Source organism: Cinclus cinclus, chromosome 3 (assembly GCF_963662255.1).
Source record: "Cinclus cinclus chromosome 3, bCinCin1.1, whole genome shotgun sequence".
NCBI classification, from domain to species: Eukaryota; Metazoa; Chordata; class Aves; order Passeriformes; family Cinclidae; genus Cinclus; species Cinclus cinclus.
Window position 1 is genome coordinate 90,553,034 of NC_085048.1, and position 71,212 is coordinate 90,624,245.

Genomic DNA, 71,212 nt, shown 5'->3' on the forward strand with positions numbered 1-71,212 from the left:
ACACTAAGTACATGTGATTCCTTTCTCTGCCAGCCATACACTTTCCCACCAACAAAAGAGCACAACTGTAAAAAAAACCCAGCGACTTACTATTTGAACTTCTCAGTGTAAAGGTCTTCTCTTTGTCCTTTGTACTAGGAATCAGAGAAGCTGGAAACGATCAATGCGGAATTGAAAGCCCAGATCGAGGAGCTGAAGAACGAGAAGCAGCATTTGATATACATGCTAAATCTGCACAGGCCCACGTGTATAGTCCGTGCACAGAACGGAAGGACACCTGAAGATGAAAGAAATCTTTTTATTCAACAGATCAAAGAAGGCACGTTACAAGGTTAAGTGACAACGGCAAAAGTGGAAATATTTATAATGTTTTTAACAGCTACCAGAATCCATGGGGGAGTCTGACATAATGTGTAGGATTCTATTAGTCAAGAGCCTTTAGGAAGGGCAGAGTGCTTTCATAAGTGGAAAGGATCATTTTTGGCTTGACAGCGATTCTTGCCCTGGGAAGATCTGGTCTCAATCAAACTGAAGAGCCTTCTGCCTCAAATGTAGGGTTTGCACCTGTCATACTTGCTGTTCCTAGGAGCTACAGACAACAGCTTCCGAAGTTTTAGCTCTCTGCTAGTATACAGTATCTGCACTCACGAGGTTTGTGCTAGAGCACTATGACTTCCAGCGATGCACGTGGTACAGACAGCTGTGCTGGATGGACACTACTCTTCCTTGTTGCTGGTAGGGAAAGAAGTCTGAGTATTTTTCAATTTCCAGGAGGATGGTTTCTGGCAGAATGTACTGATGTGTAATGTTGCGTTCTAACCTAACACACACACACACACAAAAAAAACCCTGTAGTCCCAAGTAAGCTTTGTAATTTTTTTCACAGCATTCATGAGGGTTTTTTTCTGTGACTCATCTCAGTGGCTGAATTTGAAGGGTCTAGTAAGTGTGACAAAGAAATGTTTCTTGCAAAACATCTATGTAGCCTAGCTTGTATTTTATGAGCTATCACCCTGGATACTACCCCTTGGGGACTAAATTTTTTCCTTGAATTGCTGAAGAGCAACTTGTACCATCATTTACTGACTTGGTGAATTGAACTCACTGGACTGGATAGAGGAAACTAACTGTGCAGGGGTACTGATAGAGGTTTTGTTCAAGTAAAAAGCTGCAGGAGTGAACCCCAGACTCCTGAACCTTGAATATTTTTTTTTTTTTTTAATTCATCTAGGATCTAATCCTACAAGCCTTAATTCATACTATTACCCCTCGGTCACAGAAGAGGTTCCATAGATTTCAGTGGGTCTGCTCATGCAGGTAGCTCTTACAGGCATAAGGATTTAGCAAAGTTTTTTCCATCTGGGTTGGGATTACTTCCTTTTGCCAGGTGACTCAGAGGGAAAAGTTATGATTGTAGCTACTTTTGTTTTACATTTGAGTGGCAAATACAGTCGATCAAAAGTGTTACTTAGAATCTAAAGGTGGCAAGAGTTTTGATGTAGTGCATAATTGTTTAATTTTTTTATTAAATACTAACCTTGGATGTTTTTGAATTGGTAGAAGAGTTGCTGGACAAAACAGTTGGAGCTATGAGTGTTGAAATTCTGATGTTTCTGTGAAATTCTCAGATTGTTTATTTCTATAAAATATACCCTTACAATTTTTTTTGTAAAAGAAAATATTATCCTTATTTATCACTAATACCATCATGAGTAGAGCTAATAAATACTGCGAGCAAGATAAAACTGAAAACACAAGTGTTGCGCTGTCTTTTTACTTTTATCTCTTGGTGTTTAATGTTATATATTCCTAAACATCACCAGTTGTATTTGAGACACCACTACTAAAACCACTTATCCTTCATCTTTTTTGAAGAGGCACTGAGTGTCCGGAATGATTGGGTGCAGATATTGTACCTGCTGAAACTCTGTATCTCCATCAGTAGTGTCTGACTGCTCAATGTCACAATTTAAACAAAGCAGAATACAAGTGGAGCTTACAGTGCACAATATTTTACACCAGTTTCACAATGTTGAAATTGTGTGTTTGTTCTAAAGGCTGAACCTTGAAGATACCTCAGCCATGAGCTTCTTACCCTGCAAGTCTCGCATGAGTCCATCACATATTGTACCTGGTCCTCAAATAATTGTTATATTCTGCAACAGAACTACTCAGTACCATTTCCTGAGATATGGATATATTGTAATGTCCTATATCACATGTTTAAGGTATGTACTTCATGTATCTGAAAAGTGAATGTATTACAGAGGTGACGTTCTAAGTCCAATTCTGTCTTAAGAATCCATGATCTTTCTGTATACTGGAAGGAGGTTCCTTTGACTTTAGGGGGAGTTTTTTTTCTTGTCCTGTAAGTGGAGTTTGGGGCTTATGTGGCAACTTCTCTGGCTTAAAGGGAAAGTTCTACATGTATTTGGGCCAGCTGCTTACCAGACAACAGATGTCCATGGAGTGTGTACAATAAACTTGTCAGACAATGTTCATTATTTGACCTCGGTAATGTGGAAATACAAAACCAAGGCATTGCCCTGGTATCATACACCTTGGCTTTGCTTTTTTGCCCCTCAAATACCAGCAGACAGGGCTGTTTGTCTCATAATTGGTTATAAAGTGTTGCCAGAGAGACTGTAATGACAGAATTCATGTGTCTCCCTTAGGGAATTTGTATGGTTGCTTTTAACCATATCACTGGTGACGCAGGCGTCATGCTTTTGTTGCTTGATCTTATTTACTTGGCATGCCAAATGTTTGTATGGTACCACTGCTATTGTCAGAAGATAATCTATTTTTGTTTCTTTACATGTGCAGTAATAGCTTCTCTGTATTGCTTTTCTAAGTGTGTGTGTGTGTGTGTGTTTGTGTGTGTGAGTGTGTGTGCGTCCTCCTGCACGCTGCTCTGGAAATGATGGTACTCAGGGTCACTTGACTGTGCCCAGGAAAAGAGTGTTTAAACAGCTACACAGGAATGGTATGTTGCATGAGTTTTCTCAAAGTATGCTTTATTCAGGAGAACCTTAAAATGCATTAAAAAGCAGTTTGTTTTCTATTCTCAAGTTTGTTTTGATACTTTAATAAAAAATAATTAATATATATTTATTCACGTGTCATTAAATTCATTCTACGTGCCAAGGTCCAAGAGCAACTTAATTCTCTTAAAACAACACCGAGATATTAAAAAGCAAACACTCTGTATAGGTTTGCAACAATAAGCATCTTATGAACTGCTTGTCAAGGCATAAACAAAATTTTGTGATTGCAAGGTTGATTGTGAATTCCTGGCTAACTTCTTATTTGTGGCTTAGAGCTTAGATTAAAGGACTGGGAAATAGAACTCCTAAACCTTTCCTAAGCTTGCAGCCAACCAGCTGATAGTTATTTCAACTTTCTGATTCCCTCATGAGTTCAATGATATTGCCACTGTGAAGCCTTAATATTTCTAGATTGCTTTCTATAATTGCATGGAAGATACTAAGTAAGTATGGCACAATTAGGGCTTTGGGTTTTTTTTCTTTCTCTGTGTCTCAGTATTGGTGTGTCTGGGGAGAAACATGAGGAAAGATGAACAAAATGTTCCCTCCTGCTTTTCCAAAACTGAGTATCTACACACCCAGAGAGAAGTCCCTGTGTTTTGACAGCCGGTGATGTGGACAAAAACTTTTGGCTTCAATCCATTGCAAGCAGTCATAACTTGTAATACAGAGGCCAGATAGAAGGTCAGGAGCCCCAGGGATCAGGAAATCCATTGCTCTATTGCAAAATCCAGTTAAAAATATAACCTGGAAGGAGGATCTAGGCTACTCTGAGCTTGACAATATTGAATGCTTACTTCCCTTATTGGCCCATCCATTTACAGTTGTGCAGTCCCCATAAGTATATTCACCCTTTTGTGCATTCTCCTGTACCTGCTACCCAACTTTGCTTTTGAATACCCAGTTCAACACTAAATTGGCAGACTTAAAAGTCATATGTCTGGCCTGGTTTAGAAAACCTTATCAACAAAATCAGGGCTACGATTTCCTGAACTGGTATTTCATAATACTTCATTAAAATGGTATGAGTTGAAAGCGTGAACCACCATTGGTCTTTGACATATTCCTAGCAGCATAGTTAGTATTCCTTGAGCAATTATATGCCGTATCTGCTCCTCAGGTCTTGTACTAGATGCTAAATCTCAGTTTACAGGCTCATGTAACCCTCAAAGCATGCTGGGCTTTACACTGTACTTTTACAAGGAGCACCTTCTATTTATTTTCTATCTCTTTCGCTGACATAAATGAGTAAATAGCAATATTAAAGGTAGGTAGAGACAATGATTTATACAAGGCTGAAAATTTTTAATGAAACTGAATGGCAACAATTTTATATTTACAATAACTCTTCTACCTGGACCCATTAGCATTTGAAGTTACTGATTAAAGGGATAGTTTTGCTGATGAAACCGGATGATTTACGTATAATGAAAATAAAAGCATACAGTTGTTTGTCACTAGCAAAAGAGTTTCGAAAACAAAATCTACTTCATCTTAGGAAATTCTCAAACGCAGGGTGATGACTGTATCTCACAACCAGGCTCCTTGGTGGTTTTGGTTTCCCTACCCCCTCTCCTCCAGCACAGTTCTGGTCTAGGTAGAAGTATCAGTCAAGCTGGCCATGGCCAGGTTTCCATGTTTGCCCAGTGCCCCCAACTGGAGACCCAGAGAATCATCCTGGTATTAAGTGTGCAATAATATTAATTAGCTTAAGTACTTTCTAACAGTCTTCATCAGTTTGTAATTACACCAATAAAATATTTTCATTTCTATAATAGATGCAATTCCTTTTTAAGTGTAGTTAAGATAATGAGTGACAATATTTTTTAAGAATTCTGTTGTTTAAAATTCATTTCCTTAATGGACACTCTGAGTCAGAACTGCTGACTCTAAGGATAAAAATAGTTATTTGCTAATTTTCAGTGCTATTACATCTTCAAAGCCATCACAGCTAAAAAGAGAATACAATGGAATCTTTTCTTAATACAGCATCAGTTCTGGCTGCAAATATTTACTATTGCTGACAGTGATCCATTAACCAAAAAAAAAAAACCCCAACCTAATGATTTTCAGACCCTGGTGTAAGTGTACTAGAGCTGACACTCAGAAAAAAATTATTAGAGCTATGAATTGAATAAATTGAAAATGAGACCAAACTGAGAGAGTTAAAGCTGGAATACTTTTCCTCCTTTGAGAATTTATATTTGTAGACTCCGCCAAAATAATTGGTGCACGACCGTGCCCGCTCAGTGGGAATGCCCACGCAGCAAATAGCAGTGCGGAGTAGCAATATTTCATAGAAGCTAGCTCGGGGCTGGGATCATCCCAGCGATGACAGCAAGAATCCCAGCTCAGGCTGACTGATGCCAGCGGGAGGATGAGCTCTCCGTGCAGCCGGAGCTGGGGCTGCTGCCGGCATCTGAGGTGCCTCATCCAGAGGCAGCTGGGCTCTCGTTCTGTCCCCCAGGTCAGCACGGCACGTAGCTGCCAGCATTCCAGCTAAGCAGCTCCACCAGCTCGCTCCAAGGGCCCAGCCAGCCCAGCTCTCTTCCTGCAGCTCTGATCAAAAGCAGCTGTCCAAGGAAGAATAAGAGCAGGGCGAGTAGGCTTCCCCTGGGTGCTTTCCCACACCAACTATTTTCAGCTGGTGAGTCACACAAGCTTTCCATGAATTCTTTAGGTAGTACCCTTCCACAAGTCTTTCTGCCAAATGTTGCGACCAGTTTCTCATCCACAGTACCAGCATCTGCAGTAACTTCTGGCAGCAAGTTCCACAGGGCTATCACCAATTAGAAGAAGAAAACAGTTCCTTTTTGTTTGACCCTGTTCCCAGTAACTCTATTTGTCCTAGCCTAAGCAGTCTTTTTTTAATTTTTATTTTGGAAGCCATTTTACATCCTTGATTATTCCTCTTACCCAGGTTTTTTTTGTTTTTTTTTTTTTTCTGGGAAAACTGTGGCTTTTCCTAAGACAAAATAAACCCTTTCCCAAACCATTTCCTCACCATTTAACATAAAAGAACTATAATTACGTGCCCCGTGCCATATTTAAGTTGTGGTCAAGCCATGGATTAATACAGAAGGATCTTGATGTTCACTGTCCCTTTCCTAAGAACTCCAGAGATCAGGTTTGCAGTCATCAAAACTGCAGTCATCAAAACTGCCCAGCATTAAGCCTCACAATGCAACGATCTATCACCATCCCAAGATCTCCTTCGAGGGTAGCAATGATAAACTCAAGCCAAACTCTCCATATAGATGCCAGGACTGATTTTTCCCATATACACCACCTCATGTTTACTTACATTGAATTTTATCTGCCATTTTAATTTCCAAAATGTAAATACAAACTCTTTCTTCCAGTCTTCTGAAAATGCCTTTGTCCCATCTGTCCTGAGTAAATCTGTACCATCATCAGCCTTCTTGTTACATTACTCATGCTCTTACCAGATCATTTATGAAAGTGTTGAGCTGTGCAGGTGTCCAATAAAGTTTCCTGTGGAATATCACTGGATGACCTGCCCCTCATGGGAGAGTTCATAGCTTAGTTTTACTCTCTTTTCTACCTTTTAATCATACATAGGCATTTTCTCTATTAATAACTATTCGGTTTCTTGAAATAATTATTTGTTGAGTGAATTTACTGAAACTTATTTAGAGGTGTCATAAAATGCACCTACTGAATCTCCCTGGTCCACATATCTGCCAACCCTTTCCAAGAACTCCAGATATGCCTGCCTGTAAGCCTGACTTAAATTTTATAAAATCCATTCTGACTCTCTTCAAGTATTTATCTAGCTACCTGCTAATTGATAGTTCCTTTAACTTAATTCCCATTAACTTGCCTGTTCAGATTACAGGTCTATAGTTCATTGGATTCTCCTGGAACCTCTCATAAACTTTGGTGGCATATTTGCCAGACTCCAGTCCTCAGATAACAACAAAGACGAAGCCAGAGCGACAGTGAGGGTGTTATACATTATTTTTAGTATTTCAGCAATTTTCTTCTTCCATTTTGTTTGAGCCTTTTACTGAAAACTCACTTGATTGGTGCTGTTACTTCTCAAAAACTCAACCCATAGTCACTTCAGCTTCAGACAGATCCCCTGCTTCTTCCCTTTGCCCTGTCCTCTGGAGGGTTTTGGCTGGGAAATGATCCCTATTTCTTCAGTTTCTCAGCCCTCTGAGTCTTCCTTTTGTACCCTGATCATCAGTTCTCACTAGACTTTCTAGCAGGTTAATTGTTACTAAAACATCTGAAGGGTGATTTAGTGTTCTTTTCAGTTCTTTAGCCATTCTATTCCCCCAGCTTCCCTCTGACAGGCTTCTGCCCTAAGTGCCATTTCTTGAATGTCCCCTGCAATGGGGTCTTCATCATCCTCAATCATATTTGGAGCTTTTAGAGTCTGCCAGCTACTCCAAGATTTCCTGTGGCGTTAAATAGTCATTACACATCTAATTATCAGATTTTAATTTCTGCCATGCTGTGTAACTTAAATACATCAACTACTCAATCCCTCAATTCCTACATCTGAAAGACAAGGATAATAACCAACACCATTCTTTCTACCCTTCCTTCATCCCAAGGAAAATAAAGTTCCTTATTTCTGAAGGCTGGGTCTTTTGAACAAGCCTTATGAAGATTCAAAAATTTTGTTAAGTTACTAGAAGGCTCCTGCGCAGAAGAGTAAATTTTATTGCCATGTGATTACCACTTACAGTAAAGTGAAACCACCCAAAACACCAGGAATTCATGGTACCCTACTCAGCCCCAGGCAAACTTACAGTGTTTTGGGGTCTTTTTGGTTAGTGTTTTTTGGGGGAAGAGGATTTGTTTTGTTTTATTATTCTTTTTTGTTCGTTTGCTTGAGTTTGGGGATTTGGGTGGGGGTTTTTTTTGTTGTTTATGTGTTTTACACTTTCTATCTTTAACAGCAATATCAACACCACAAGCGGAAACAATCTATTAATCAAATATGCACTAAAAGATAAAAGAATCATTTGTATAAAATAAATAGAACATCAGTTACCCAGGTTACAGTACACTTATAGGCTATTTTGTAACCTAAGTGGAAAATCTACATTTGGCCAATTTTTCTGCCTCCAAAGGATTTATTTTACATGCAGAATTGCCCACGTGTAGAACTAGAAGGGTTCAGTCAGAGTTCTCCTGAGCAGCCAGAAGATACTTCTCTGTGAGGGAAGAGCACGTGTGCCTTGGATGCTGTTATCCAAGCCAGTACCACAGTCCAAACTCTCAGTCCATTGACAATTGCTTGGTTAAGAGGTTAGACATGAGCAGGAATTAGTTGGGAACAAGTAAAAGTAGAATAATCCCTCTGCTGAATGAAGCACATCTGCCTTTTGTTAAAACCAGGGATCCTTTCTCACCTGGCCTGGAGAAGCATAGCCCTCTGCTGCTGGCATGGTAAGAACTTCCCCTCTTATTTTATTATACTACTACCATTGAAACTGGATCACACAGGGTTTGTAGCTCTCACATTTGTAGCTAACCCCCATGGGTTTATCACACATCTCCACATATGATGATGTGAGATCCTCGATCCTCATGACTGTAGAAAAAGATTTAGAAAAATTACTTGTGTATACTAATTTCAGAAACCAATAGAAAATAAAATAAATCTAGTGCATTAGCCTGTTCACATTCCATGTTTAGAATCAAATGTTCTGCTTTGTTTGTTTGTGCATGGGTGTGTGTCAGATGTCTTTGAATGTTTGAACTTGGCTACACCACATTTCCCTGTTAGAAGTAAAACTACCTATGGACAGAGGAAAGCGTGGCTAGAGAAACACGTTATCTGTGCTAATTCTGAAGGTTTTACAAATATTTGGTTCAAAGAAAGAAATCCTTGAAATTAGTAACAAAAGGAAGGAGAGATTAATTTTTAAAAATTTACCCACTTTTCAAGCAATACCATGCTTCTCTGCATCAAGCAAAAACCACCAAGGAGCACTTTGTATATCTGTTGTTACTTTTATCTGAGTTTCTCCACAGCATTTTTCCCCTCCTACCCTCTGTGCACTGACACTTCCCATCTTTCTAGGAGCTGATACTCAAATAAACAGAATGTTACAAAACTGGCTTATAGCACATAGCAAAATAGTTCCTTAAAGAGAAGGGAAACTCTTCTACAGGAAGCTAAAGCAAATATTTAATTGCACAAACACTTATTCAAAAGGAGGAAACACTACCAAAACCTGGCCACACAAACCTAGTACAATGTCCATGGACGGCAATATGAGAAGAAGGACACAGAACATAGACAGAGGACCATTTTCTATCTCTTCCCAAAAACATAGTGCCATCATTTAAAGCCGTTTAGAGATTGGTGTTTTTTTTTTTCCCAGATAATTTAAGATGCATTTCACTGTCTCATTATCCAAACTGCTTGCATAGTCCCCCACCAGTATTCACAATTGTTGTTTAACAATTTCCTAAAGCACAGGAAAGATCTCTCTGGACGCTACTTGCTCAGAAACAACAATGCAAATATGGGAAATGGATTCCCTCTGAAAGCCAACCTGTCACAAGCAAAAGCAGAAAAAAATTTCAAAAATTAAATTCTTTCACAACTGACCCCTGCACTCTAAATATTCACAGACACTGAATGCACTGTAGGATTCTATTCTCTTTGCCAAGGCTCTAGTTGTGCTGCTCACAGACATTTAATCAGTGTTGTAGCTGCTGAGAGGCTACCCAGTTATGTCTGGCATTCCAGACTGCTCCTTAAGTAGTAAAGCATTAATGTACTAGTCCTGTGCACGCAAATGAAAGAAGGATATGAATGCAGGGGCTGGACAAGAGCTCTTACCAAAAAAACCACCTGCCAGAATTGATAAAGAACACTGAGTTTTAAACAGAGATTTCAACACCCACAGCCCCCAGACTAGCTTGTGCCGTCCACATTGTGGAAAAACCATTGGAGTGTGAAGTTTTTAAGCAAGCATTCTAAATAAACACAAAGCTCCATGCCCTTCCCAGGAAGTGTTCATGGCCAGGCTGGCTGAGTCCTTCAGCAGCCTGGTCTAGTGGAAGGTATCCCTGTCCATAGCAGAGGGACTGGATGTAGGTAGTCTCAAATGTCCCTTCCAATCCCAACCATTCCATGGCTTCATGAAATGTGTGTGTGGTCAAAAAAAGCCAAGTTAGATCCTGATGGTCAGACAGACAGGCAGATTCCCACTCAGAGCACATTCCTAGAGCTACGGGTGCATGCAACCACACAGAATGAAAATACAAGTGATGAATCCCAATGTTTGTGCATGGGCAGGAAAAGAACAGAAATTTGGGGTTAGGCAGCAGAGAGTTGGAATTATGGTTTAAATCCTTTTGGGGACTTAAGTGCCACTAAGGTGTTTTAGTGCTTGAACTAAAATTTGAGCACTAAAGAGTATTTCTTAGTATGGATAAAGCTATGCATTAGCGAAGGAACAGAAGTTAATGCCCAGTTTCCTTTAAAATGAATTCTGTGTAAAAAACTTGGTTAATGTTTTTACATCACCCTAGTAACAGGATCAACATTACCATAGAAGCATCTTATATGGAAAGACAGATCACACTAACCTCCTGAAAAGGTAATTCTACTTCTATGACTCATGGCCATAAATCCACACTTGTGGAGTGAAATGGACAGACACCAACCATCCTGAGCTCCCAGTGATGTCAGGTTAGTTGGCTATTCACTATATGTAAATTTGGAAAAAAAAGCCCCAACAAAAACAAACCCACAGTACATGCCATACCGAAATTTATAACCCTCCAAAGTTCAGCCTGTTCTGAGCAATTAGCACAAAATTACTGCCAGAGCTGTGATATATTAGAATAAATAACTCTTTAAAGAGATACAGATGTTAAATGTGTATGTGCCTTGGAGAGTCATGTTAAACATTTAAAAATAACCTCAGTGATTATTGGTGTGTTTAGATTTTATAAGATCTAGGGCTGGCAGAGGACTCTGTCGTTCTTGTTCTGTACCACACCACATGTGTGATCTGGATTAAATTTCAGAGGGAGGTCTCTTTTTGTCCCCTCCAGACTTCTACTTAGTGAGAGTGCAGCGAGCTAAATTCAGAATCAGAGTAGGAATATGCATCTCCACAAACTGCATGGGTCACATTTAACGGAGGCTAAATAGTGGTACAAATGACAATGCTGGTGTCCAAGAGATGAAAATCATCAACTTCAGTGGTTATTCTTCAGAGTATGCAAGATGAGAATCAACCTAAGACAACAAACTCTTCACAGATAGATGCTGAGCGGAGTGACCTGCACAAATTTCACATGTACAGGCTTATAAAATGAATACAATATTATCTGCCTGATGGCAAAGAGCAATGATATCATGCGATACATGACAATAGCAGCCTCAATAACAAGCATTGTATTGTAACAGTAGGCTGGAAGATTTTCCTTTCAAACTTTCTTATATATATATATATACACATATACATATATATATGTATTCTTATCCTCCTCAACAGGTAAGCTACAGTGTGAAGCTGAAAAACAAATTCTGTCTCATCCTAACAGTGTCGCAAAAACTGTTCTGGCAGAGAAAGACGAATGCCAAGAGGGGAAAAAAGGATTTATTTTGCATTCTGTCTTTCTGGATAAGCAGAACTTGGAAGTTATTACAGGAAAGGGTAAGAGAAATTACAAAACTACAGATTTCCCTCTCTGGCTCTTTTTCAGTCCTAGCTTTATGGTAGCCTCCCCTCCTGCTCTGGGCCCCTACCTCCTTACTCAAAACACAAACCACCTGCACATCTATCAACCAATTTTCTTTTCCAAGACTCCCAGCTCAGCCAAATGTGTAACCAGTTCCTCCACACTCAGTCACATCTCCCAGTGGTGCTGCCCTCAACACTTGCTCCACAGGTTCTACAGGAAGCCTAAGTTCGTGGTTACCAGCAATTATTTCAAAAGCACCTAATGTCCAGCCTGTGGTGACATGGATAACTAACAGAAGAGTTTAAGATTTAACAGTTCTCCCCAAAAATATAGGTTATCTTCCCTCACTTCTTCCTCTTAAGCATCTCCAGTACACTTGTTCACATGCTTGCTGAGGGCTGAATTAGCTGCAGTTGTTGCATTTTACCACATGCTCCTCTTTTAGGAATAATTTACACACAATGAGAAACTGAGACCATGCTATGTCATTGTTAAGATTGTCTCAGTCTTCATTGTAACAAACACTGCTTACAAACCACATATAAATTTGTTGCTTTCTTATGCCACCAAATAGCAGACAAATACAAAGTAACAGGCCATTCTTTGAAGGGCTAAAATCTGTCTAGAAAAAAGCAGACACGGTACAAAGAGTTGCTTCAATTCCTGATTTATGAGTGAGGACCGAGGAGTTTGATCACAAGGTAGTTTTCCAATTTTAAATGGACAAGAAGCCCAGCCCATGCAGCTTGATGGGAGATCTACAGTATTCCACACATTCTCATTCAGTAGAACATTTCATAACTAAAAGTGAAAACTGTTTTGGTTTTAAATAGGAAAAAAAAAATACTCTCTAAAAAGATGCAATTAGCTGAAGAGTCTGTTTCAAACTTCTGATATTAAAAACCTATTGCTATGGTTTTACAATACCAGTTCTAGTTCTCAGTGAACTCTAACTGCCACATAACTGTTCCCACTGGACGTGGCTGACCAAACCCCTGTAATGCACAGCTTCACCAGGAGCAAGCAGCTTGTTTCACTCGAGCTCAGCTCCTCAAGCCTTGAAAAAGACGGAAAGCTTCCTATAGATGAGGTACATCTTTCATCAACCTCTTAAGAAACAAACCAAAGCAAAGTTATGCCCTTCAGCCTTTCAAAAAATTCTGATCAATCTGGGCTTTAATTGGAGCATCTGTGGTTTAGCTCATCTCCTAGAAGGTGTCATTTTCTTGCTAGTATGTATCTGAACCTTTGATTGTAAGTTTTTGGATGGTTACACACAGCTAGAGAACCCAAATCGTAGATTTTGATCAGTAAACAGTTGGCTCCTAGAATCAAAGAATGGTTTGGATTGGAAGGGACCTTAAAGACCATCTAGTTCCAACCCCTGTGTCATGGGCAGGGACACTTCCCACTAGACCAGGTTGCCCAGAGCCCCATCCAGCCTGGCCTGGAACACTTCCAGGGATGGGAGCTGTTCCATCCACAGCTTCTCTAGGCAACCTGTTCCAGTGTTTCACCCCCCTCAAAGTAAAGAATTTCTTCCTAATATCTGATCTAATGCTCTCTTCTTTCATGGAATCATCGAATCATCAAGGTTGGAAGAAACCTTCCAGATCATCCAGTTCCCCCAAGCACCACTAAACCACAGCAGCCAGTGGCAGACCCAGACACCTCATGAACACCTCCAGGGATGGTGACTCCAATACCTCCCTGGACAACATATTCCAATGCCTGACCACCCTAACAGTGAAGGGTTTTTTTCAAATATTTAATTTGAATCTCCCCATTTTTAACTTTAAAGTTATTTCGTCCTGCTCTCTCAGTGTAGCTACAGCAGAAGAGACCAATCCCCACCTCACTTCACCCTTTACTGAACAGAGTACTTGAGTTTAAAGCCATTGCTGCTTGTCCTATCACTACCTGCTTCAGGACAGCATCCCTCTCACATTGCTTTAGGTACTGGAATGTGAGAGCCAGAGCCTTCTCTTCTCCAGGCTGAACAGCCCCAACCCTCTCAGTATGTCTGCATAGCAGATGATCCCACACTTCTCAGGCACAATTTGCCCTTAGTGAAGCCATGCTGGCTGCTGTAAATCACCTTATTTTCCATGTGCTTTAGCACAGCTTCCAGGAGGATCTGCTCAATGATCTTGTCAGGCACAGAGGTCAGGCAGATTGGGCTGTATCTCCCTGGACCTTCCCTTTTTAAAATTGGGGTTATGTTTCCCCTTTTCTAACCAGTGGGAACTTGATTGTACTGCCATGATTTCTCAAGTGTGATGGATAGTGCTTAACCACTTCCTTCAGGATGTGCAGATGCATCTCACCAGTTCCCATGGACCTGTGCACCTTCAGGTTCCTTAGATGGTCTTGAACCAGAACTTCTCCTAGAACAGTTACTCGTTCTCCCAGTCCCTGAAAATCTGGATTTGTTTTCCATTTCTTCATAAAGAGGGGTAAGAGGATTCTCTTTGACTCTACTCTTGTGAATTTCCATTTACCTAATACAGCAAAACAGAGAACATTGTTTTACCAGAATAAAAACTAAGACAAATGATGACAAGCATCCCCTGCAGAGACATGCCAGAAATACTTGTTAGATTGAATGATTCAAGAAACTGAAGTTTGGCTCTGGGATTTATACCCTACAGTCCTGAGCTGGTAAAGATGAGAAATTGTGCCAAAAAGCTATGAGACAATTTAAGGCAGAGGAAGATATATTAATCTGTTTTTTAAAATAGGAGCAGACATAAACAGTAAAATAATCTAACGACAGAAATATAAGAGAAAATTATTAAAAGAGAAAAATTATTTCAGGCCCTCCTCAGAAACTGACATTCCCAGAAGATGATTCTGAGACACTTCTCTGAAATACCCTCAATTCTGATAAATCATAGATCAGAATATGCAGTCTGTGGAAGAAGACAGTTTCTTAAATCTCCTTTGACTTTTTAAAGGAAAACAGTCACTGTCCATAGGAATGAAGATAGGGGAGGTAAGTATTAGGGACTGTGGACAATTACAGGGAGAGAACATAATGTGGAATCACTTATTTTCATAGGCAACATGAGTGATGGAAGTTTCTGCCCCCAGTAAGACAGATTTCATAAATGACACTGACGCCTGATTTCAAGAGATACCAAAAAAAGGCAAAATTCAGTTCTTGTTGATGCCTTGAGAGGCTACCTAGAGCAGAGGCTAGACAGCATTAAAGGAATAAAGTAGATATTTATTAAAAGGCCTTCAGGGGATATACCTTGGGCAGTGCAAGAGCCTGGCGATGGCTACATCCAAGACACACCACAGGTCACATGTTTTTACACTTTTATAAGTTTTGGTCCATTTACATGTTTGGGTTAATTGTCCAATTACAGGTTCAGGTTATGAAGTCACATCCTCCCAATTTGCTCTCCTCAATTTGCTGTTGTTTACACTTTTTGGGTCCAAAGCTGCTATGGTGTCCTTGGATCTTGGGCTGGAAAAGGGTTGTTTTGTCTAACTAAACTGTGAAGTTAATTTGCTAACACTTTATATGAAGTTCAGATACAGTACACAATCTGGAAAATATGAAAGCTAAAACTCAAGGCATCATTGCAACATAGTCTTCTACTGATCCTCTAACAGGTGGCTTGATTCTTGTACATAATTTGGTCACCCAAACCCAGGAATACCTAGTTCATACAAAGACTTATTCACTCACATGTACATAGCACTTCCACTGCTTCAACACAAGCTGGGTGCATGAAGTGAGCAGCGCAACACTGAGTCACAAAGCTGTGGGCTGTTTCATTTCTAGCAAGGATAATGAGAAATAAAATAGTACCCAAACGTAAGGTTTCTGTCACAGTCTCCTTCTATGAAATGTGGTATTTCCAGCCTGTGTTTCTCAATCAAACATTGGCAGGTCAGCTCGTGAGAACAGCTCAAGGACAGTAACCAGACACTTGCTGGTTGCAGAGTAGGCAGCACCAAGCAGAAGCGAAACAAGCTTTCAAGTGCACTTTACTCACAGCAGCCCCATTCCTTCTCTCCCACTGACTAAAGACAGGGCGGCGCATTAACACTTAATATCCGAGTGTAAGTAGCCTTTCTGTTTCCTCTCCCATCCTCCAAACAACAAGCACAATTCTTCGAAATGCTACGTGTTTTGCTTCTCAGATGAACTCAGCACTGTGTCAGAAAATGACAATTACAAGTGCTGGCGCCAAAAAGATGTAATTATTATGCACGGCTTGTGAAGGACCTTTACATATTTCTGGCACTAAAATATAAGTCTGTTTTGCGTCATCTGGATGTGATTCTAGTATTTTAGTTAATTCAAAACAGCATTGAATGCAGTACGCTCTGAGGAGTTTGGCTCTTTAATGGTAAGCCAACATTAAGCAGATACTCAGTCTACCCACACCAAGGCTGATGGAATTTCTATTGGAATGAGGATTATTCTCTTGTAACAGCACTGGTTTTGGCTGCTTGCAGCAGGCTGGGCAGAATCATCAGAAGCAGATCATTAAAGCTCAACACATTCCCAAAAGTCAGACTGAATTGGCTGGGCTGGAAGGCAGTTTATGCATTTTCTATTTTTATCCAATAATAAAAACTTGGTTACTTTGGCCCAAATCCAAACAGCAGGTTTCCTTACAGCAGCTCCGGGATGTGACAACCTCCCTCATTGGCAGGGAGGCCCTCTGCCCGTAAAGCGGAGTGGACCTGGGCTTGGACCAAGCTTTCCCTCACCAGGAAGAGGCATTCGGATCATAGAATCATGGAGTAGCTTGGTCTGGAGGACACCCTACAGACCATCTCATTCCAAACTCCTGCCATGGGCAGGTACTCCTCCCTCTAGACCAGGTTGCTCAGAGCCCCATCCAGCCTGGCCTTGAACACTTCCAGGGATGGGGCATCCACAGCTGCTCTGGACAACCTGTGCCAGTGCCTCACCACACTCACAGCAAAGAACTTCCTCCTAATATCTAATATTTTATTTCCTTTTAGACTGAATCCTTTCCCCCTTGTCCTGTCTCTACATGTTCTTGCAAAAAGTTCCTCTCCATCGTTCTTATACCTTCCCTTCAGAGACTAGAAGGCTGCAATTAGGTTACCCCAAAGTAGGTTTTTTTTGTTTGTTTTTGTTTTGTTTTGTTTTGTGTTTTTGTTTTCCAGGCTGAACAATCCCAATTCTCTCAGTTTTTCCTAGTAAGAGAGATACTCCATCCTTCTAATCCACTTGATGGCCTCCGCTGGACTCGCTCCGACAGGTCCGTGTTCTCCCTGTGCTGGGGACCGCAGAGCTGGACACAGCACTGCAGGAGGGAGCAGAGAGAGGGGCAAAATCCCTTCTCTCGCCCCGCTGCCCTCACTGCTTTTGGTGCAGCCAGGACCGTATTCGTGTTCTTCACCGCGGCCCCGAAACTCCCCCGTGCACCGAAAGCCTCTCGCTGTGTCTGCTACCGCGGGGCCGGGAGGGCGCGCCACCGCCAGGGGACACTGCGGGCACGGCTTGGGGACACGGCGGGAACAACTATGGGGACACTGCGGGAAGAGCTTGGGGACATGGGTGCCGAGCGGCCCGGGCCGGCCCCGCAGAGTCCCCCTCTCTTCCCCCCTCTCTCCCTCTCTCTCCCTCTCTCTCCCCCCCCCTCTCTCCCCCCCTCTCTCCCTCTCTCTTCCCCCCTCTCTCCCTCTCCCTCTCCCTCTCCCTCTCCCTCTCCCTCTCTCCATCAGCCCGAGGGCAGAGCGGGCGCGGGAGGCGCTGCTGCCGGCCCCGCTCGCCTCCTGCCCCGGGACACCACACCCGGTGACCGCCGTGTCTCCCGGGGGTCCCGTGGGTGTCAGGAGGCTGCCGTGCGGATCGTGCCCGGGGAACACCCGTGGGAGCCGCGCGGGAGCGCACGGACACGGGCTGCACGTCCCAGCTCGGGACTTCCAGGCGCGTCAAACCTGCGCCGTGCTTTGGCACACACGGGGACTTCCCCTGGTCTCAGCGAGCCCGGGATCCAGTAAATGAAAATTCTGAGCCTGCTAGTTATCTGGATGGAGAGTCCCTGATGGCAATTTATAGACTGTATGTTGTGACTAACGATCACTGGGTCACTGGGATTTTCTGGAGGCTTTCAGGTATTGCCCGGCAAGCTGCCTTAACGAGAGTGGAACATGAGAATGACAGCGGTGACAGCCAGCAGAAAACTCTGCGTCCATGTCTGCACTGCATGGGTAAGATACCAGAACGGCTCATGAGATACCGAGCATCTCCAATGACAGCCGCACGACCAGTGCTGTGGGCACGCACTGGACACGAACTGTGGGCCAGGATTATGGAATTACTGCTAACCTTGAGCCAACAACTTTAACGTGTGTCCTCAGAGCACACACAGAAACATCAGCTCCAACCCCCCAAGAGGGATGGCCATCAGAGCAAACACCAACTTTAACAGCACAAGAATTGCTACACATCAATCTTGCTAAAGCCACAAAACTGAAAACACTGCACAGTCGTGCAGTTTCCACTTCAGCACTGTTCCAATGTAGCCCTGAATAAGAAAAACCTTTATTATTAGCGCTTTATTATTAACTATCCCATCCTGTCAATTAATCTGCATCGCTTCCCACACAGGTTTTTCATTTATTGCACACTGCATTGTGGCACACACACGTGAGATCGGGCATATAGGTGCACTTGGTGAGCAAGCATGAACAGTGATTCTATAAGCAACTCAGAAGAGGGTACATGAAACAAATCACATCATCTCTTGGTAGCCACTCTAGTACAAAGATTGGGAAGCAGCTCAAGTTTGATCATAATTAAACAATAAACTGGTCTGCTGATTCTGCTACAGAGCTGGAAAGGTCTGGCAAGAAGGGAGCAACAAACACCTCCAACGTTATCTTGATAGGAGTGGCCTCCCACAACTTAAGCCACATTGTCTTTGAAACAATGACCATAGGAATATGTAACTGCTTTTTAAAAGTAAATATGTAAACTCACTAACACAATGGTTAAATAGAAAAACATTACCCTAAGTCATTCTCTCTCATTTGGAAGCAGAATGTATTTCATATAAACTGCAATTTCTCTCTTTAACAGCTTTGTCTCAATGCTTTTAGTATTTTACTTGTACAGCTACTTGTACAATCTGTTAGGCAACATGTCATTCGCTGCTTTTCAGTCAATGCTTGGCGTTCCCTTAAATAAATCCTGCACTTATCACACCTACTCAGCAAGAGTAACACACACTCAGGGGCTAAAGCACTGTCCCCCAAGTCAGCAAGCCTGGTGTAAACTCTGGAAGGATTCCCTGGGCATTGCTTTCCCTGCGATTGTTTCAGACCCTTACACAATATTATAGAGGGCAAGTCCTAAAGGAATTTATACTAGCTAAAAGGTTTTATTTTGTACATGAGTATCCCTGGAAAAAATATAGAGAACTGAAATATGGGACGTGTAGGGGAAAGTACACACAATTCTGTAAAAACACTTAGTATTCTGAGTGGCTTTTTGGGGAGCTAAACATCACCTGAGAAAATTGTTAATGTTTTGCAGCTCCCAAGGGAATAGTGTATGGAACATATTCCTGCAAGACACAGACTCATGTCTCACCTGGAAGCCCTGACTCATTGCTTGGGTACACTGTTCTGTACATTAGATGCTGTGTAAGACATGATTTTTCCACTGTGCATTATGCAACTTCTGTAGTAAAAACTGTGTGAGGAAACTACAGGAAGCTCTCAGTTCCAAATGAACTTATCCCATTCTATTGGTGCTGGCAAACCTCTCTGCAGAGTGGTATATGGATGGACTGCCTATCCTGCCTGATTCATGGGATTCAAATGCAGTGTGCATATTGTGATCACGCTACTGTAAAGGCTACTATAGGGTTTTGAAATGCTGTGAACAATTACAGAGGGTAATCTCTTACTGAGTATTGCAATTGTATTGCTATAGCAAACATTAATATAGAGGTGAAAAGGGTTTACCACTTAATGCCTTCTTGAAGGCACAAATTTCTTTGAAAATAAAGGTCTCTGTGACATCCAGAGGTTCACAACATACCCAGGAACACATGACCATAAAAAATATCTCCATATATGAAATAAAGAAGTCATCATTCTAATCACAGGAAAACATCCAAATCTCCACCTTGCTTATTCCCAAAGGAAAGTGGAGAAGGAAGGGTTTTTTTTTCAGGTTTTTACATCTGAATCAAAAAGGCTCCAGAGGAACACGGTCCATGAAGAACATAGCTCTGAGTAACCAGCTAGGTCAGCCTGGAGAAGAGGATACTGAGGGGTGAGCTCAGTTGTGGTCTTTAACATCCTCATGAGGGGAAGTGGAGGGGCATCCATCAATTCCTTCAGTCTCCTGACCAGTGACAGGACTCAAGAAAACATGTCAAGGGAGGTTTAGGTTGAATATAAGGACAAGGCTCTTCATCCAGAGGGTGGCTGGGTGCTGAAACAGGCTCCCCAGGGAAGTGGTCACAGCACCAAGTCTGGCAGAGTTCAAGAAACATTTGGACACTGCTCCCAGGCACAGGGTGTGACTCTTGGGGTGTCCTGTGCAGGGCCAGGGGTTGGACTCGACGATCCTGATGGGTTCCCTCCAGTTCAGGGTATCCTGTGATCTGTGTCAGTTCAGGAGATCAGTGACAGCACCAGGTCCGCCCATCAGCATCCAAGAGTTCAGCTATTACTAAGGCATGTTAACGAGCCAGCTGAGGTATTTATGCAGCTATCAAATGACAGATGATCTATCCCATTTATGTATACAAATGCTGGATGCCAAATGAGGGTGAAGGGATTCCTAACACAATGTGATCAGTAACAAGCACGACCTCCTAATTCGAGGCATTCCCCAGCCTTTACTTCTGTCTCTCTGCCATAGCAATCTCCCCTCTTTCAGCTGTGCCATGACTGTTGTTTGCCAAGACATTCCAAACAGGGTCAGGCAACTGTTGCTCAAAAAAGGCTATTTTTTCACACAAGATTTCTTTTCAGCCATCTACAGTTCAATGACAAAGTTTATTACACAGCTATAACCATGCTGACAACAGAGAGAGAGCAGCAGTATGGGAGAAGGGTGGGAGAGAGGTTAAAACCTGCTTTAGATGGTGTTGCCACCTGGAAAATTGCATGTGCCCCTACTCTTTCATGCAAAGAATTGAGATTCTAGCCTAGGTAGTTTTCAGAGACAACCAAAGTTCATTTTTTCCTCTAGATGGCTGAAATCTCTGCCCTTTTCCTTTCTCTCTCCCCACTGTGAGTAGGAGCAGAGCATCTTGTTGAAACCCTGGCAGAAAGGCATTCCCTGACGACAAATATCACTGACCTGAGGGATGGAGAGGAGCAGTTTTCACCCTGGCATTTCTCACAAGATTAAAACCAAAACTTCTCACTCTTTGACTGCACCACCAATAAACCACGAGTGAGCATACTGTGATGCCTTACCTTACAGTCTCAGTGGCCTTTCAAAGGAACCAAGACATTTGAGTGAGAACTGAAGCGGTTTAAGCAGAGGTTTGTCCCTTTCTGTCAGTTCTGGTAATCAATGGGCAGGGGAGCAGAGTGACATCCATGCAGTCAAAACTGTGGCTGCAGCATTTACCAGAAGCTATTTCTCAGTGCTCTTACTCAGCTGGAATGTACCCACTTAAGCACCCCTACTGAAATCAGTTTGTAAACTAGCTGTCATCCACACCCATTTTAAAACTCCTGCATACTGCCAAGATGGCATAAAGGTGGGGTATAGGGAAAAAAGCAGGAGTGATGTTCCATGTTATTAGCAAAGTTGGTAGGACCACAGTTTTAAGAACAGCAAACCAAATCATCCAAGCATCTGGCAACAAACACAGCTGTTTGCAAATTTCCCTAATATTTTGAGAAAATCTAGACCGCATTGTGCAGCTTCACAGCCTGAATATGGATCTGTGCATGCAGAACTCTTTCACCCTTACTGGGAGTATAAGCACACAATGAAATGAAAACATTTAGATTTACTAACTGCAGTGCTGTAACAGTAATGCTTTTTTTTTTTTTTTTTTTTTTGCAATCTGAGAAAGTCCACTTTCATGCCAAATACACATGAATTAAACTTGCCTCATACAATTCCCTGAGTGGACAGAAGGTTGAAAAGAAGTTATTAAACTCCAGAGAATAACCTCAGAGAACTAACCCTGGGTTGCTAATTGAATGACATCAGAAAGCAGCCATCAGCCGTGTTCTGCCAATTTCCTAGACGCTGGAGAGCATTGTCAAGAGTTGCATTAAATGATCTGTCATCAACTGAATATTAATCTCTCAGTATTTTATTACTCAGACCTAAACAGGGCCTTCTGGAGGGCATGAATTATTGGCAATGGGAGGCAGTAATTACAAAGTGAGGTACAGTGTAGAAAACATGACGAGCCAGTTTAAGCGGTGTCTGGGGACCATTTAATATTGAGCTGGCAAACATTGCATGCAATAAAACCATTTGAGAGAGGAGAGATATAATGCAGGAATCCAGCGTATGAACAACAAAAAGGAACCCCAAAGCAGAAAGTTACATTTTTTCATTTCTCACATTAAGGCATAACTCTCCAGGCTCTGCTCCCACAACAGAGCAGGAGGTTCTGCCAATACCTTATGGATGTGCCGAGTTTCTTGGATGTGCTGCAGGACTGGACACATTTTTAAACACGTGGTCATTTCTATAAATGAGATGCCATATTCCATGGCCTGCCTTTTGGGTGCCATGTGGCTGATGAGAGTCTTGCTTGAACCCAGTAGTGAAGGGGATCCAACCAAAAGCAGAGGTAATTTGAGGAAATTTGCACTATTTGTGGATAGCACGGATGTGATTCTGTTGTAGCTAAGAAAATATTTCAGTACAGAGAAAAGAAAATCCCAATGAATTCTTGCAGTTGAAATATCACAGGCTGAGCCAAACATGGACAGACACTATGTATTCTTAAGGGATGGTAAGGAAAAATAAATCAAAGCACACTTATGCAGGGGATCAGCTGTCACAGGCAGGGCATATGGCTGATAAAAAGATAAGAGGCTTTGGAAAGCATCACTGAATTATTAGGAAGCCTCAGACCATGAAGCACAGAACCAACCTGTCCAGGTTACACGACAGAGCCTGATGTTTCCACAGCCATTGTTATTGCATGAGAAAGCATGAGTAAAAGCAGAGGGGTTTTGTTCAGGTGTATCAGGGCATGGAAAGACCAGGAAAGTACTGGAGCATTTCCCTGAATTGCTACTCAGTGCAACAAATCTCCTGCCTTGAAGAGCTTGTATTACTAGGTAAAGTGGGCAGATGGTGCTGGGAAGAGATAGATCTAACCTGACAAATGACAAAGAGAAATAAAGCACAGTGCACCTAAATGAAGAACATCTATTTATTAAACAGGAGTTGAAAATGCATAGTATGAAAGAAAAAAAGAGTCAATATTGTTAGGGAAATTGGAATGCTCCTGAGCACAAAAAGTAAAGACTCTGCATATCAGCTTGGGATAGATTTTTGTGTTCTCACTCACTGTTATTTTTAATTGACAGTAACTGAATTACTGCTCTTGAAATGTTACTGTTTCATATAAAACCCTGTTTTGGTATAAAACAAGCAGGAGACATGCAATATTTTTATTAAGAAATTTTGTTTAATAATAACTAACAATTATTAATTTATTAATGCAACAGTTTAAAATCCTTGTGTTATCATTTGTGATAGTATATTCCTCAAATTTTTGAGAGCAAACCAGGAAAATGACAGGTAAGAGTCTCTGCATATGCATCTGATGTTAGATAGCGGGATAAAAGTGAAATTGAAAACCCATCATCTAGTTTTTCTTTTGAATGCATACACCTGGTACTTAAAAAGTAAAATAACTTAATTTTCCTGTACATTACAAAATTTATAACTTGGTATCAAAGTAATTATCCACAAATGTATGTTTTCTAAATTTGTAGCTGGAGGTGTACAGAAAAAAACTCCAAAAAAATAATGATGGAAAACCAATTAGTGGAAACTGTGGGAATTGTTTTTCATGTGAATTAGGTGGAATGTTTGGAGCCTTGCAAAACATCAATCAAAATTATATAAAAAGCTGAAAATGGAATAATTTAGAGGGAAAATATTTTGATTAAACAGTCTCCTAACACAATGATAGAAATACAGGTGTGTTCACGTGTTGAGTGTCATTTCTCATAAAAAGCCTGGCTGGTTATGTGACTTCATATCACAGCTCTCAATCACCCATATTCCCATTTATGCTCCTCTACTCGAATTGTGTCCACAGGAAGATCCAGTTCTTGCAGCAAGCTGCTCTGTGTGGGTGGACTTCACTGACTCTTTGATCTGAAACTCCAGACGGAAGAAGGGTGGAAGTACCAGCAGGACAAAGGTTCACACACAGGAAGGGTCAACATTTTATTCACCTAGAAAACAGGACAATAACCTAAGTTCTGGTTATTAATTTCCTTACCTCTATGATTTAAAAGATTCTTTAAAATTTGATTGTTCTTGGCTATTAATGAAGTCTTTAAACAGAGCTGATGAATCACCTACCCCTAGAAAGGCAGGAGCAAGAATGTTTAACCTCTCAGTGCAGTGACAGAATAGTCCTGAGTCCGTACTGGAACTCAGCAAACAAATGGGATGACCAGAATTTACAAGGGAAATTTCTAGCTTATGTATTGTTGTCATTTACTGTAAGAAACAAAAAGAAAAAAAAAATATTCATCTCTAGAGATAATTTACCTTGCAACCCAATAGTGCACTTGGAAATTACTGTACCCTAAAACAGCTCTGATAAGCAAAGATGAAACTCAAATAGCGAAAAGGGAACTAAAAGAGCTCTTGCTTAGTATCAAATCCTGTTTTAAAACTTTCTGCTCTTAAAGACATCCTGTTTATATATTTAATCAATGAACTGGATGTAAGACAAACAAAAATGGCCTGCAAACTTCTGTGAAATGCATTTTTGCAAAGTTGGAGTAACTCAGCTTTTAAAGTAAACAGCTAAACATCTTGGGAAATTCCCCAAATTCCTGGTAGATTTTGTTTCGGTTTCTCTGTGAACAGTGTTCTAATTTTTTCTTTTTTTTTTTCTGGGAGCATATTATGGTTCAATGGTAGGCATTTAGATAAGAAAACTCCCTTTCTTTCCTGCTCTTTCCTTACATGGATCTAATAAAATAATTCAATTTGGTAAGAGACTCTGCCTCTGACAAAACCTTACATCTGACCTTACATCAACCTCCTGTCAAAATCAGTTCCTGGATAGTGAAATCTTAGGGAATTGCTTTGTTTGTTTTAAAATCTGCTTTATTTTAAAGTTCAACTGCAAGCCTTCTCCAAAGAGAATAAGGACGTTGGGACAGGAGGAAATATTTTGGATCACCAGTGTACTCAATTTGTCCCACATGAAACACATGACCTTCATCCCAAAACTAAGTGGGCTGCACACACACATGCCAACCCACAAAATTGCTGATATGTAAAATTTCTGCTGTAAGGCTTTCTGATGTCTTTCTTCTGACAGATAGAAACTTCTTCACACATATAGCTCAAAAACAAGTTGCACCCATTTATTCTTCTATTAACACTACTGCTTCTCTATGACAGCTCTTTTCCTTACACGATCTTGACTCTGATGTTATTACATAGACAATGATCCCACCACTTTTCAGACATTGTCTCCGAAGTCTGAAAAAAAATACATATTCTTTATTCCCCTAACCTTCCCAGTAGCCCTTCTGTGTACCTGCACTAGTTTTGGTTCATCTTTCTTCATCATGGTTGAGCAGAAATGTATGCAGTATTTCAGATGAGGTTTGGCCAGGCTCTCACATAATTACATTGATATTTCTATCTTTAAGAACACAAAAATACAGATAAAGAAATAACCCCACCACTATGCATCTGAGTTCCTATTTGTCTTTCTCTTTGTTCCACTGCATTGGTGTCTCAGCATCACTTGCTAACATACTTTTGCTCGTTCATTCCATTGGCATTTCCAACTCAGAAGTCTCTGCCTTGTGACACAAATTCCTGTGAATTGTTCTTCAAGTTTGTGAAGAACACTACACTTTGCATCGTGGCAGGACACTAGACAATCTTATCTAGGTTCCCTTCTCCCCAAAAGGCTGGAGCAGATGATTTTTCAGGGCTCCTTCCAGCATGGGCTGTCCCGTGACTCTGTGATTCTATGAATAATGGCATTTCTATTCCCTTCTGCAAGGTCATGCAGTCTTTTGCAGGATATTTCAGTCTTCTGTAGTAATGGTCCCTTTGTATCTAAAGTTTTTACCAAAGATATTAAACAAGAGAGGTCTGTGATCAGTCCTTGAGAACCTCCACTTATAAATAAATTCTTAGCCTAATAGCTCGCTTTGCAAAAATAACTTTTGTCATTTTCCTTCAGCTAATTCTACTTTTTCAATAGCTAGTCCTATTTTTTAATTCTTGCACAACTTCTCCAGCTGAAGCAATTGCATCTTATATAGCATTGCATCAGATATTTAAGCAGAGTCTTGTTGTTTAATCCTTATTGTCAATTATTTACCTAAGACAGATAATAAATTAGTACTCTCAAGATTTAGTTTATAACAGGAAGACAAATTTTAATAATCTGCTTATCCCAAGAGAGACTACTTACAACTCTTGCTTGGAATTTCAAGAGCTTTGATATTTTAATAATTTGGAATAATGAAAACATGACAGCAAGGTCATTATGCGACAGTCAAAGGAGAAAGTTCCTCCACCTGACTGGAGACTTGTACCCATACTGTGCTCCAAGGGGAATGGTCTGGGTAGGCTTCATTGGACTGCAGCCAGATGGGTGTAGCAAGCTCTACCAGCAGCTCTGTAGAACTTTCTAAACACATACAATAAAAGCTCTCCTACTGCACATTTAAAGCAAACACACCTCTTACAGATGTCATTTTTCCCTTTGGCTTCATAAAGAAGCTGCTTCAGGATGAGATAAGCTGTGACACTGAAGCATGGTAGCCATTCAGTACTGACTTCACGAATTAATGTTTCCATTCTATACCAAGACCTTTATGGTTTAGCTTTTCCACTTCTAAAGAGAACAGTAATGATTCCTTTACAGCAGACCAAACTCATAATTAGCAGGAAACAGGTTATTTGCAAAAACAATGCCAGCTATTTTCACAATACATTTGATGTCATGATTTTCAAAACTCTGCAGTGAGAAAAGATTCCTGCTCTACCATTACAGTTTTTTTCCATAGGAGCTATGTAGGAAAAAAATACCTGAATGAATGCCAGAAATGGAGCATGTAACCCCAGGGATGATTGTTACTACGGTTTCTTTATTAAGAATTATTCACTTCCAGTGAGCCTGTAGCTATTCTTGAGTTAAATATTACCCAAGTGAGTAAGCAAAGTACTGCATGTCCTCTGAGGCAGCTGTAGGACCATTTCTACTTCCAGTGAAAACAATGTAAATCCCACATTCCTGCAAAGAATGAATCCAAATTCTTTCACTGCGTTATGGATGCGTGCCCACACCACATGCTGTATGTACGTGTAAGATGTTTCTTCAGTGACCACTTGACAGTAACCCAGGGTTTACAAACAGAAAATTCCTACCCTCCTATAAAGAGAATAACACTTAGTCTTTGTGACAGTAAATAAACCCCCCACTTCTCCTGCTAATCAGACATGCTTCCTTCCTGTAACAGGAATTGTATCACTGCACTGATGGGAAGAAAAGTGATTTTTTTTTAATTGTCATTTTATCTATCACTTTCACTGAAACAGAAATTCTAGACTGATTCACAGATGGAAACCCCAAATGCCATGCAGCAAAGCATTCATCTACGGACAGGAAACAGTATGGGTTTGATAGACTACACTAAAGGTTATGCCACCTTTAAGTGCTTTTTTAAAAAGACTGCACAGACACTTTCCTTAATACTTGAGTGACAAAACAAGGCACACATCAAAGCCTTTAACCATATACAGGGTATACCAGTGAAATGCAATTTCTATATGGCCCTACAGATGAGCCTTGATCCTCTAACACTGATTCCATTATGTGATGTTGTCACCAAGCTATGTAGAAACAGAAGGAAACAGGAAGAAGAAAAAAAAAGTGACATTTGAAATAATGAGAAGACAAAGGCTAGTACAAGTACTAAATGCAGATGAGATCAAGAGGCATTGCAGAAGGAGCACTAAATTACAGTAACTGTACCAGGGCAAAGAACAGAAAGTCTGTAGCACAGGCTGGTTTAAATTTGTTTTTTTAAATATATGCTTTCAGTGAGACTGGAAGAGTACATGAAGGCAGCTATAAATGTTCACAGGCATGTGAACATGTGAATATAAAATACCAGAGGGAAGGAGCAAGACTTTCTAATAAGCTCTCTTGAGGTATAACAATTGATCTCTGTCACACGAGCTGTTCTGGGAAGCTTGACTTTGCCTTTCTGTTGATTGTTTTGGCTTCGAAGGATAAAATTAACTTTTTAAAAATGCAATCATTTTCAATCTGATCCAACCAAACCCAGCAGAAATTAATAGATAAATAGCTGAATTGGACCCAGTTACAGAGACCCAAGAACAGATATTTTGTCTGTAAGTTTGCTGTAAGTACTTTGCCTCTTCATTAGACTCATAGGAAATGCAAAAAAAAAGACATCCACACTAACTGAACTTTAACAAACTGTAACCTTCACTGTGAACCTAAGTGGCAAAATCCAGCTTTGTTAGCAACCCTCATCTACATGACACATCCACAAATAGGACTGCAATTCACAGTGTGCCTCAAATGAACCATGATCTGAATATAGAAAAGATCTTCCCTATTTACCTGCATCTGAAAATCATGTGGATGTAATACAGACCACATTTTTGTGGGGAACGAGTCAAACCAACTGGAAGCTTTTCGAAGCTACAGTACATCAAGTGGGATTTTAACCATATATAGATGTGAAACTTTTTTTTTTTTTGATGGTGTAACGCTGCTACAAAAGGCGAGGTTTGGATCTGAAAAATAATTTTCTGTTGCTTCCTTAACAAATGGGCTTTTTCCTTTCTGTTCTCCTTTCTGGTTCCTTATTCATGTAAAAATTATCCCAGGCTCCAGAACTTACTTTCTGTTCTGAAGGTTCCTGTAAATCAATATCCTTACAAACAGCTCCTGCAAAAAAGTGCAATTGCTGTGTGTGTAGGGACACATAAGCCTGTGCTTTAAGAGTTCATGCTCCTTGTCAACTCTTGATTCAGCTATGACATTAATCCTATAAATATATAAGAATGTTGGACTTAAGTGACTTGGGATATTTATTTTACTCACTTCTTTTACTTGAGGCTCCCAGCTGCCTTTGAACATTGGTCACACAATATAGAGATTGGTGAGGTGCCTTAGTAACCTATCAAAGAGAAGAATGATACAAAAGGCCCTTTGGAAATATTCCTGAGAAAAAAAGTGATGCAAGAGATGGGGGAAGAAGCAACTCATGCTTTATTGTTACTAATGGACATGATGCACAGGAAGAGCTGGAGCTATACCCTGAGGTTGTCAGGAAAAAACTGGGGACAGTGAGGGCTCCCATAGGGCTCCCAGCCCTTCCAAGGAACACCAACACACTCTTGGACTTAGGTTGTTGTCTCCATCACACAGCATTGCTGAGATTTCTGCTGTCTCCCCCTATACACTCTGCACAGACATTATACAATTAATAAAGCAAAGAACTCCAGTGCAGAAGCCATGGACTAAAACTTTTACTGCAGAACAAGAACAGCGCTTACTGATGAGGAGTCTGCCACAGAACTTGCATACAACACCAAGTGATAAGCTGCAGTCAGTTTCTAGACACGTGTTTAGAAGAAGAAATGTGTAAGGAGGAGGATTTTACATGGGGAACTAGATTTCTACTTCTAGAAGAGAACATCTGTGGAACAAAAGCCTTTAGAAGGATTCTGCTAGGATTGACTGTCTTGGACTAGTTTTTTGAGGTGTCACAGGGCTCCATACGTAAGACCAGCTTTGTACAGTCCTGACCTCAATTAGATACTTTCCAGACAGCTGCACATATCTAGTTAAGAGATCTGCAACATTTCCTCTCTCCCTTCATCCTAAATTACGACAGATTTTCTCAGAGTGAATATTGCTCATTTCCACCATGCTACTCCTTCTTCACTATGTCTCTACTCTGCCCAAATTACACAGTGACATCCAGGGCCTGAAGGAAGGTGGGTGTGTGGATGAATATATGTCAGATAGCTTCTGTTCTTAAGGGTGACACACAGAATATTTTCAAGGATATTACCCAAAACGTGTATCTTGAACTGTACTGGGACTTCTGTTTTCCTAGACAGCCACTGCTGCAGATTCTCTTTGTGGGATTACTCCATTCTTATGGGACCGTAAGGAAGTTTGAAGACAGCATTTAGGCTGCAGATGCAAATTCTGGAAATTCTCTTGGGAACAACCTAACAAATAATTTAAAGAATCAAATAACTCATCTGGAATTTCTATCCTAAGACAGTGGTACAAGAGGGCCCTTTAGAAGGCAGAGTTGACTACGGGGTTTTCCAAGATCCATGTTGGCAGTGATCAGCAATGCACCATTCCACTAAAGAAACTTAAAAAAAGTTTTAAAAATACTTTAAATTCAGACATTTCAGATCATATTCTGCTGACAAATACTGTGATCCTGGTGAGAGGAGAAATGAATCCCATGAATTTAACTGAAAAAAATCCAAGTGCTGCAGTGAGAGTTGGCAATGAGGAGGAGATTTTTATTATCCAAAGGTGCTCTTTGACTGGGAAATACTGTGAGAAAAGGACTCTTTTCAGGATTCCAAGCTACAGCACCCACATTTCTAGAGGCTGACACTACTAGGAATTTTCAGAGAAAGTAAACACATTTTTCTGTGTATTTCTCAGCAACATTGCAATCATACTTCCTTTTTGTAACTAAAAAGTTAAAAAAACCCAGAATGTTTTTCTTTCAAACAATTATCAAACACCTTCAGTGTGGACATAGAACAAAATGCTTAGCAAAGCTCAATCCACATACGTAGTATTCCAGTGGCAATAACCAAGATGCAGGAAGGATGAAGATATTTGTTCATTTCCAATGGGTGCATTAAAAGAGTAAATTTTATAATCTGCTTTTTAAAACAACATTTAAAACCATCACACTCTGTTTTTTTTCCCACACAAAGCAGACAATCATCATCAAAACTGGCCAAGCCATATTTTAGGATGTAAAACACTCCAAGGACTAATGTCAGCAGGGCTGATGATTTGGAATAGTAAGGACTAAGAAAACTCTTTTGTTACACACACTTCAAAAGATGAACCAATGAAGTGGCGATAAGTAAATAACAGAACAACTAACAGCAAGATTAGCATTAGACTTAGGTATTGACCAGCAAATGAAAAGCAGAGATGCTATAAAGACATTGATTAATGAAGAAGGTGGAGAATATTAAAGATGAGACATCACTTTTATTAACCAAACCTGTTTAGAGAGATAAAACCCAGCAGCCAGATCATGACATACACAGGTGACAAATGACAAAGGGTTACTGGCAGTGGATGAGTGGGAGAAAGGCATCCCAGTGTGAGGTCAGTACTTTTCCCTGTCTACATTCCATCGCTCTATAGTGGGCTGCACAGCACTTTGACATTTCCAAAGGCAATACCATGGCTTGAAGAGTCCACCAGGTTAGAAGCTGCTGTTCAAATTGTCTTTTTTTCCATACTGGTGTTTTCCTGAGATTCAAAGACTGTAACATTTATACGTGAAGAAGAGCTGCGTGGTCGAGTCCAGCCCTCTTTGATGGAAGAACTGCACACTAAGTAGGCAGTTCTTCAAACCTCCTGTTAATGGCACTTCTACACATCGCATTTAGAGGTGATGGAGGAGAGCAGTCATCTTGGTAGGCAGCTGGCAAGTGCATCAGGCCTTGGTATGGTCATAAAGTTCATGGTGCAGTGCAGTAGTGGGCAGATCTTTTCATGATCCTTCAACACTTCACTCAAGTGTTTCATTTCATCTGTTAGCTTTCCAATTTCTCTTTTCAGGGAGGTATTTTCTTGCTCAAGAGACTCATATTCCTGGAAGGAGGGGAAAGAAAGACAGACAGAAAGAAAGAAAAGAAAGAAAAGAAAGAAAAGAAAGAAAAGAAAGAAAGGAAAGAAAAGAAAGAAAAGAAAGAAAAGAAAGAAAAGAAAGAAAAGAAAGAAAAGAAAGAAAAGAAAGAAAAGAAAGAAAAGAAAGAAAAAAAAAAAACCAACAACTTACAGTCAAAACATTCCTTTCAGTGCTTCCACCTTGAGTACATTCACATAACTGTAGAAAAACACTGTGGTTTCTTACTACAGCTTACAAAGTGCTGAGGAAAGACAGCCTGGGTGCTGAATAAGGCAAGTACTTTACGACCCATGCCCCGACCACACTGCGATTCCTTTCATGACCCTGAAGACCAGAAGGTGCTGCTGGCCCTCAGGAGTCCCCCAGGAGGCCAGGGCAGGCATGGATGGCTGTGTTCCCATGGTAGCCTCTTCCACCCTGGGCTGCATCTGCTGGGAAGGGTCAAAATGGACTCTGCACTGTGAGATCAGAGAAAATGAAAGCACTGACTGCCGAGAGGCTGCAAAAACCCAGAGCTTGGCACTGCTGGTGAGAGAAGGGCAGCCCTTGCCCCAGGGCACTGCAGGGAAAAACCATTTATCCAGGCCAGCACAATGTGTCCAGTGCTCTCCTCCAGGCCTGCCAGACCTGCTCAGAAGCCCGAGAACTCAGGAGGAGGGAAGCATCATGCCAGCTTGATGCCAGACTCATTTTGTCACCAGAAGGCCAGACCACTGCCTTGGTTATCCTTGACCTGGCTGCCTTTGAGCTAAGGCTTCTCTGACGATAAATAAGCTGCTGTTAGCTGCAGGAGAGTTTTGAGCTGCTCTGCAGCATACACATGATGGATGCAAGACTCCTGTGTCACATTTTTTGATAACCATGTGTCTCGAGTATCCCTCCTTCTAAGGCTTCTCATCCCAAAGAGAAGAGAGCTAGAGGTTGAGAGCCAGCACACTGAAAACCTGCAGATAGATGTCTCACTGCTGGCCCAGGGCTCAACATCCACCCACTCAATCTCACCTCCTGGGGAAAGCTTCAGAGCTAACTTCAAAGCCTACAGGTGCTTCAAAAAGCAGCAGGGAGAGCCTCTCATGCCATGTTCTTCTGGGCAGCCTGGCACTTCCTCTGCTCCCCTTTGCTGCAGAACTTTGGGCTCCTTGCCCTCCCTCACACCCTTCCAGCACCTCTCACAGAGTAAAGCAGGCACAGTCCTCCCAACACAGTATTGGAGCCAAACTCCAGCTAAGTTGTCCGACCCTGATTGTCATTCTGCTCATCTCTTGTTGCCTCAAGCCCCACGGTCCTGGGTTTTGGAATAAGTGTTGCTGTCCCATTGCTCTGTCCTATTTTCAGGGGTGAGGCTGTCACATTGTTCTTGCTAGGAACGAATTCAACCAGATCTGCCTACACCTGGCAAAACTTGTGTGCCTCAGAATGAAAATTCCCAGCATGAGGAAGATCCTCACGTTCAGAAGGAACATCATAGAGGCTTCAGGATGGCACAGGGCTCAAAAATTATTCCATAAAAGCCAGGGGTTACCCCTTTTCAGAATTACCCTGCACCTGGCTTTCTCAGGTGCTGACTCAGAGGAGATCTGGGAAAAACCAAGCCCAAAACTCCCCACTTGTCTCTCTTAGTCTCTGCTAACTGCTGGCAGATCCTTCCACAGTGAGAAAGAAAAAAAACTGTGATGAACCTTCAGAGCTAACAACTGACTCAGCCACAACGGCAGTGTGCTGCAAAACTGACACCCCAAAAGCTGAAACCTGGCTCTAAGAACACTGTTGTGTGAGATAACATCCAAAACCAGAGAAAAGAGATCCCTGTCCTCCAGTGTTTGCACTGGGGACACAAGAAAACCACACCACATTGTGATATTACGAGCTACTGGAAGAATCACCTTATTTGTTTAAACACCCAGTGTAACTTTTCAAAGGATACAAGTAGAGCAGCTAGCCAAGCTGACTGTCACACTTGAAGGTTCCCAAGCTCCTAAGAAGCCTTTCCAACTGGGTATGTCTGCAGATCCCACTGCTGAGTGGCAGTGCTGACACCACAGTTCTAGAACTGATTTAAGCCAGCATTGCCACTGCATGGCCCCCTCCTCTTCCATCACCTTCTACGTTGTAAGACAGCAAGAATTCATCTGCTGACATAGCAAACGTGACAAATTTAACAGTAATACAGAAGAAAATGGTTCTGGTTTACCCCAAAGGAGCTCTGTGATCCCATTCTTTGGGTGATCACAGGAAGAGCAAAAGAGGGAGGATGAGGCAAGAGGTGGACCACGTCTCTCTCTCCCTAGCAGTGTCACTGAAGACAGAGCTGCACTATCCAAGAGCAGCATCAGTGTCTGGGAGTTCCCGACCAGGCATCCCACAGCACACCTTTCTGTGCCTCACACCCAGAGCTCTCTGAGCAGGATTTGTGTGAAGGCAGGCCCACACCTGCTTAAGAACTCCTGTTTATTGTATATTCCGTGCTTGGTACCCAAGCCATGCCTGCAAAGCACCAAGAACCCATTCACCTCGTGAAGTTTATCTGCTTTCTGAGTTTGCTTCTTCCGGCTCCTCTGTGCAGCAACTCGATTTTTTTCTCTCCTCCTTACTTTTCTGTCATCTTCTTCATGACTCTGGAAGACATCAGCCAGAAGAAACACTTCACTAGTTTGCAAGGTGCACACAGAAGACTCCGCCGACGCGAAGTCGGGCACGTAACTTTCTGAGAACGAACACTTCCAGTCTCACAGCGCTGATTCTCGGTCTCCCAGAGACCGCATGGTCCCTGCAAAGAGCAGCGCATCCCTCTGCCCCACTGCACAGGCGGCCGCGAAGCGGAGGGGCGGAAGCCGGGGGATGCAGAGAGCTCCGCGGGCACGGGCATTGCTGCTGGTGGGGGAGGCAGGGTACCCGAGCGGGGAGGAGCTGCGAGCAGCGGGGAGGAAAGCCCTGCTCCCTTCCCGGCTGCCTACGGCTGGGGAAAAGCCGCTGCCCGCGCCGTGCCCCGGCGGCTTCCCGCGCACCGCCGGCGGCTCGCCCGCTTTCCCCACCATGGGAAAGAGCCAGCACGGCAGCTCTTTCCCGGCCTCCCGGGAAAAGAAGGCCCGATGCCCGGGGGCAGCGGGCACACCCGCGGCGCTGCCCGGCGTGACTCAGCCCCATGTGCCCGCCCGTAGCGCCGACCCCCGTTCCCGCTCCCGTTCCCGATCCCGTTCCCGCTCCCGTTCCCGCTCCCGTTCCCTACCTGCTGGCCGCCCTCGGGCGCCGCGCCCCGGGGCAGCGCGCTGGTCCCCGCCGGGACGGCGCACGACATCCCGGCGCTGCCGAGCCGCCCGCAGGGCTCCCCCGGCCCGCGGGGGTGCGAGTGCGATGCAGCGCAGGGAAGGGAGTACAAGGGCAGGGCGGGCCGGGGCGGGCCGGGGCAGGGTAGGGGACGCACCGCCCCGGGCCGGGGGTGCCGCCGCCAGGTGCCACCGCCCACACGGCCGTCACATGGCGACCGCCTGCACCGGCAGCCGGGACCACCCGGCACTGCCCGCCCCACGGGAGCCCCGGCTCTCGTCAGCCGCCGGAGCCGGGGGAAAGTCCGGGTCACGGCGCTGCCGGGCAGGAGCCGCCTGAAAATCCCCCCGGAGAGCCCCAACCCCGAGGGCCGGCTGGGTTCGACGCCCCTCCGGGAGGCCCGACTCGCTCTTTCGCCTGCAGAAATGAACTGCGCGCAGTTTCTCCCCTCTCCGAGCTGCCCCCGGGAGCCGGCCGTGCGCCCCTGTGTGTCTCCCGCCGCTCACCTCCGGCCGCTCCTGCCCGCCGCGCTCCGGTGACATCGGCTCTCCGAAGCGGCGGCGGCTTCTCGTGGGGGACAGCCAGCTCAGCCCGGGGTCATTGGGTGTGTGGACACGGCGTCCGTGCTGGGATAAAGCGATTTTCACTTTCGCTACTCACCCTGTTCCTTCAAATAATAAGGAAATGCGACAGACTTCTTGTAAAGGCAAAGCCAGACAAAGACTGCTGGAAATACAGTTGCTGCAGGCAAAAATCTTTCTGTGCCACTATTCTGTCGAGAGTATTTTAACAGACTGAACACTGTTTCTTTACCTCTTGGAGCACCTTCTTTGCATTTTAATTGCACACTTGGCCTTATGCTCTGAAAGGGGCTGTTTGCACTGACAGCTACTTCAACCTCTGCTGCAAAGGATTTCTAATTCTTGCACCCTCCTGGCTGTGCTCAACTCATAGAGAACACATGACCAGGTGAGGAGAGTGCCTGGCCCCAGACTGCAGGACAATTGGTCATAAAGCCCCAGGTACCTCAATAAAATCAGATACTTCCTTATTTTTCTGGTTTCCTCAGCGGCTTGAGTCATCCAGCTTAGATGAAGTTAAAGAGTTGGCAAACTGAGTAAATATAGTCTATCCTTCCAGGAAGATCTGGCTAACAGTTCCTGCTAAAGGTGAGGGAGCCATGTCCCCCGGGAGTCCAAGAGTCAAGCCTAAGTCTTCTCTGCCACAGGTTTCCTTCCTGGTAGGTTCTGGAACTGTGACCAAAAGACTTGAGCATGACTTCCTTGGTTTCAAGTGCTTCTTCCCAGCTGTTCCACCTCAAAGCAGCTTGTGTCTCCACCCTCCAGGCTATCCCTGCGTTTGATTTTGCACTTTTCAAAGAGCTTCTCCAACCCTGGAGGACCAAGTCCACGTGAGTCTTCCCACCCTAACACCCATGGGAAATTGGCTGGCAACCACAACCAGGAATCACACTCTTGCCAATATACCCTGACTTAACCTGCATCCCCAGACTGTGCTGGGTCTCCCAAGCATCTCACAGGGCATTCTCTGGTTTCTTCAAAAGCAGTCTTGCTTCTTTCTCCCCTTGTCATCTCATGTGCCAAGAGCAGGACGTTCACCAAGCACTGCTCATGGAGGCAGCAGAAGGTGTGGGCTTAGTGCAAGTCTCCAGATGAGTGGATCCAAACCAGCACCTCCTGGAAAGCAGCCCTGGCCACCAGGCAGAGTTATTAGAGGGTGAATTGCTCTCCACTGCTCCTTTGAAACAGCCTAATCTTGCATTACCTACACCTTACACAGTTAAAGGAAAGTAGTACAGGAGGGTGTGAGCAAAGACTTAGTTGGGGCAATTGCTTAAAAAGAGAGCACTGCTGCCTTTGTAGCTTAAGCTTATTTGAAATAAACAGGACTAGGAGCCAGTATTTTCACAGGCATGTTCTCTTGCAATAAACGCTATGAACCATATGGATAAAACACCTCAACAGCCCTCTGGCGTGATCTGTGGGAAAGAAAGTCCCCTTCCACAGAGGGACTTTGAACTCCACGCTCCAGGAGCAATGGTGCCGCAAATGGCACCTGCACAAGCTACCTGCCAGCACCAAATCATGAGCAGCTCACCAAGAATTTATTAGTCCTGAATAAATATCCACTTCACTGAATAATTCCCAGCAGCTGCAGAATAAGGTTTCCAGGATAACACAAACATGGGACAAACCAGGGGACAGTCCCCTTGAGCCTGAATAGTCTGTTCTTGTTCAGAATGAATGACAAAGGAAATGACAAGTCAAAATTTGCTTGTGGGAACAAGTTTCTACTTAGTATTAAAGCTATCTCTGGTACATCTATAGAAATGCCTACACAGTAATTCCAGGTAGCGCAGCAGTAAAGGCAGAGCGTTTCTGTGCAGGAGGGAAAACCAGCCCAGAAAGCAGCCTAGTCAGCTGCGCTTACATTTTATAATGGCAGTTTATCAGTGATTTTTGTCTCCACTGAAGCAGCCTACACACATGCAGACTAGTCTCTGATCACATCTTAGCACAGCACAACTCTTCTGGAGAATGGCACGTGTCAGAACTGAGTCTCAGAGCGCCCATGTGAAGATTTCTGGAAGAGGAGCTTCCTCTTTACAGTTTGTAATCCCCTTTGTTCAGAAAGTACACACAGCAAAAGCATGTATGGGTGCTGCTCAAATTTTCAAGTTTTTCTTGGCTGGGGATGACCCGGCCTCATGAACAAAAAACACATTGCAGGCAGGACACACTAACAAACAGCGAGATGTTCTTTCTCGCCCCTGAAAGTAAAGAAATTCAAACTCATTTTGCAGATGAACCCAAGCATCCATCACTGTTGAGCTGTCTTACAAAATTTAAAGGCTATATAAAGAAAAACTACCAGACATTTCTTGATGCAATACCAATTCGCCCCAAGTTAAAAATAAGAAGTTTGGCTGTTGTGACATTTCAGTAGAAGCCTGATTAGACATGTCTTGCACAACACTGCCAATTCCTGTGAAAAGTTAACTGAAGGACAAAAGGCTACTGGAAAAATGAAACGTTTTATATATTTCTGCCAATGAGAACAGCTAGCAGCAGGTATCGCTGTCTGTAGAATTTTTTTATAACCATTTGAAAAAGTGCTGAACATCCCAGTGTTGAATTTAGCTTATCACAGAACTTGCATTTAAATGGAGGTTCTCCTTCCAGTGCTGCTTGGCCAAAAGTAGCTCAGACTTTTAAATTCCTAGTTTATACACTGCACTTGGAATCCTGATTGCTTTATCTATTTCTTTACACAATCCATTTGGCCAGCGTTTCCAGATGCATTTTTCTTCTTCCACCCCGTTGCAGTTGCAACATAGGCTATGGAACGAAGACTGACTGCTCTCAGGGAATCCATTCCTATTTACTTGAAATCCTGTGCAGGCAAGCTATCCCTCAGTCTCTAAATAGAAACATGCACTGTAGTGTGAATCTATTAATTTATTTATGAAGTCTTAAACCACAGTGCTTTCCCTCTTTGTTTCTTATGGCATTTGTCCATAAGAAATAAAATGGATCTTCTTCAAAGGGATATCTATCCCTAGCTGTTTTCTATACTTGCCTATAATTTGCAGAGAAGAGCAGAGAATCTTCCTACTAACAGAGGAAATGGCCAAATGCTCTAATAGTTGTAATGCAAAATCTCACAGGGCTCACCTTAGCCTAGCAACACCCAGGATCTGTATGAAGAAAGCCGTGGCGGGGATTTTCAATGCCACACAGAGCTCGGGCACTCAAAATAGCAAGTGGCTGTGTGAGAAGCTGTCTGAGCCACACGTTCCACAGCCCTGCAGCTCCAGGCCCTCTCACATCCTGTCCTCTCTTACACGAGAAGCTTTGTAGCCCCAAGATTAATAACGCTTGTGAGCTCAAAGGCAGTAAATGGAACTATTTCAGTTACTCAAGCCAGAATTTAACACAGATGTCCTCTGAAGTACGCTCACTGCTCAGACACCATCTGTTCAAGGATTAGAACTGACAATATTATCTGAAGCTTTGATCTTCCTTAATTGATTTAATTTACTTCATATAAAAACACACATTTGTATATACAAGGGACAGAAAAAATATTTACATATTATTACATATACAAAGTCTTAGTACAGATGCTCACTTGTGCAAAATAAATGATGCTAAAATCTGTTTTCTTGAGAATTATCAGTCTCTTAGACATTGGGCTGGACCTGTCTTCTTAGCACCAAACATGTCATTAATAAAGCTTCTAAAACCCCCTCCATTTACTGTGTAAGAAATATGTTACATACTAGACAAGAGTATTTACTGCAGGCACATGCAACCATAAACTAGAAAAAGTTATAAACTGTTAAGGCACAATGCTCAATTTAGTACTAATCTGCAATCTTCCAGGTACTAATGAGTAAAGAAAACAAACGTAAGCTAGCTCAAGTGAATACCATTTACTGGTAGCCTTTACTGATCTTTAAAGTTTAGTCAACACAAATGCAAACACAAGATCCTTTCTGGGTAGAAAGATTGTCCAGGAAAACCCCAGGCTGCATGGCTGAATTCCTGTTCAGAAGACCACGCTGCAAGTAAATGCATAGAATTATTAAAAATCCAAGTTTCATGACTATAAATAAGCCTAGATGACCTACATTCAGGAAAGGTAGAAGAGCAGGGACTAATGTCACATGTGTGTATGAACTTCCTTAAAACTCACTGCATCAAATCTGGTAATTTCAATATGGTGCAGTGTCAATTAATTAATTAAAATAAAAGCCACCTGCCTCAGTAATTAATGAAAGTGCATTAGGAGAACTCCAGAATGGAGACGTTCTCCAACCTCTTTAGAAACATGCTGAATGTAAATGACCAGTTAATGGTTTCCTAAAAGACTGCCCACGTACATAAAGCGTGCATATGAACTCTGAGAAGCACAAGGACTCAAGATAAAAACTGCAAATATAAGAGCAAAAATTTAGTTAAATGGCAAATACACTCACTGGATATTGGATGCTACTTGTACATGTAGGCTTTCATATACCATCAGCATAACAGCAAAAGTAGAAATGTTTAAGAGGTCAAAGACTAATTAAAGAAGCTCTGATGTGTAACACTGAGGGGAGATGAGTTCTAAGAAACAAGACACAACATATGGAACAAAAGTACAGCTGAGATTCCAATGTGAAAACACAAAACAAGAAATTCATGTACTGAGAGTGATCTTCCTCCGCCGCAGTGGGTAGCGCCTTCTCTCAGGGGAATCTGCAGCCCTTCTTCTTTTCAGCAAAACATAAGGATTTTTACTGGAAACAGTTCCTGTTGGTGTGACTTCTCCTGGTGGTACTAACTTTTGGACATTGTTTTCCTCCTTTGCCTTGCAACCAGAAAAGACTTCTTGCCGCAGCTTGCAGAGTTCCAAGGTTGGTTGCAAAGTTAATGCTTGGGAAAAACCTTCTGCTTTTTCTATAAGTGCTGGAATAGACTGCAAAAACAAACCCAAGTATCTCAAGTTACATGGGAAAAACAATGGTTATGAGGCATGCAATATGCTAACGAGATTCTGACAGGCACAAAAGCCTCACTGTCTGCAGACGATGCTCAGGATGACAAGTGAGGGTTGCCAATGCAGAGTTACCAGCCCAATAGTGAGGTGTCCGCACTCAGAAACCATGCAAAGAGCATGCCAAGTTGAAATGTTCCCTCATGACATCTCTAAACTCAGGAAGTATCACAGGAACACCACAGCTGATGCCTAAGCATGTACTGAAGTAACAAATGTCATACTCCAGATAAAGTCATACAGGTCTTCAAAAGATATTCTGTTTTTCAGATGCTACAGGTTCCAAAAATCTCAGTAAAATCATTTCCTACAGCCACAGGATAATCTCCCTTACCACCACATGAGGGGCATTGCTTTACAAACACAATGCTTTAACCTGCTTCATAAGTACACACAGAGGGCTTTTTTCCTACCAAACAATAAGGAGGGTGAGTTAGAACTCCTGTTTTTTGACATATTACCAGATCAAGAAGATAGAAACATGTTTCTCTTGAAGCACACAGAGGTCTCACCTGCATTGCTTCGCTGATCTGTTTGGCTGCCACTTCTGCTGCCTGCTTCAGATCTGCGATGTAAGCATCTACAGACAAACACAGCCTGAATCAACTTCTGAAACACAGCTCTTTCCCCCATTATTCACTATCAGAAAATGGACAGAAAATCAGTGAAGTCCCTGTATAAAACCTAAACCTGCAGTACATCCCTTTCACTGTAACACCGAGGATGACAGCTGGCATGGTTCATCTTACTAGCATTATTCTTTATCACTCAAACTGCAGTAAAGTCTAGCAGTCTCAACTACAGAAAGCCCCAAAGTTCTTACCTAGAAAACACAAAGCCAGTATTTGAAATAAGAGAGCAGTTGTAAAGAAATAATTAAACAAAAAATTTGTTTTCAGAACTTTTAAGCTCATGTTACATTTGATAAAAACCACACAGAACACAAAAGAATAAACACCATTGTGGAGAACATTTTAAGGAAGGCAAATAAATCATCCTATGTCTCCGACAAGTTGGCTTTTACAATAAAGGCTACCTTTTTTTTCTTCTGGCTTAACTTACCAAGCATTAACACCAAAAAGAACCAAGCATAAACAACATGAACTGCATTAATTCTTCTCTGCTAATAAGAAAAAAAACATCAGCTTTCAGGAACACTGAAGCAGGCAGCAGGTGCAGAACACCACAGGGAATACAGCATATATTTTACTGTAGCATCAATATGATAAGATCACTAATGCTTTAATTCCATACTCGAGAGTTAAACTCTAGGCTATTACAAAACTGTTTTGCATGTTCTCCATCCACAAAACTTAAAAAGAGCAAACTAGCATGCTACTGGGAACTAAGGAGCCTCATCTCCACTACTGTTAGTTTTCTGCAGGGTTTCATCAGTGCCTGCATCAGGACATGGTGTCAGATGGTACACACACACCACTAAACCCTGTCAGGGTAAAAGACAGCATTCTGTTTTGAAGTCAATCTTATTAGTGCTGCTGAAGATATTTTGAAGTCAGTCACTGCATTCTGGCTCAGGGTTACAGTGATTCCAAGAGATGGTGCTTGTTGAACTGTCCATGTTTCCAACGTGCTGGTCAGAGCTGGTTTAGGAACACATGATCCCTACATGAACATGGACACTAAAATGCACCATCATTCAGTTTGGAAGAGTAAGTAGTCTGGAAGCAACCTTTTTAAACCCATCACAGAGCCCTATGGAAGGGCATTCTCTAAAAGAAGGATATGTCTATAATGAAGCCTTCTTACAATAGAGTATTGGGATGAGGAGTCTGGTGACTTTATGAAATGGTAAGGACTGAATTAAGAAAAAGCAGAAATAATTATTTGGATTATTATACAGGAAGACTGACACACAGTTAAATGAAATTTGCCTGCAAGTGTTTGGCTTGATATAGGTGGCATTATATTCCTCAGTGTTCAAGGCTTTCCAAAACATAGGGAAATGAAACGAGGAAATGAAAGGTATTGAGTAATCTAAACATTTTTGGTTTCTGGCCACTGCACTTGCTAAAATGGGATACATAAACTTCCCACAGACTACATAATACCAAAATTCTGCACAAACTCCATGGTATCTTTGCTACAACTTTGCTGTTACCAAACCCAAAACCACAACATCATAGTGCAAGCTGCTACTAGCTTTCAAGTAGTTGACTGACATCAGAAAAGCCTGGATTTGGACACTAGAAACCAAAAGGAACTCTGATATAAAGTGACCCACTGTACTGCTCCTCCTGGCTGCTTTGTTGCACAGGATGGCACTGCTGGAAGCCATGTCTCCCATCTACAAAGAGGAAATTATGTCTAGAATGAAGTCAGATCAGCAGGGTGAGAACTGGAAGATTCAGCTCAGCTCCTCAAACTCTGAGCACCACTGCTTGTTCCACCAGCTTTACATCATGTGCAGCAATTCATAATTCATAATTCAGCTTTTCAAATTAGAACTGCACTGCTGGATTCTGTCGTTTTTCAATACTTAACAAGCAACAAGCAACACAAAACTTCCCATTTATTAAGGCAAACCTCAAGAGAGTACATCCCAATCACCCACTGCAAAATCCACCACCTTGTCCCTTATACAAGGCATCTTTCCAAACCATGCAGCAAACTTACAATGTTCTTTGCAGCCCTGTTCCTTCATCAACCCTCACAAGTGACACAGGCAGGATAAAATCTGTGTCCTACTTGGCAAGTTGAGTCAATACTGCCAACACTGAGTCCTACACAGAGCTTTCAATTCCCTGAAGGAACTGACTGACTAGGAAGAGAGATTGAAGCATTTCTACTACCTGTGTAAAAGGAACACAAGAACAGAACTAAGTATAATGTCAGTGATCCATCCAGTCCCCCATATGGCTTCCACCAGTGATAAAGGAAAGAAGTAAGGAAGCCTTCTGGGAGTAGCTGTGTGACAATTTCTCCCCAGTATACACACAGAGAGGCCTTTGCCAGCTTTTAGCCTTTAAGTACAGTGCCTAACTGCAGGCAGCACTCAGAACAAGAGAAACAGACACAGTAAAACTCAGGCAGTGATATATTCTCTTATGACAAACTTCTAGCTTTTTAGTTAATTATTTAAACAATCAATTTTAAACAAGCTAAGGAAAGAAAACTTCCTAAATATTTACAGCTAGCCAGTAAGTGAGGCTGTGTTTCCTCAGTACAGTTGTCCCCCCCTGCCCAAATCTTTACCTTGAGAAGGCTGAGGTCTTATCTCTGCTGGTTTTACCACAGGCTGGTAAAGCTTCTGCATATTCAAAAAAGAAAGAAAAATTGTGAAACACCCCCTTGATTTAACAGATATCTAATATATATACAGCAGTCAGAACAATGGAGATGGTGGTGGAATTATTTAGATCAAGAATGGATTAGAAGTACAGTTCATAGATACTTCCTTACTGCAAAGAGCATTCTGGTTAGCATAGTTACTGTAAACACATCTCCAGAATCTGCTTTAGCTTGCAGAATTCTAATTATTAAAGCATGAGAACTGACATCCAGGCATTTTGGAATAAGCATTGCCACCTGCTGCATGACTGAGGAAAAAGAGCTGCTCTAGCTTTTCAGGAGCCATTCACAGAACCAGCATGCTTTCACAGAGCCACAAACTCCAACAAAGGGTACATTAAGACAAAAAGCTAAAGAAAAGTACTTAAACAATTACACTCCAGCCCTGCAATTACTTCTACAGACCTAAGAACACTGCTTCACAAATGGTGAGTCCTGTGACCTCACATCAGTTAACTGACATGAAGTAAACTAATAGTAACTGAATACAACCCATACTTAGTTATATTAATGGTGGAATTAGAAGCAGCTAAAAGGGAAGAAGGAAACAAAGCTAGGCCAAGGGAACAGAAGTTAGATCATCTGCAAGTTAGTGTTCTCCACTTAAGGAGCTGTCCCTCAACCTTCTTCAAGCAAAAGCAAGTAAGGGAAAGCTAATTATTCCTCAGTGCAGTTTTGCCAGAGAAATTCTTCCACAGTTCACACAACTTCTTAGCAAGTTTGCAGTAACAGCTCCAAGCAGAAGAACAAACATGGCTTGCATTAGCCTCAAACTCTACAGAGCATATTGACTGAAAACCCACAGGATGATCTCTTGCTTTGGCAATTACAAGGAGATCACCACAATAAATGAGTGGCTCTCTCCAGATAAATCACATCTTCGTGGCTGCTCTTTATGCCTCAGAAAGAATCACACAGCTAGCTATGGTCATGAAAGAACACAAGAAATCCTCAACCAAAAACAAAGAAACCACTGGTACCTTTGCAGAAATAGCTGAGAGATGGAAAAAAAAAAGGGCCATTTACAGAGATAAAATAAGCTTTCCATATTTCTTACTTATATTTCTACAGAGACAAACTAAACTTTTGCAGACAATAATCATTAAAATAATAATCTAGTTGCAGTGGTGTAAACTTTGAAGAAAACAGAAAGAGAAAAAAAGTAGCATGAAGGCATTCCAAATAACTAACCCACTGTGGGACTCAGGTAGCAGAAAGATTAAAAGGTCTGTTAAATCTTGTTGTTATGCAATATCATTTTTTATTTTAGGTGATTTTTGGGTTTTTTTACATATATATATATATGTAAATATCATACACTGATAAAACAGAGCTCACAAAACAGAGAGACCATAATGTATGTTAGAAAATATCTCAGTTGTAAGACAGAAGTGTACCCATGCAGCACTTTTCCTTACTGTAAATCACCTCTGCCTGGCTAACCTAAAGTGTTGACATTTGTCAATTTTAGTCCTCAGAAATGCAATGCAGGCTCCCACACAACTTTCTAAAAAAAAACACCCTGTCTTCTTTAGTATAGAATAGCTGAGGTTGGAAAAGACCTCTAAACACCCTCCTGAAAGTTGGGCCAGCTAGGGCAGGTTGCTCAGAGCCTCATCCAGTCAACTTTTGAGTATCTCCATGAATCTCTCCGAGGATGAAGACTCCACAGTTTCACAGGGCAACTTGTGCCAGTGTTTGACTTTGCCTCAGCCTCTTGCTTTTGCCAAAGGAATCCTAATTAATCAGGAGATAAGCAAAAATGAGGCCTAACATAACTTCAGGGAAGAAATCTAGTAGCTGAGGACAGGACTGGGTTGTTTAATGACAGTAATTACACAGTAATTACACTGTGTGTCAAAAATCCCACACAATTTACTGTGCTGATTCATTAATCCCCACTGCCTTTTTTCCCATGCTTTACTGAAAGTCATTACTTCTTGTAGTTATTAGCTACTAAACAGTGCTTAGGAAGCCATTGACATTTTTTTAAGCCATATACTGCACGAGATACTATCTACCTGTATGTAGTGTAACATTTACACCTCAATCAGCCCTTGGGTAAGGACTTCAGGAACTTGGAAGATAAACAGGTGCCTACTGATTTGTAAATCCTGAGTCACCAGGCTGAAGCAATCTGCTCCAGTTTCTTTGTGCCACAGACCCAATTCAGACACATTCACAAGTCTTTGTAGCAAGCCTTAGTAGTTACTTAGTAAACTTACCGTGTTTGACCCTCAGTTACTGCAGAACCAGTTAATGAAAAAAAGCAACTTCATTTTATGATAAAGAATCAAAAGCAAGCTTAGGAAGGAGCTTAAAGGTCAACACTGGATAACTGATTTCTTAATGCAAAGGTTTTCTGAAAGTCCTAGGCTACTCACCAACATCTCTTGCTCTGCTTTCATGGTTTCGATAGCATGCACCAGGATCTTTTTAGGCCACTGTTTACGCCTAGTTGCTGCCCCTACTATTAATTCATCAAATTGATCCTCCAGAATTTTAATATTGGAATCTGAAAGTAACAAACACATATAGTTACTGTAGCGTTCTCAGACCTTTTTTTTTTTTTTGAGACAAACTTATCAAGAAAAAGAAGCTTTAGATCTCAAATAAAAAGATCATGCACAATTATCAACATAGAGATAAATGTATGTCTTGAATCTCCTTGCTAAGGCAGTATAGAGACTGGAGCACAACTTGATGTTGGCCAGTTTATGAAGTAAATGATGTGGGGGAAAGGGAGGCAGAGAACTACTCAGGGATAAAAAAATTTTAAAAATATTTTTCTATGAACTCTGAATCTGTGAAGAAAGTCTTATGAAGCAATGGCTATATTTTAAGGAGAAAAATGGCTTATCTGTGTGATTCACAAGCATTAAACAAACTCCAACTGTACAAACAGTATTTGGAAGCCCAAGTGATTTTATACCACACAGTGCACAAATAAGCAGCTTAATATTTAAATTCACTGGTCCCACTAATGTGTTGAGTATAACTTGCAAGCCATCCAATGTTTTCAATCTAGTGATAAAGAATGGATTTTGAGCACCCTCTCTGGGTCACTCTGTACAGAATCAAGTGATTGCAAAACTCAGAAAGGAAAAGTCAAAAAGTTTTACGAATTTGTGGTTTTGTTTTGGTTGTTTGTTTTAAGATCATCATGAAACCATTTAAATATAGACAGGAAAGATTTAAGCCACTTGTCAACATAAACATGGAAACCCAGACCTCTTGGTGACTCACTGGATTGGAGAGGCACACGAATAAATCCTTACCAAATTAAAAAGCACAATTTCCTTGTGTATTTGATCCAGTATCCAAAGTCCTTACACCTGCTTTATGCCAGCTGTGGGCAGATGAAAGTGTCTCAGGTTTGCATTTTTTGATCTTGTAGTCAAAGTATCTGGAGCTTTATCATTCTAGAACTACACCTGAATCAGAGAATATTCTGGGTTGGAAGGGGCTTTTAATGGTGATCTAGTCCAAGCCCCCTGCAATAAGCAGGTACATCTTCACCTAGATCACACTGCTCAGAGCCCACATTTCCTCAAGGCTTCCTGACCAAAAAACAGTTCAGTGTTTTCGGTTCAACAGCTCCACAGTTAACTCAATGTATCTGTACTTTCAGCTCTGTATAACTGCAAAAAACATCAAGCTGCAAGCAAAGAGCATCTAATGCCAACACAGGTGAGTGAAAGAACTGCGCTGAAATTTTCTTTGGACACCAGACTACCACGAATCTCCACTATTACTATTCAAAAGACAGTAATTATAAATATATTGGTTTATTACATATATAGCGATAATTTTCAACACTTCATCTGTATATTAAACAGCAGCAACAGACAGACTCCTAGATCTTGGTCACTGCTCCCAACACTCAGGCTGGAAGGGCCCTCCAGAGCATCCTGCCCACAGCAGGGTCAACGCCCATTCCAAAACCGCTTGCTCAGAACACTTTTGTCCAGATGGTTTTTGGAAGCCTCTAGTGCTGGAGACAAGCTCTGGGCACGCTCTGTTATCATAAGTTTTTACTTCCTTACATCAAGTCAGAACCGCCCCTTTCAATCGGCCCCCTTTTAATTCTGGACAAGACCAAAGCAAAACAAAGCAAAGCCGCCGCCTACCGCTCTGCAGCTGGATCTCCTCCGAGGCCTCCTCCCAGGCCTGCCCGTTGATGGTGACGTTCTCCCGCACCGCCGTCTCCAAGTTCTGCAAGCCACGGGACAGGCTGAAAATAAATAAATCCATCCATCCATCCATCCATCCATCCATCCATCCATCCATCCATCCATCCATATCCATATCCATATCCATCCATCCATCCATCCATCCATCCATCCCTCCACCCACCCACCCCTCCCGCAGGAAGAGCCCGTCCCGCCTCACCGCCCTGCCCGGGGGTCACCGCTGGGCAAGCCTTTCCCTGATCCCGGGGGCCGAGCGCTGCCAGCGGGCCCCGCGCCGGCACGGGACGTTCCCGCTCCCCGCTCACCCAGAGCGCGTCGGCCTCGGCGGCGGCCCCGCCGGGCTGTCCCTGAGCCAGGGCCCGCACCAAGGGCGCGCACAGCTCCAGCACCGCGCCCAGCCCGCGCCGCGAGCAGCAGCGCACCCGCGGGTCCCGCAGCGCCCCGTCCGCCTGCCCCTGCCCCGGCCCCGGTGCTGGCGGCGCCGCCATTTCCCGCCTGGGACGCGGGGAAAATGCCGGCCCGGAAGCGGAACCCGCGGCCGCGGGGTGCCTTCCCGCCCGGCGCGGCATGGCGGGGTCCGTGGACTGTCACTGTCACCTGGCCGCGCCCTGCTTCCAGCGGGTGAGGCGCGGCGGGCGGGGGGGAGTCCCGGGCGCGGCCCCGGTGCTGAGGCGGTGCGCGTCTCTTGCAGGACGTGGCGGCCGTGGTGCGGGCGGCGGAGCAGGTGAGGCGGGGCCGGCCTGAGGCCGGGACCCTCTCCCCGTGCCCCCCCGCCCCGGCCCCGCCGGTCTCAGCGGGCCGGGGGTCTCTGTGTGCCGCAGGCGGCCGTGTCGGCGCTGGTGGTGGTGTCGGAGCAGGCGGGGGAGTTCCGGAGCGTCGTGGAGCTGTCTGAGAGGTGCGAGGCCGGCGGGGATCCCGGCGTCCACCCCTGTCCCGGGCGCGGGTCCGAGCCTTGGGGATTGACGGGGGATGCGCTGCCCTCCTCAGGCGGGCCGGCCCTTCTTGTCTTTAAACTCGGGCTCTCTGTGGGCTCTTGGCGTTAAACTTAGGTTCTCTGTGGTCTTTCCCGCTCTCGCTACCTATTCCGTGCCTAGATTCCCAGGGTTTGTCTTGCCGTGCCTGGGAGTTCACCCCGTCCAAGAGGTTTCACCAGAGGAGCAGCGCAGTGTTACCTTGGAGGTAAAACACGACCTCTAAAATACTGCTTGGACTTTTCAGGACAGACGACAGGATGCTCCGGTCTGCCTGATTTACCTTCAGGTCTGCCCAGTGGTTTTTCTGTGCTCTGTAATGCGGGAGACCCAGCGGGCCAAATCCCAGGCTCTCTCAGCACATCCGTTTGTCTCCTTAAAACAGAATTGTTCACCGGAGTCATCTGGCTGTATTACTACAGTGAAATGGTTTTAAAAATCCCAGGCGTGCTTTGCTTACAGCAAACAGCATGTGCAGATGTTCCTTTGTTAATATGGGAAAACTGGAAGGCAACTGTTTGTGGCCTTATCCTAAAAATCTCAGGGAGCTGTCTGCAGCCATTTAATGTTACCAAGCTATTTATGGGCCTTGTTTTTGTTTCCTCTGCTGCTACTGTGAAAACTTATCTTAGGAGTATTTAGAATAAGATTTGTATATATAGATGGTGATATATAATGTAATATGTAATGAAATGGTTATTAAGTAAAGACAAATCCTTCAGGCTTCTAAAATCTGACTGCACAGCTCACAGTCACGGCAAGTTCTAAAGCACAGAATTTCAGAACACTGAAGGAAACACCAATTTAATCATATTGCTGGGTTCATAACCCTTTCCTCTTGTAAGGACAGTGAGAGCTGCATCTTTCATTTCATTCTTGCAGGATCTGGATGCTGCGCTGCCTCTTATAGAACTTTACAAAGACAAACTGGTGGGGATTGGAGAAGTGAGTGGAATTTCTTAACTTCTTTAAATCTCTCCAGCAGCAGCTGTCACTGCAATTACAAAAACTGAGTCAATGCTTGTTTTTCTGTATGTGGTAAGAATTGCTATCAGCCTAAATCTGTTTGGTAGTTCTCTTAATGTGCTTTCTGTTATAGATTTGCTTGATTCCTTCTTTTCCTTTGTTATCACTGTTAGACAATAGATGTAATTTATGCTGCTGGAGTCGTTGGAAGATTACATACTTATGCTGCCTTGTGTTATACCCAAAGGCTGATCCTTCCTGCCTTCTTTGACAAAGTTAGGCTGAGCTGTGATTTCAATACACCACACTGACTTGTACACTTCTCTTTTTTAATCCTTCATTTGTCCGTATCCATCTGTTGTCTCCTGTCTTATATTTGTTTTTAGATGAATTGAGGCTTTAGGATGGGGTCTGTCTCTATTTGTGTGTTAGTACCAGAGGGCCTTGCATCTGGCTCTGCACTGGCTACAGAAAAAGCAGGTTTTGGCAGAGCTTTGTAGCTAAATTTGCCATGTTGTACTGTATATGAAAGATTTCTCTTTGTCTAACTGTGAATGGGTCTGCTTTGACAAACTTTAAATTTTGCCTGGGCATGTTTATATCCAAAAAAGTATAGAATTAATGCATAATTTTTGCTAGAGATTGGACTAAAGCTACGTGTTCAAGTCAGAAATTTTACTTATACTGCAGATCCATATTTGAGACTTAATCTGACATAATATTCAATAGAATATAAACCCCCAGAAAACCAGTTATAGACTAAAATGTTAAATACACTTGTTAGTAGCTGTCTGCCCACAAATACTTTCATAGTTGAAAAGCTTGTGGTTGAGCTCATTTTAATTGCAGTCTCTAATATACATACTTTGGAATGCTTTGCAGTTTGGAAGCATGTTATGCCTTTGTGTGTCTAATTATGGTTTTGTTAACTGTTAGGTCTGTAAAACTTTTTCCGTTCTCTTCTTGTACTGTAGGTTGGACTAGATTTCACTCCCAGATTTGCCAGCACCGATGAACAGAAGGAAGGACAAAGACAGGTTTTAATCAAGCAGATTGAGCTGGCAAGAAGACTGGATTTGCCATTGTAGGTTTTGTTTATACCAGAAGGAGGATTTGCCAGGTCTCAGTAACATGTCAAAATACTTCCCAGGTTCTATGGTTATTAAGTGCCCACAGATCATTGCTTAGATGGATTAAACTGGCCTAAGTGTCCCATCAGTCTCCAATTTGAGATTTAATTATAGAATTTTCCTTACATTTGCACTTCTGTGCAGACATCTTGTGTGCCCTGTCCATTCTGTGTTGTTCTTCACTGTATATCTTCACTGTAGCTGAAAGGATTTAAATATACATCCCTGGGGTTTTTCCTTGATAAAAGTTGTAATGCAGATTAATTATTTTTGTCCCAAGATACTGTTGGTTTGTTTGTATTTGCAAAAAAAAAAAAAAAAAAAAGTATTTGGCTAAATTTCCTAATGCTGGGCCTCTCCTTGCTGTGCAGAAATGTTCACTCCCGCTCAGCTGGAAGACCAACCATTAATCTCTTGAAGGAACAAGGTATGCTTTTAATGCATTTCGTCTGCCATGGCTTTTGCCAACAGGATTTCTCTAGTTGTGCCATGTCCTCACATCAGTTTGTGTATGTTTAACTCAGGAGTAGTGCAAAGTTTCTGTGTTAATTCTCTATGGGACCAAGGTCCCATTGGAAGCTGACATGGCAGCCCTGCTGTAACCCTGCTGCTGATGTGGTTTGCTTTGTTTCTCCAAGGTGCTACCAAGGTGTTGCTGCATGCTTTTGATGGGAAGCCATCTGTAGCCATGGAAGGGGTGAAAGCTGGATACTACTTCTCCATTCCTCCTTCCATTATCAGGAGTGAACAGGTAACGTTTTGTCCTGGTTCTGGCTGGGGTCTGCTCCTTCTCCGTGCATTGCACATTTTTACTTTGGCTGAATTTTTGCCTGGGGCTTTTGCCTTAGCTGGACTTCAGAGGGGAATTCTGGCTAAAACAGCTCAGCTGTTCCTGAGAAACAAGGGGTTTTTTTCTCATTTTATTGTGGTTGCAGGTGAACTCTTCTTCAGAAGATTCTTTCACTGTGCTGTTCTACAGTAGGGGCATGACATGTAGAGAAGGTAGTTTTTGTGATAGGACTGCTTTCTGTGATAAGCTCAGGAAATGTAAGAGAGGAAAACATTTGATTTAAGCGGAGGGAGCATGAGGGGTGGGTATAAATGGGGATGAGATACGGTACTTAGGAGGAGGGAAAGCAAATTGGGGTAGGGAGGTAAAGCAGAGAGGAGGAAAAGATACACAAATATTATGTGCACAGAAAGCAGCAAATTAGAATTGTGCTGTCAACTCTATAACTGCAATGTAACTGCATGATTTAGTAAATAACAATGAATTCAGCATCAACATAATAGTACTTTGGATATTTAGAAAACAGGAGAACCCTAATTTGAAGGGACTTCTTGAGTGGCTCACAGTGTTCATGCTCCCATTCAGAAATCCTTGATAAAATGTAAACAGTGGCACCAAAGTCTTTTGATGTTGCCTTTAAATGTAGGGAATATCCTCCCTTCATGGGTTTCTTTTTTACACCAGGTTTAAGTGCATAAAGCATTTAATGGCTGTCTTATTTTCTTCAAGAAGCAGAAGCTTGTGAAACAGCTACCTCTGGAAAATATGTGCTTGGAAACTGATTCTCCTGCTCTGGGGCCTGAAAAACAGGTAAATTATGGGAGAGAGTGACTTCTGTGTATTTGTATCCAAACTTAGACATTGTGGAGGTCAGCTGCTGGCGCAGAATAGTGAAGTAGTCTATGCATGGTTATGAGAGAAGAAAGAGGCTAGGAAGGGAACTTAATCCAAGAGGAATGGATACATTTCATTTTTCGGCCTCACATGTTCTGCAGTGTGACTGAAGCTGTGTCAGAAAGTACTGAATCTGAACCACTGGTGATCTCTAGGGGTCTGTAATTTGGTTGGTTTGTTTGTTTTTCAGGTGAGAAACGAGCCCAAAAATATTTACATTGCTGCTGAATACATTTCCAAAATTAAAGGAATTCCAGTTGGAGAAGTTATAGAAGTGACTACACAGAATGCACTAAAAGTATTCCCCAAACTTCAGCACTTTCTTCGGATATAGATTCGGAAACTGAAATATATGATGTTGCAGAAAGTATTACTTGTGGTGTAATTGATAAAATCAATGTACATCTTGTGTTAAAGTGGAGTTTTGTGGTTGAAAGTTCAAGAAGCAAAGAGTGTTATATATCTGGATAGGATGAAAACAGGGAATTTCTCAAATGCCTTTGGTGTGCACCGTAATAAATCTCTTGAATGTGATAAAGACACATTGTTCCTTTGCATTTCTTGTGTCTCTGAACAAACAATTTGTAAAGAAGAGCACCATAAAATTATCAGTTTAGTTTCTCAGACTGCTTGCCAGCTGCTCCTAGTCTGGGAGATGGCTGCTGTACAGTGCTTGAAGTCCCCTTGACTCCTCATTTCTGCTGACTGAAAATCACAAGTTGTGGGCCCAGTCATGACCAGAAAGCTCCAGTTACAACTGGCAGACTACACATCCCTTTCTGAGCCATTAAAAGGACCCAGCTGGATTTTTAAAATACTTTTATTTTTTTTCTTTGAATTGTGTTCAAAGAAAAAAGCCTGCGTTTGGTCTTAGTTCACTCTTCTGACTGCTCTGTATTAGGAGATACACAATGTGAAAGGGAGACAAGCTCAATTTTGTGATGTCTTGGAGGTGGTCTCTATGGATTCAGCTATATTGTCCAGTGTCCTAAAACTGAATCTGGTATGGATGTGGGCCTGTGAAATACTGATCAAAGCTTTGTTAATTATAAACCAGCAATTGGATGATGTGGGTTTTACATGGCACTCAACTGTTCTGAGGGCCACTAAGGAGGTTTTTCTCACTATGGGGAGTTTTAGCAGGTCTATGAAGAAAATGCACAAGCATTAACTTAGTTCATAATCACCTCAGGGGGGGCAAGGGGCCAAAGCCTGCAGTGTAAGTGATGCCCCATCCTAAAGTTTTATTTTTCTCCACACTGTCTTCCTCGGTTTCTTAAAACCACATTATCAGGAGGTTATTTTGCAGTCTTTGTCAGAACAGTTATGTTCTGCCTTTTGACTAGAGATAGTTACTAAGTTTAAACATGTGTTCCTAAACAGTTTTCAGCCTGCATCAAAAAACCAAACTTGCACAATTTGTCTCTATTACAACGTGTATTTAGAGCAGCAAACACCAGAATCTTTGCTGAATATCTCAGAGGAGTTAGAGCCATTCCTTATCCTGGATCTATAGGCACCATTTCCACTAAATGGGGAGAAGGACGGAGTTTGCCTCCAGATGGTGCTAGGGAACAAACAGGTGTGCAATAGTCAGAATAGTAGTGTGATTCACTTAGTGATTAATAATCATGTCATTGGAGGTGCTAAACATGTGATGGATACCAGGCAGCCTTACATTTGCTTCCTGCTGCCTGTGTGTTGGGAAGTCTCCCAGTATTGGTTGAAAATGCAATTGCATGAGGAGATGCTCCAGGTAAGAAGTTAGGCAGCATCCAAATGTTCGCAAAGTTTTGACCTAATTATTTTTCTGTATGGAATCCTTGGTATTGGATGAAAACATAGATTTTGCAAAAGGGGGGAATATTAAGTAGTCTTGTCAAAATCCCTGTCTCTGCAGCGGGATGGCATTGCTCTGGCTCAGCCTTAGCCTTGTGGTAGGATGATTCCTGAGTGTTTGAATCCCTTTTGCTGTGGCAGAAACCTTCGACACACATCCTGCACCTCCAGTATGGGCAGGATACTGCTCATGGAGAGCCTGTGTCCCTGGGCCCTGCAGCAGCAGGCCTGGAACTGCTTTGGGTGGTGCAGGAGTGCGGTTGAAGCACGGATTTGCTTCCCCCGGACCAGAGAGAGTTGGCATTGCAACAGCCATGGGCAGGGCAAGGCTGGCAGGGGGCCCATGACAAAACAAACCAGCTTTGTCCTCTCCTTAGACCTGCGGCGCCAGAACTAAGTAATGGAGTGGGTGACCTGGAGTTCCAGAAAAGGAAAATGCAGTGTCACTCCCACCCTGCCTTGGCATCACTGACACATAACAAGGGTCAGAAGCAGCACCCTTTTCCCAGTGCTGCTGGCTTGGCTGTGTGAGCTGTGCCTCGGTCCCTGCAGTCAGTGCTGGGGGTGCAGGCAGCAGGCATTGGAAGTAAAGTTGTTGCTCTGCACAGGAAACTTAAAGGTGCTCACTCAGGACTGATGGTACTGCTGTGAAGTGAGGAGGAAGTGTAGTTTCTGAGATGGAAAACACTGCTGATCCTCAGCAGTCATTCTGTAACTTTACCTCAAAAGGGAGATTTAACAGGAAGCTTATGCCTGCATTTCCAGGCTAACACCTGGCCTGGAGAGGCTGGGGAAGGCAGGATGACTTTGGGGGAGCTGCATGTCTGCACACTGTGAAGCCCTCCATCCCCACAAAGGTTGGCCTTAGCAACATCAGTGTGTGTGCTGAACCCTGCTGCAACCCTCTCAGGGTGTCTGGATAAACCGTGCCTTCCCCTAGGTAACACAGGAGACTGAAGTGGCCAAGGAGGTATTGGGGGAAGGACACAGTGCAAATTTAGTTTTTGGGAAAGTTAGTGACGACCCAAGTTGTCTTTTCAGCTGTGCCATCAATTCTGGAGGTCGCACAGCCCAGGCGACCTCTCTCTCAGAGAGAGGAATGGCACAGATTGCCTGCAGCAGTGTGGAAAGTGGCAGGTCTCAATCTCCATACCTTCAGCCATCAGCTATCCTCGGGATGCTACAAACAGCAGATCTGGTTGCACGTTGCAGGACTCCCTATGTTGTTTTACCTTGCAGGATGTACACAGGGTGACAAAAAAAACCAAGAAAGGGCTTTATCTGTGCTCACTGAAATAGTCTTTGGAGGGCTGCAGCTGGATCGCTCTCCCAGGGCCTTTCTTCTGAAATTTGTTTTTAGCCATGGACTTACAGGGCCTGAATTTCCTGTACTCTGGGGCAAAGTGCTCTGAGTTTTTCCAGAATGTGACATGGGAACAAGTGAGGAGATGGTGATGAGGCCAAGTGGATGAAATGCTGCTTATTTCTGCTGTTCATCATGATAAGAGTTTAGACAAATTGACTAAAGACTTTTACTGGATGTGCTTCCAACAGACTCCTATGTAATGCATAGATAGGCTTTTAAGAGGCAAAAGTAAATAAATAAATGCTTGGAAGTGCAACTTTCATCACTTATGAAGTTCTGCTTTTGTTTGTTTTTTCATTAATACAGGCTGGGGCTCGATCTTCTGTTCCCATTACAGAGCAGGAAAATGAATTTGAAAAAGTCACTGGCTTAGCATAAAGCTTTATTGTTCTCCTCTTTGCTTTCTATATGCAGTACAAAGATACCACTGAGATCAAAGAAAGGATATGAATTCCCATAGCACCCAGTTGTCTCAACACTTTCCTCTTCAGCAGGTGGTTATCCATCTGTTCATTTTCCCTGCAGGGGTTGGCTTTTCTATCAGTGTGAATCTCTTGGGGCATGGGCATAGAAACCCTGAGTGCACTGGGTGGTGGCCCCACCGTGCAGTGAGTGTCAAGTGCCTCCTCCAGGAGCTGGTGGATTTTTATGCCAGTCTGAGCTGCTGTGAATGACTAAACAATGAGAAATCATAGTGAGGATCATGGTCCTGGTGAACCCTGGGGCAGGAGCTGATACCCATCTCCCCAAATGCTTGGTGCTGTGAGCAAAGAGAGGCTGCTTGGTGCAAGCACAGGAGATCAGTACCACTACTCTGCTCAGGTCTGCTGATGAAAGGAGAGGTGGGGTTCCCCTGAGGAAGCAGAAATGATAAAGCACTGGAGTGCCTCTGAGGCACGGCACTGAGGACAAGGAGTCTGGAAGAGCATATCTGCTGTCTTACCAAAGTGGCAGAATCAAAATCAATGGATTTTGTCTGTGCTCCTCACCCTGCTCAGCCCCTCTCAAGCTGAGGAGCAGCAAAGCTCTCCCTGTGGCTATTGTCCTCTCCATCTGCTGCCAGGTCCCCGTGGCTGCCTCCACTTACGGCGCCTGGGCTGCCCTGGCTGCCAGGGAACAGCAGCTGAGTCTTCCAGCCTCCCCAGCCTCCCAAAGGTATCCTGATCCATCACTGTGTGTGCTGGGGTTCATCCCACCCCGAGCACAGCAGACAGGCAGCACAGCGCCACAGTCCAGCTGAGGTGCCCATATGTATTTTGTATTTCTGCAACAGTATGGACACTGGGTTTAACTTGTTTAGTGTTCCCATATGGACTTTGGATTCGCTCTTTTGTCTGTGCCAGGGTTGTGTACTTTGTCACCCAAGTGCCAACGCATGCTGGGTTCTTTGCTGGTGCCCAACCACACCTTAAAGTACATGAAGTAATATTTCACAAGCAGCACAACCAATAATGCTTTTTTGCCCCAAGGATTTATGATCTCCTCACCACAGCAATCCCAATCTCCTACCCGTGTCCTGTGATGCTACCATTATGGCCCAGCACTCCCAGTGCTGCATTTCCAGCTCCCGGTGTGTCTCCCTGATCTGTGTGATCTCTCTGTCATAGTACCTCCAGCTCCTCCATGCACCTTCTGGGCTCTGCCCATTGCAGCACCTCAGCTTTATTCTGTGTCCCTGTGGCCTCCCTGTGATTCCCCATCTCTCTTCCATGGTGCCTCCCCTAGCCTGCTGGATTGTCATTTAGGCAAGATTAATCTGGGTAGATCATATTTGGGTAGCTGCTGGCATCAGACTCAGCAGCTGGGTGCGTGACTCCTCTTGGTGGCTTTGAGAGGGAATGGAGACAGTGTCATCTACCTGTCCACAAACTCCCACAAACCTCCTAGGGACTTTGTACCTCCAAGACTTTTGTCTCTTTGCCAAATTTTGTTGACCATTGTCAAAACCTCTGAGTTGTGGATGTGGACTAACATGGTCATCATGACCATGTTAAGTGAATTCCATAGAAATGTGTGTACATGGGATGCTGCATCTCCTGGGTGGAATTAGGCCTGTTGCTTGGAGCCTCCTAGGTCTACTTGGCCTGTGAGCACTGGTGAACCTGTGAAATGGACCTGGGGTTATCTAGCAGGAAGGTCTGTCTTTGTGAAATTCAGTGCCAGAGAGGGCAGCTTTGAAGTGCTGATTGGCATTGGCTTTATTGTTATAAACATATAGAGAGACCATTTTTGTACTCAGATAATTTCTGGACACACAACAAAGGGTGAGGAAGCAAACAAATGGAGTGCAGTGGGAACAAGTTAAATGGAGCACCATGTGGGGAGCTCCAATCACATCACCAGGTAACTTCCTGCTTCTCTAGGGGGCCATTATTCCTGCCTGGAAAAGTCAGGGTGGAAACTCAGCTCTGTACTACACAGGACCTCTGTGCTGAGTTGCAGCAATGAAGTGCATGTGCAGTGAGCTAATGTGGCGTATGATGTGCACAAGCAGATGTCAGCACTGTCCAAAATAATCCCTCCTGTGCTCCTGGTGAGTGCAGCACATCCATTGACAGTCCACATGTGTGACATTTATCCAAAGATGGTGTTTCTTGACCAGCACATGGAGGCTGCTGTTGTTGCTCCAAAATAGTTTATTTCACTTTCTTTCACCCAGTGTGCAAGAGGCCAATCCACACACAGAGTCGAGGTATTTGATTATTTACAGCTCTGTGCAGAAAGCAAATCCAAAACGCAGCCCTGTACCAGCCACTTTGAGGAAAGTTAACTCAATCCCAGCCCAAACCAGCACAAAGTGCTGAAGGGTTTGGCTGAAAAGGCAGTGATTTGTGGGACTGCTCTGGCAGGTTGGTTCAACAAGACCTGTTCCCTGGCACTGACAACTGCCTTTCCTCTGGGAAGGACACCATCTGGGACCAGGCTGCCAGAGACCTATTAAAAGCTTCCTCAGAGGTTTCTCAGCACTTAGAAGATGAGGCTCAGTTCAGCCAAATGATGAAGAATGGGGCCTTTCTTTGCTCACTAGCAGAGTTACCTGGACTAACATCCCTCCAACCCCCTTTGAATGTATCTTTTAATTTTGTTCTCAAAGGGCTGAGTAATTAGGTTATTTAGAAGCTGTCAGCAACACAGGAAACTGGTAGCCTCTGTGCTGGACAGTCATTTTCATGGTCTGCTTTTCAAGTTGTACAGTATTACAGTTTTGTATTGTGGCTTTGTTTGCCATGGCTCAGCTGGTTTATTACAGGCCATGGAATCCATCCTGCCCTTCAAGAAACACAAAGATAAAGCTGGTGGCCATTGGCGAGGCAATCTGCTCTGCTTTCTGCAGAGCCAGAGGGTGCTTGATTTGGCCATGTGGAAACTGTCTGAAGCTAACTTATCGTAACCTTTGACTGCTTACATTCCTCTGCATGGATAGATATGAAATGAGTTGAGATTAAACCCCAAAACTTAATTTTCTTAGCTAAACATCCATACAGGAGTAAAATGAAAATTGCAGAATCTCATGAGGGGAGCACATTGATAGATGTCTGGAATGCTGGCTTCCTGCAATGAAGACATTATAAGGAAGATACTGATTCTACTTTAATCAGTGCCAGGAGTGTTTTTGCAGCTGTTATCACATTTTCTTGATTCTTATTACTCATACGTTTACTGTATTTCAAGGTTTGTTGTCTTTTGAAGGCTGCTGTCTTCTGATCTGTTTCTTCTTTGATAAAAGCTTCTGCCACTCTCCTGAGAAAATGATGCTAGCAAAGGCATTATATCCCCCCATTTTGAAGTTCATCACGTTTCATGAAGTTTTAGACAATTTTTTTTGGGTAGGGCTGGACTTCACTCCATGGATTGTGTCCATGCCTCAGCAATGTGAAGAGCAGCAGAGGGCCCTTGTGCATCAGCTGGCATGGCAAAACAACTGAGCTTGCCTGTAGGAGTCAGAAATTTCCACAGAATGTCTCCTTCAGATGTGGGACTTTAACTAGGCTCAACACCTGTTTCCTGCATCACAGCTCCACACACATCCCCTAAAGAACACTAGTGATTGCTTTGAAGTTATATCTAAGTGTTCAGGGGTTCAAGATGAAAAGATAACCATACTTGTGAGCACTTACGTCTAGGGGCAGGGTGTCTTTGCCAAAAGCAAACTAGAAAACTGTTTCTTTCCAGCTGTGCCTCTGATGAGGGTGTAGGAGACTTCCTAGCCTTTTCCTCAAGATTCTCCCAAAGGAGACTTCTTTTAGTGGTTCTTCATCTCAGAGGCTCATGAGTGCTAGTTAGTACAGACCTAGTAACAAAAGGAATCCCAAAGTATGCCTCAAAATTAGTGAAACAAGGAGCAAGGAAAACACTGTAACTTTGGGGAAGCAGTGGTGAAGGTAGTGGAGCAAAACAGCCACTGCCACAGCATTATTCACTACAGTGGGATTTTTTTTATTATGGAAGGAAGTATGATCTTGTGAGGTATTTTTTCTTCCTGTGGACTATTTTAAGCAGATATGTATATGACAAATTTTACTAATCTAATAGGGAAAAATACATCCTTTCCACTCATTAAAAAACCAGTATCTTAAAATAAAACATGACAGAAAACAATAAGGCAGAAAAAAGTGCCATGGACCTGGAAGAGAGGCAGCTGAGCAATCGCAGAAAGACTTTTCCTGTATTTGCAAGTCCCATTGTGCACCAGAAAGGTGCCAACTGAAAATGCCCATTACCAGTCCTTTGGTGACTGGTAAGTTGATTTGGTAGTCCTTGACTACCTACCAGTGGGCTGAGGGAATCTCAGCAGCCATTTCACCATATGGAGGGCTGGGTTAACAAATCCAAGCTCTGCATTTTTTCAGTGGCTATAGTGCTGCTTGAAATCTTGGAACGCTCTCATCCTGCTGCAAGAAAATTTGATACACAGGATTTGGGTTGCTCAGCTCTGCAGCCTGATCCCAGCTCCCTGGCTTTCATATGTCCACTGTGGATGTTCAGGACAGCATCAGGATGCTGCTCCATAACTTTGCTGGGACACTGTCTGTCATCCTAGAAAAGGTACAAGCTGGTTACTATTTTCCTTTTCCTCTTGCTTTTATTTTTTTCCCTCTTGCCATTACAAGGCTTGGTCAGGTTAGTCCTTGCAGGGTTCCTGGAAGTCATTTCAGTGGAGTTATAATTGGATTGCATGAGCCTTGGCCTTTTGCTCTCTCTTCCAACTATCATTTTCCAGTACCTGAACCAATGTAGAAGGAAAAGTGATACTAGCAGGGATGAGTAATTTGCTGTGGCTGCCATGAAACATATCAATGTCTGTGTTTCCCTTTGGAGTGATAATGAGACAATGGGATTTTTTTTTTTAAGAATCAAAATAAAAAGGAAGGAAAAAGAAGTCACATAGCAATTTGAAGCTAAACCTGCTATAGACTGTTGTTTTAAAAGAAAACTGCTTGTTTTGAAACTAGAGGCACATCTATTTTTCAGTATTCTGCAGATAAAAGCAAACATTTCCATACTTCTTAAGGGAAAGCTCAGTATGACATTCTCAGTGAAATGGTTTGGTATTTGTAAATAAAAGAAAATTTCCCAAATATCTAGGTATCTTCAGTTCCTCAAAAATTGCAACCTCTCCCAAGCTAATCCCTTGTCAGGGAGTGACTGTCCACCCCAACATCACCCAGCTCTATTCTTGCCCCAGGCTCTGGCATCTCTATCTCCTCCCTCTGGTCTGAGGAAGGGGAACAAGGCCTTTTGCTTCCAGCACTGACATTTATCCTGGCAGTAGCTGAGCTGACAGGAGAGTCACCAAGACTGCCAGATATGCCCAGGTAAAGGGAGGCAATCTGAGCTCTCCCTATTCCTTCACTTAAGCTGGGAGGAGGGATGCAGGGATGTTTCTGGGCATGGTACTCTGAAGCTGCCAGCCAGCTCATGGCTGTGGTGGTCTTTCACCAGTGTGTGAAACTGCCCTGTGTCTTTCTCTGAGTCTGCCTTCTGGCATGTGTCATCATCTTTGTCCTGTGCATAGCTCCCGAGGTTGTTGTACAGCCAGCAGAGAGGAGAGAGCACTCAAAGCACAGTTATTCCCAGGACCCAAGTTATTTCCACTTCATTCCACTTCCTAAGGTTTCTAAATGCAATGAACTGTTGGTACTGTCTGAGGTCTTAAGGGACACAAATACTCTGTTCACCCTGTGTTTGCAGTTCATTGGAAATACAGGATTATCTCCAAAGGCTCAAGCAGTCTGAATGCCATTCTGGCAAAGCTGGGATGTATTTTGCATGTATGGATTGCTGTAGTGAGACTGTTTCTCATGGGCCATTCTCTCATGTTTATTTTCCTGGCTGCACTGGTGCAGATAAGAATAAATGGCCTCAAGTTGCACCAGGGGAGGTTTAGATTGGATATTAAGAAAAACTTCTTCACTGAAAGGGTTTTTGAGTGTTGGAACAGGCAGCTCAGAGAAGTGCTGGCGTCACCACTGCTGGAGGTATTAAAAAGACGTGTAGATGTGGCACTAAGGGACATAGTTTAGTAATGGACTTGGCAGTGCTGAATTAACACTTGGACTTGATGATCTTAAAGGTCTTTTCCAAAATAAATTATGTTATCCTACATTTAAGAGCCACAAGGTACTCACAAGATAGAGAAACAATTTTTAGGTCGATACTCCAGCTGTTGGGCTGATATCACAGGACTGCTGCTCCAGTGAAACACACTGATGAATGTATTTGTGGACACCTCAGGGATGTCAGGTGCTGGGTGACCGCTGGAGGTGCTGAGTGCTTTCCATTCCCTGTGGTGCCACCATGGGCCGGGGGTGGTGCTGAGCTGGTCAGTGTGCAGGCTGGAGGTGGGAGCAGAAGGCCAGGCTCTCCTCTGCTCCCTAAACATCTCGATGAAGTAGATGTTGTCACTCACATGCAAAAATTCTACGTGCTCTGGGGTTTTCCTGGCACAGGAGCTGCCCACTGTCCGGTGGTTGATGTGGGCACTAAGTTTGCCTGCCCTGACAATAAAAGAGATGGAATTTTCTGTGAGAGATTCTGGTTTTGCAGCTAATCTGAAATAGTTTATACCTTGTAGCTGTGAGGCAAAAGACTACTGTTCAAAACAGTCTTTGGAGAACACTTGGAGTGCTTTCTCAACACATGATCTCCAACAAGGAGTCCCTGGTGTCTGTCTGTCTGTCTGACTTCCTGTTAAAATGATTAAGTTTGCTGGAATGCCAATGCATTTTCCATAATGTACTCTCACAGTCAGGGTCTTGGGCAGGAATCTTTTATTGTTACTCAGTCTAAACAAATAAAAAATCCTGCTGATTTTTAGTTAAGCTGAGGTCAGCCAGTATCTTCCCCACCAAATGCATGTAGACCTTTAAAGGCTCTCTTCCTGCTGATAACCTCTTCAGAGAGAAATTGGCAACTTCAAGCTGTTACTAAATATATGGTTTTCCTCAACAGTAAAAGTAGCAACGTTTCTCAAGCTTGGGTGAGCAATCTGTCTCTAAAACATGTTTTCATACCAGGCTCTTAGCGGCTCACATGTCCCTTCCATTTAATTTTCAAAGGATCTGTCTGCATGGACCAGGCAGGTAAAGTGTAATGAATCAGGCAGTGAAGGAGAGTTGCACTGTGGTGGTTTTCAAGAGCATAAGGTTTTTTCTTGTAACATCCTAGATTTGTTGAGACATCCTAGAAGTGAGGATTTTTTGGTTGTTGCTCTGAAAGGTGGTTTCACCAGCTGATTGTTCACTATTCCTATGCAGATGAGCAAGGAGCAGGAGCTCTCAGTGGACATCCTGCTCCCACAGAACGCTACCTCTGTATTAGTCACTTGTGGTCCTGCTACAGCCTACAGAGAAAACTCTCACATTACTGAATCCTTATAAGTTGAGCTGCTAAGAGGAATGTGTTAATGGAATCCTGCCATATCTCCCGGGTGTGCTGTTTGGGATGGGATGAGCTGCAGACCAGCAGTTCCTCAGGCTGTGGGGGAGCACACATGGATGCATCTGGTTGCATCTGCACAGCTTCTCCACTCCTGTTCCACAGCCCTCTGATGGTCCACGTTGATGTCACTTAATCTTTCTCACAAAAGAGCTTTTTAGTTATCTTTTAGTAAGGAAATGAGGCTAAGTCATCAGGATTGACAGACAGCACATAGCTGTGCTGGTGTATCAGTAGAGGAAATCTGTGATGAAACAGTGAAAATGCCTCCAAGCCTTTCCCCAAATTTAATAACCTAATGAGTGCTGATCAAAAATCTGCTCATCTAAGACAATCCTTCTAGAGATCATGCTTTTTTTTTTTGTGGGCATATACAATTTCTTATTGTGTATAAAGTATTCAGATGGAAGTTACATTTTTTGTAATATACAAAGAGCCTCTTAATCTTGGAGAATAAGAACCCAATAAATTTTGCCAACTATGTTTGTTGATGTGACAAAAAGCATTTTATTTTGTGCCTGTCATTTTCCCCCTGCTTGCTTTGGTAGGAAACTCAGGCATAAAACTCCCTTACATATATGAAATTGTTAGCTAGCTACAAAAAGAAAAGCAGATGGCAGCCAAGCAGAAGTACCAGATGTATATTTCTGCATCTTTTGTACAGCTTGAGGAACACAAATTTCTATTGTTTACAGTACAGGAGTTAGTTAACCATATTTTGAAATTCAGAACTTCTTTTCTAATACTTAAGGGTGCACTTATATATTCCTGTAAGTAGATCCAAAGATTGAACCCAGGTCATTGGCAAACATGCCTACTGTGGGCAGTCATTTTCCCAAACTGGGGTGGCCAGGCAAACTCCTGGAGCTACAAAGAAATTTCAGGCAAGTGCCTTGAGTCGAAAATGCTTTTTTCTTCAGTTGAGGGTTCTGGCTTTATCTTGTGGGGAGAGTGGGCAAGTGTAGCTTGAATGAGGACTGCACAGGAGGAAGAGGAAGTTTACGTTTTCCCCTGTATAGGGGAAGATATTTTGGCATGTGGCTCTGCAATTTATTGAGGTTTGTTTAATATCCAGTTAAAATACTTCATTTTTAGCTCAGTTGGAACTTCAGATCTTTTGTCCTGAAATCTCTTTCTTGAGCTGCTGTAGTTTTCTTCTTTAAACAACTCATCTGGGAGACAAGGGCCTGTTGTACTCCTATCATGTAGGTTTTCTCTGCATGGACAGGTCAGCTTTTGCACTGAAAATCATAACCAAGAATAAATGCATTATAAAATAAAGTTGTGGTTTTTTTTGTCCTTGCATACTGAGATACATGGTTTGGAACATTAAAACCAGAAGATCTGGAAGTGTTAACCGTGTGTCTGATGTACATAAAATTTCAAGGGTTGTTTTAGAATTGCTGGAATTTACATTCTCTATGTCAGACTCCTAGCCTTGGCCTCAAGTTTTCCAAAGATGGATTGACTTGTGGGGTTTTTATGGGAGGCTTAGATACTATTTGGAGGTTTGGAAAGAAGACATAACTAGGAATTGATATGACTGACATAACCAGGGTAGGGGTGTCCAAAAGCTAGTAACACCCTGACAGTAACACTCTACAGATGAATTTCCTGTATTTTGTGAGATGCCCTGGATTGAAAAAAAAGGCTCCTTCTGAGCCATTTTTTTGTACAAAGAGGCAGTACCTGCAAGATGAAATTTTAGTTTCAAAATAATCATGAAAATACACTCTTCTTTCAATGCCACATATGCTACAGAAGGAACAACAACACTCCCGAAAGTAAGGATTCAACATTTTTAATTGCTTTTTAACCTTCTCCAGACCAAAAATTTAAGTATTAGGTCCCTGCCTGACTTAGGGAATTTGGATACAAGAAAATAATTTTTGTGGAGTAAATTAGTATCACTTACTTTCCAGTGACTGCCTGATCCATAAGAAGTATTTTGGCCTTTTCACAGCATTCAGGAAAATAACCTGTTAATGCTTGCATATGCATGAGAAATTTCAGTCTCTATCCCAGCAGGAGTATTCAGGAGACCCTAAATTTTCAGTTAGAGGGTAAATTTAAAACACATAGCAACAATTTTAAGCTAAACCGTGCTGTAAACCTTGGTATCAGTGTTCTGTTTTTAGCTTTATAAATTGTCCATGAAATGTAGAAATCCAGGGACTCATATCTTACATGAACTGCTATAATGGATGTTTCTCATGGGGTAACTTTCTCTTGCTGGGCCACTTTGCCCTTGGCCCTGATTTCAAACAAATGGCTATAAATCAGAAGTAATGTTCGTGAAGCCTATGAAATAACAGCAGGAGTTAAACATCAAAGCTTTGCTTTCATGTTGTCAATTTGGTTTGCCTTTTCCTTTCTTTTCTAGGAAGGTATTTCTGCAGATAAAAGCCCCCAGGATGCAAATGCATTGTTTGCACCCCATCAGAATCAAACTGGTTTGGTTTAACTGAGACCAGTGCAGTGTAGCAAAGATGGATTTGCCTCTGTGCTGATCTGTTGTAAACAAACTTGCTTCTTTCTGGAAGAAGTCTCCTTCTGGGAGTTTGCCTGCATGCACACCCCCTTTCCTTTTCTCTAGAGCTCCCCGGTGTCTAGTTACAGGTTCTTTGCAGGAAGCACATGACACTGAGTGTGCCGAGCCAGTGGGTGGATAGGGGAGATGGATGATGCTCTGTGGGCATGATGAAACCCAAGATGTGCCAGCCCTGCTTAGCACAGGATGAACCCGAACTTTTCCCTGAGGGTGTTAGCTGGCATCAGCTCTGCCTGCTGTAAGTGCAACAGTAGGGAAAGAAAGAAAGAAAGAAAGAAAGAAAGAAAGAATGGGAGAACAAAGCCTGTTTTCCTTTGTTTTTTAGGAGTAAATGTTACCTCTGGATGGACTTTAAAGAGCATCCAAAATTCAAGGGGAAAATATGTTAAATGAAACCAGCTGTAGACCAATGTTTGTACCTTCTTCCAAAAGAACATGAATCATTGAGGATGCTGACGTTACATCTATTCCACCCAGCCAAAGTGCCACAGCCTTTTTCCTGACCCCAAGGGCAACCCACAGCCTGTGCCAGAGATCATGAAGCACCACTGCTGCAAGTACTGGCACAGACAGTCTCAGCTGTGCTTTCAGCATATAATATGTAATATGGATATGCATTCCTAAAGTGAAAGCCAGCTAGTCTGTTACTTTGATAATGTTTGTTTCAGTTCCCACTGTACTTCTCTTGAAGTCCTGTTTTTTTCTTTTTCTTTTTTTTTTTTTTTTGAAAAAGAGCTCCATTGCTACTGTACTTAGATCAAGTCAGGCACAGAAACTGAGAGAAATTTACCAAGAGCTGATTTCTTGCACACACCTCTGACCTGCAAATTCAGTACTACCTGCAGTAGTCTCTTAAATTCCATGGTGCCTCAATCACCACCACTGTTGCTCAGCTAAGTGCTCAGGGAAAGCAAACATAGCCAAATTAATAGTTTGAAGCATGTGTCCATATTATTATCCATACTGTAAATAAGATCAGGAACTGTGGCTTACATAGGTCAACTGGTCTTGAGTAAAATATCAACTCCTAATTAGTGAGACTATTTAAGACTGGTGGCTAAGTGTATCCACAGCCCAGACAGATCTGACTATGCTCTGACATACCCATGAATAATGTGCAGTGTGTTATTTGCTGACCACATGCCAAATGATTTCCCACAGCAACCAGTAAAATACTATTAGCATCGTTAGCAAACTTAAATATTTTGGTATTTTCTTATTACACTTTGGAGAACAATCTGCCTCTTTATGAGGGGACAGTGCCTGCAGCAGCAGAATTACAAACTCTGTCAGGGGTGGCCAGACACTGCTCCTGTGCAGATACGAACCAGGCAGGGTTTGGGGGAAGATTGCTTACTGAAGTGCTATCTACCCACCTCTGCACATGAGCCAGACAGCCAGTTTTCTGGGGTATGTGTCAAATCAAATTTCAGAGGTTGAGTGGAAACAAGGAATGTTTTGCCTGCGGCTCTGGAGGCAATGAAGGACTGGGGTGGATGCATATGCTCTGATAATACACTGTACTGGCCACCCTCTGCTGAAATTTGGGCCTCTGTCCCTGCCCATCCATCTCTCATCACTTCAGTACATTTCTCTGTATCACCAGTGCAAAGAGACAAATCGTATTACGGCAGGGGAAGGCCCTGGATTTTCCCAGAATGTGCTGGAAGTGGTGTGGCCTATGTGTCTCTGGCACAGATTGTGCAGCAGCCGAGGTGCCCTGCCCTGTGCTCAGGAAGAGGGGTGAAGGATGAGCCACAAAGCACCAGTCTGTGCCCAGCCAGCCTCGCCTGGGCCGGACACACCGGCTGCCAAAATGGTACAGGAAGGAGGTGATGCTGCTCCTTCCTTGGAGATGTCGTGGGGATTATTTACATCATTACCATCGCCCTGTCGTTCTCACTCAGCCAGCAAAAGTCACACAGCCTTTGCAAGCTCAGTTTAATATACTTAAGCCTGAGTCTCCGCGTGTGTGTTTGCGTGTGCGCACGTATCACTCAGGTGCTGGGATGCGAGGATTCGAACGGAGCAGGAGCGCAGGGATTGTGCAGTAGGGAACCCCGAGAAAGACGCACAAAGAAAACGGGAGCACAGGTGCGAACAAAACAGCCATCTCTATTTCTATGTACGTGCACACGCACACACTCCCAGCACTTCCCAGCAGCCCGGGCCGCAACCCCTGCTGACGGAACCGAGCCCACCGCCGAACCGAGCCCTCCGCGGCCCCTGCAGCTCTTCCCGGCTGGGCCGGACCCGCCCGCCCTCGGGGCCGCCTCCCGCTCCGCCCGCCGGGCTCGGGGCCGGGCCGGGGCGGGGCGGCGGCGAGCGGGACCACAGCCCGGTGACCTTGGCGGGCAGAACCGGGCTGCGCCCGTTGCCGCCGCCGCCACCGGGGGAGCTGGGTGGGGAGACGGCCGAGATGGTGGAGGAGGGCGGCGAGGAGGAGGCGGAGGGGGAGAGCGCGGAGATGCCGGCGGCCGCGGCCCCGCTGCAGCGCTGCAATGGCTTCCTGCCCGGCAAGGAGGCGGCGGGCGGCGGGGAGCAGCCGGCCCCGGCAGCCCCGGCGGCTCCGGAGGCCGAGGCGATGCTGGCGGCGGGCGGCGGGCGGCCGGAGACTCGGCTGTCGCGGCGGCGGCTGGCGGTGCTCGCCGTTTTCAGCTGCTACTCGCTGGTGAACGCCTTCCAGTGGATCCAGTACAGCATCCTCAGCAACGTGTTCGCCGGCTTCTACGGCGTGTCCTTCACGCAGATCGACTGGCTGTCCATGGTGTACATGGTGGCCTACGTGCCGCTGATCCTGCCGGCCACCTGGCTGCTGGATGCCCGCGGGCTGCGGCTCACGGCGCTGCTGGGCGCGGGGCTCAACGCGCTGGGCGCCTGGCTCAAGTGCGGCAGCCTGGCCCCGCAGCGCTACCCGCTCACCCTGGCCGCCCAGGCCGTCTGCGCCGTCGCCCAGGTCTTCATCCTGGGGCTGCCCTCCCGCATCGCCTCCGTCTGGTTCGGCCCCACCGAGGTCTCCACCGCCTGCGCCGTGGCTGTGCTGGGCAACCAGGTAGGACCGCAGAGGAGCGAGGGGGGATTCTTTGTAGTTAGGCATCATGTTAAAAGCGAGGCGCTTGAGGGCGAAAAGGCTTTCTCCAGGATATGGTGTTGGGAGAGCGGACGGGTGAGGAAGCGGGGCCGAACGCCAGGTGATGGACGCTGCGTCCTGCGCTGCCCGGCTGTGCAGGAGCCGCTCCATGTGGCACGCTCCATGTGGTGGCTCACACGCTTCCCTTAGCTGCCGGCAGTGTATCGGTCGAGACCCTTCTCGGAAGCGGTCCTGCTCCACTTCCTTTTTCTCTTGCATTTTGGCATCGTTTGACTGAATCGACCCCCGATTGGAGGGGTGTGAGCTATGCGAACTTTCATTAGGAGCCCCAGCGATAGCATCTGTTGGTTTCTGCTTTTTAAAATATGGCCTCTAACTTCCGTGTGCCAGTAATCAATACCCTGGTGACTCGTGAAGTTTTGTGTAATGCTGCGATAATTCGCATCACTGTTGGGAGCTGATAACTGAGTCACTGTTTTCCTCAAGCTCCCTGGTCCTGGCCAGTTTCAGAGAGCTGGGATAGGTGCATCTGAAAGCACAGGTGCAGGTATGATATTCTTTCCTCCTATAGCCTTATTCTCACTTCCTGCCACTGTCCCAGCTTTTTTTTTTTTTTTTTTTTTTTTTTTTTTTTTTTTTTTTTTACATGTGGCAAAAAATTGCCAAGATTCAAATCAGCATTACTGGTGCAGGCTGAGGTCATCCTAGGTAGAGTTTGGTTAAGGTAATGGAGGATTTGGTTTTTATCATGTGAGTCTAATGATTTTATGTTTGTGCACTTTGGATTAGGATAGCAGTGACATTAATGTTACATGTTTACAGATAGGGTGGTAACCTAGCTGATACCTGGTTGTCCACAGTTTTTGCAAAACTTTTTTTTCTTTCATGGATGTTTTTGAGTGGACAACAAGCCAGCTGTCCCTTTTGGACTGTGATGCTTCACTTGGATGCTGAGATATGGGCTTGAAGTGATGCGGGGCAGGAGTGGGAGAGCAGGGATTGTGTGGATGGGAACCACGAAAAAGGACAAGGGAAACAGGATCAGGATGTGAGCAAAATAAACCGTGGTTGTTTCTGGAGTGTATTCCCCTCCAGAAGCTAGGACTGATCTCAGTGTGCCTGCTGAAGAGCTTGGTGGTAGTGTGTCAATAGAGCAACAGAATGTCTCTTATTTTCAGATTTTGCTTCCTTAAAAGAAACCCCTAAAAACTCTTAAAAGCTAGACTGAAAGAGTAGTGAGATGAAGAGTTAGGCACTTGGAAGTTAGAAGAAATGTTATCCGTGTATCCCATTGCAGTTCCCTTCTGCATAGAGATTCCCGTTGGGTCTCACTGTACTGGATAATTGCACAAGGTGAACTATGTAACACAACAGGTTGCTATAACCCACTCAGCTGTTGGTCATCTGATTGCTTATCAGATACTGTGTGTAACTTCAGAGCTACAGCAAACACGGCTGGGACCGCAGGCAGGGGAGGAACAGAGCAATTATC

General features: G+C 43.4%; 5 protein-coding genes across 5 annotated transcripts in view; 3 read left to right on the plus strand and 2 right to left on the minus strand.

Moving 5' to 3' along the window:
• Positions 1-336, plus strand: part of ATF3 (activating transcription factor 3) — a 2,403-nt gene extending 2,067 nt beyond the window's left edge. Inside the window, exon 3 of the mRNA XM_062489289.1 lies at positions 139-336. Within this exon, the coding sequence (XP_062345273.1) occupies positions 139-336 (198 nt within the window). The remainder of the gene's footprint in view (positions 1-138) is intronic.
• A 31,173-nt stretch (positions 337-31,509) lies between these two features.
• BATF3 (basic leucine zipper ATF-like transcription factor 3) lies at positions 31,510-36,202 on the minus strand. Its single transcript, XM_062489027.1, is given in 5 exon segments — positions 31,510-31,819; positions 34,367-34,471; positions 35,627-35,725; positions 35,727-35,787; positions 36,147-36,202. Coding segments are annotated over 5 exon segments (507 nt in total). The 3' UTR covers positions 31,510-31,633.
• Positions 36,203-39,621: 3,419 nt separating this feature from the next.
• On the minus strand, positions 39,622-48,753 carry NSL1 (NSL1 component of MIS12 kinetochore complex). Its single transcript, XM_062489290.1, has 6 exons — positions 48,490-48,753; positions 48,122-48,206; positions 46,376-46,506; positions 43,896-43,950; positions 41,195-41,262; positions 39,622-40,604 (listed from the first exon to the last, which is right to left on the minus strand). Exons 1-6 carry the CDS (start codon positions 48,751-48,753, stop codon positions 40,326-40,328), a joined length of 882 nt encoding a protein of 293 aa, XP_062345274.1. The 3' UTR covers positions 39,622-40,325.
• Positions 48,752-53,405, plus strand: TATDN3 (TatD DNase domain containing 3). Its single transcript, XM_062489291.1, has 10 exons — positions 48,752-48,805; positions 48,876-48,908; positions 49,006-49,079; positions 49,279-49,363; positions 50,038-50,100; positions 51,096-51,205; positions 51,623-51,678; positions 51,890-52,002; positions 52,771-52,851; positions 53,126-53,405. Exons 1-10 carry the CDS (start codon positions 48,752-48,754, stop codon positions 53,267-53,269), a joined length of 813 nt encoding a protein of 270 aa, XP_062345275.1. The 3' UTR covers positions 53,270-53,405.
• Positions 53,406-69,048: 15,643 nt separating this feature from the next.
• Positions 69,049-71,212, plus strand: part of FLVCR1 (FLVCR choline and heme transporter 1) — a 9,219-nt gene continuing 7,055 nt past the window's right edge. The window contains exon 1 of the mRNA XM_062489292.1: positions 69,049-69,681. Coding sequence (XP_062345276.1) covers positions 69,049-69,681 — 633 coding nt within the window. The remainder of the gene's footprint in view (positions 69,682-71,212) is intronic.

Bases quoted from the DNA above. Each gene is read 5' to 3' on its own strand.
- TATDN3 (XM_062489291.1), top strand. From the start codon at position 48,752: ATGGCGGGGTCCGTGGACTGTCACTGTCACCTGGCCGCGCCCTGCTTC. The intron at 48,806-48,875 runs GTGAGGCGCGGC...CGTCTCTTGCAG, and splicing joins CCGCGCCCTGCTTCCAGCGG to GACGTGGCGGCCGTGGTGCG. The intron at 51,206-51,622 runs GTAGGTTTTGTT...CTTGCTGTGCAG, and splicing joins AGAAGACTGGATTTGCCATT to AAATGTTCACTCCCGCTCAG.
- NSL1 (XM_062489290.1), bottom strand. From the start codon at position 48,753: ATGCCGCGCCGGGCGGGAAGGCACCCCGCGGCCGCGGGTTCCGCTTCC. The intron at 43,951-46,375 runs GTGAGTAGCCTA...TTGAATATGCAG, and splicing joins AAGCAGAGCAAGAGATGTTG to AAGCTTTACCAGCCTGTGGT. The intron at 40,605-41,194 runs GTGAGACCTCTG...TTGTTTTTGCAG, and splicing joins AGATCAGCGAAGCAATGCAG to TCTATTCCAGCACTTATAGA.